The sequence below is a fragment of the Apteryx mantelli genome, chromosome Z (genome assembly GCF_036417845.1).
Source record: "Apteryx mantelli isolate bAptMan1 chromosome Z, bAptMan1.hap1, whole genome shotgun sequence".
Classification (NCBI taxonomy): domain Eukaryota; kingdom Metazoa; phylum Chordata; class Aves; order Apterygiformes; family Apterygidae; genus Apteryx; species Apteryx mantelli.
In genome coordinates, this window is record NC_090020.1 from 90,021 (window position 1) to 162,109 (window position 72,089).

The 72,089-nt window shown below is 41.3% G+C and overlaps 1 protein-coding gene across 2 annotated transcripts; it reads right to left on the minus strand.

Moving 5' to 3' along the window:
• Positions 1-18,120: 18,120 nt before the first annotated feature.
• LOC136995304 (cysteine-rich protein 1-like) lies at positions 18,121-54,965 on the minus strand. Of its 2 annotated transcripts, none has more exons than XR_010886866.1 (4): positions 39,984-40,020; positions 36,261-36,355; positions 24,049-24,103; positions 18,121-19,608 (listed from the first exon to the last, which is right to left on the minus strand). XR_010886866.1 is itself a non-coding variant. In XM_067315623.1 (4 exons), the coding sequence occupies exons 1-4, from the start codon at positions 54,919-54,921 to the stop codon at positions 19,526-19,528; spliced, it is 276 nt and encodes a 91-aa protein (XP_067171724.1). In that variant the 5' UTR covers positions 54,922-54,965; the 3' UTR covers positions 18,121-19,525. The 2 variants fall into 2 exon arrangements, 1 of the variants encoding a protein (XP_067171724.1); XM_067315623.1 differs by lacking the exon at positions 39,984-40,020 and adding an exon at positions 54,879-54,965.
• Between the last annotated feature and the right edge of the window lie 17,124 nt (positions 54,966-72,089).

Sequence of the window (72,089 nt, forward strand, 5' to 3'; positions counted from 1 at the left end):
ATGACCCCAGATTTCCTAATGAGCGAGGTTTATTCATTTGTTGGCCATTGTTGCTCATGTTCCTGGGATTCCACCAAGTGTTCTTTAGCTCTGCAAAACTGGACCTTTGTCAGCTGTCATGTATATTGTGACTGCACCTCAGTTAAGGTGTGAGACAGTTGCCTGAATTGATTAGACTGCAAGAGCCTTCCTTAGGTGCAGCTCAGTCTGTGAGGTTGCTACCTGCTGACTGAGATGCACACATCTTGTTCACACCAGCACATTACTCTGTTTACTTAATTTGTAGTATGCTTGTAGCGTGTTGTGAAAGAACATTTTAATGTGCATTTTAAATATCATTATGCAGCCCATTTGCCATTCTTGATTCTGCAGGAAGATACACATTTATATAGGGAAATATAGTATTCCGTTGGCTGAGAAATAGTGATTATGAAATTATTGGCTGTCTTGCACTACATACAGATAAAAAGCACTCACAGAAAGCTCTCCAGAAAAACTCAACCTGAGGCAGAATCTTGAAGGTAGAAGGTAAGAAAATTATAGCAAATGCAAACAAAGAGCAATAATAAGAAAGGTTAGGCAGCCTTCGTATCTGGGAAACTATAAAACCTGGTGGAAGCTGCAGAAGCACACAGATTTCAGACATCAGTGGCAAATGGGTCTCTTTTAGGAAGTTTGAAATTGCTCTTTTGACTTTGCTGTCCTTAGGAACCTCTTTTCCTGTGACTATAGCCCTGAACTTTGAATAATTTTGGTGTTGCAAGAAGAGCTGATATTTTGTCAACGATTGCCAGCAAAGGGCCAAGTGATGCATACAGGCATACAAAGAAAGCAGATTGTCTTTGAATTCATGACAAAGAACAGAACATTCCAAGCTGTCAATATTTCAGTTATTTTGTGCAAAGATTTTTAGAAGTGGTTATTTTAACTATGATGATTCCCTGAGAACTATGATGATTCCCTGAGCTGTATTCAGCAGAAATAGGTCTTTAGGGTTACGTTTTGCCATTCACAAGACCACTTACTGCTTATGCATGTTGCATGTAAATATCCTGTGTTGTTTTAGTTAACTGCTGCTATTAAATTTGCTGTAGCAATCAAAACTCTGTCTGCATAACACTTCAGGACAAGAAAATGGGTTTCCCTCAAGCATCAGACCGAAGTGGCCTTAGGAAGAGTTTAACTTGCCTGCAACCACTGAGATGCATGTCCTCTATTGCTCATACTGATGTGCTGCTCCTGCAGTACTGTCACTGCAAACTATATTACCTTTTTGCATCAGCTTCTCCTACAGAAACTCAGCTAGACAGACCGGTAAAAATGAGTCTTTGCAGTGTTCTCAACTTGCTGTTTCAGGCAGGAAGAAAACAGACTATGTTACAAGCTTGCTGTTAATGCTTCCAGAATTGTTTGCTGCTTATTTTGCCCACTAGCTCCTTACAAGGGACCTATGCAGTAACTCTTGAAGATGACAAGAGCAAAGAGGAAGGTTTGGGAATTGATGTTTGAAGCTCACTGTAGCAAGAAATGTTTTCTTCCTTTCACATGGTGATCTCACATCTTCTTGCTTTCTCATGTAAGAAAGTTGCTCACTTTTTTATGAAGTGCCAGGATCTGTGACCTGATGAAAGGATTTTCTGCCTTAAGACCCAGAAAGATGACAGGTATCCGAATGTCTTCTCAAACATAAATTCATTCCATGTTAGGAAAATATCTAAAGCAGAAGTAGGGTACAAGTCATTGGCCAAAAGGACATGCATTTCTATAGAACACGTTAGGGATGTAATATCATCTTGAACTGACTAAATTTTTAGTTAAATACAGTAGAACTCAGGGAGCCTTAGCTCTAGGGAAAGCATTTCATTCATGCATGATACCCAAATGTTGTCTTCATAGCCTGAAAACTATGTATATTCTATGAATTTGTTCTAATGTCTTTGTAAGTCTGAAAATAAGTGGATTAATTTTTTCCCATTTGGAAAAGGATTACTTAAGGTAGCTGTGTTTCTACCTCTATTTCAGGAATTTGGAACTACAGAGTAGTGGTGAGTACAAATATAGAACCTTTTATTTTTTTCTGGATCAGTATTTGTGCAGTACTGCGCTTTTAACTGACAGTTGTAACATTAGTACTAAAAAGGCCAGAGGTTACTAAAGCTCTTTGTTTAAACAGAAACTACAGGGCTGGGTGAATTGCAGGCTTCAACGCACTCCTTTGCAGCTAAATCTCAGTCCTGACCTGGTCAGACCAGTTTCCTTTGGGAGAGAAGAAGTAGTAAAGACTTTGTGCTCATTCTAGGTTGTGCAGTACAAGTAAGAAATAGGTGTTTAGTGGATTTCATAACACCTAGAGCAAGAACTCTAGCAGGGTGTGTGAAAGACATTGAGAAAGAACTAATTTCTCGGTGCTAATAGAGCTTGGCTGAAATCTCCTTCCAGACCATGATGATGCTCTGTTGTTTGTATGCTGTATCCCCAACAAATATGAGAAAATGAAGCTGAATTTTCTACAGAATTTTTCATAATGTTTTTAATCTGGAATGCTTTGCTGATGCAAGTACAATAATATCTGTTAATAAAGTCTGGAGAAATTAATTAGTAGAACTACTCAGGATGAAAAGAGATTTCCAGCTGATATCTCAAATGGGTGGGATATGTTGCAGGAGATGCAGAAAGGGTGTTCTGGAAGTATAAGTGTAGAGGAGAAGGTCATGATATAGCCTGGATTGTTTAAGGCCTGGTTTGGATTTGCTGAGATCTCCCTAAAAAATAAAGAGCTCTGTCCGGCAAAGGACTAATTCTTATGGGATAGTTTAAACTCTTTCCCCAAGCAGAATAAGCTACCCTGGCAATGGGAAGTTTTTGCTAGCGCAACTTCCACAGCAGAAAGACCTTCACCACCATAGTCAATCTGGTCAAGGAGGGCTGTACAGCTATATACATTTAAGTGTGAACCAGTCTTGGTTTTGAAAGAGGGAGAGCAGGGGGGAAAGAATGCATGCAATAGGCTAGAAGAAGTTAGTAAAAAGATTATCACCAAAGCAAGTATTTTGGAGCGGAACCCAGAAAGCCTTGAGTTACCAGCTATGCTGTTGCAGTGCTTCATCTTGGTCACTTCATCTCGGTCACTTCATCTCTTTAGACCTCTTTCTTATCTTGGAGGGGGAAATTAAAAAAGCCTATAATGTAGCCTACCCCGAAAAGCCCTTTGGGGTCTATGGGAAGAGAAGCACCAATTGGGAGCCAGGTGTCATTATTCAACAAGTGAGAGAATCAAGAGATTGTAGATGATCTACACATTTATGTAGATAGGGGAGGATATATCTTTTAATTCAACATTCTATGGGGCAAAAATAAAAAAGATCTGTAAGTTGCCCTGGTAAAGGATACAGTGTATTTTTCCTAATGTGACTTTTCCATGTAAAAAAAAACCTAGAAATTTTTTTAGGATTTTTTGTTGATTTTCAAGTGTTTTATGGTGCCTTTTGCTTACACTGATGTTCAGTAGAAGACTTCTATGCAGTGTGCCATGTACTGGCATATACCAATGTCTTATGTGCGTGAGTCTGCGGCACAAGAACTGTATGTCTGATGTAAATTATATATGACATATTAAGAATAGCTGTGACCTGTTGGGAAGGCCTACTCTTTGGATGTTGTCCTTCTGTTCATAAATCTTCTGGAAAAATAATTAGCTCAGAAAGCCTTTGTGCTTTGTACATGTTGACTGTAAAGATACAAAGTATGCTAAAGTATTTAAAATCCCATGAGTTTGCAAAGAAGTTCTGTGCAATAAGATATCTAGCTAAAAGACAGATGTATTTAAACTTTGAGTGAGAAGAGGATAACCTTTCAATTTAAAGAGGACCACAGCTGGCTACTGGTGTGAATTCAGATTATGTCAGCTTGGTACGGGGAGAAGTGATATTCCAGGCACTTAATGCTCAGACCACATTCCTGCTGTGAACTCCCTGCAGTTGAGCCCCAAACCCTTATGCAGCCTATTGCAGGGTTTTGCACTAAAATGTATGCCTGCACTGCAGATTTAGTCTGGGTAATCTAACTTTTGGTCTGAGTTCTCTGTTTCACCTACTTTAGATGTTTTTCTTGCATTATGGTGTCCTCACTGGTACTGCATGCATCTATGACTCTTGCTAGATCTTGTTTTTTTAACCTCTGTCATGAGACTGAGCCAGTCATGATTACTCTGTGATTCACTGTAGGAGAGCACATCCATCTGTCTTGATACCTTAGGGGATCTGTAGAAAGGCAGTGGACAAACCCTCAGAACAGTTAGCTATATTTACTTTTTTAAATGATGAGGTTGCTACTCAGAGGAAACAGCTGCCAGGCATTAGTTTACTTCTTGAGGATGAAACAACTAAATTAGGCTGAAAGCATTGCCTTACTGAACAGGCAACTCCTACTTCTGCACGGATTTTGGTCTGTGGAAAAGACATATTCAGTGGGGCAAACTATATGCCAATATACTGGAGTAGAATTCATTCTTAACATATTTTACAAAAATGAATTTCTTGTCTGAAGAAAAAAGTGTGAGTGTGTGAGTGTGTGTGTGCATGTGTGTGACTTTTAAACAAACTTGGTGAAAATATTTATATAATAGAGTTTTTGAAAATGCAAACACCATAATGTAATTTGCAAATACTTATTATACAGATATTTGCTAAAATTTTAACTTCTTTTAAGATTTGTCATTTCAAATCACACAAATTGGAAAAACTTAGACATAGCATTTTTGAAATATAAATTTTCAGCCAACTCTGATCCTTGTGTGATTATTCTGATGAAAACGCAAGTCATGAAAAACCAGGCTTTTGGAGTGCGAGATATTCTAGTGATTGAGTGCTACTGTGCTAGTCAAACTGCATGACTGGTCCTTTAAGTTAAATGGCGTGAACCACAGTGATGGAACCATTAGTCTTTTCTTCATTTCCTTTTGTCATCAAAAAGGAATTGTTCTAACACTAAACTCTTATCTCAGAAAATGTTTTTTGGAAGTGGGCGAAATCTGGCTTCTGCTTCCCCCTCTCCATGCAGACCTAGTCTTATTGACTGGTGATGCAATTAAGAAACTCTCTAGTCTTATTTTAGAAATTTGAATTTCTAGGGTTACAACAGCTGTTTCCCGTCTAGGCACTGTTATTTGCCTACTCTTTCCTCATCAGCCTTCTGCTGCTCATGGAGGAGAGAGAGGACAGAGTTTCTCTTGACAGAATACAATGCTCCTGTAAAAATTCCACATTGACCTTTCTCAGGTGAAACAAATTATATTTCAGCCATATTCTCTGCATATACACTGGAGTGAATATGCCACGTAGTTTGACTATTTGAGTTGCTTCTCCATGTGCTACTGATTGTGAGCAGGCCTCATGATTTGTTAAAGCAAAAATCTGTCCAGTCCTCATTTCAAAGTGAGGCATTTTTTTTTACCTGAGTACAATACTGTACTGTTGACAGTAGTATCCTCTGGACAAAGAAAGAGTTTGCATATCAGAGGCAAGATCAGCCAAAATCATAAAATCTGGAGTTCAAGGTTGCACCTCAGAGAGGCAGGGGCCTTACATTCAGCCTTGGCCAAACAGGGGCCATCTTTTGTCCTTCATCAAGCCCACTGCCCATTTACAAATTTAATATGTCTGTGTCTGAAGGATGTCTGTCTTGTTCTTGCCGTGAAAGATGATCACAGCAGAGTATGAATGGTCAGTGAGAGAGTAATGGCTCTACATGGACCTTGGGCCTGGTCATTCGTATTCAACAAATATAATGGCTGGCATTAGCCAGTCTTCATTTAAGAGGAGTTAGGAAGAAAAGAGATGCAACTGCAAGCAGTCAGCACAGACAGGGGAATCAGAGACAGATGATGGTAGTAAATGGACTGCTGAACTGACCATTCTGGCCCTTCTTATGTCAGAGAAATGCAGTACTCTTAGCATGGAGGCACAGGGTGTATATGTGAAACTGAGCAAAAATGGAGGAAATCAGTTGAGGAATCTACAGGATTCCCCATTTATAAAGAATATTTCATGAGTAAAAATATGAAAAAATCTTAATGAGTGGAAGATAGTTCAAAAACTATGTGGTGGGAGTTTTACAGAAATCCCGTATTTTCACACTTTGACTTTGGAATAAGTGTCTTTTTGATATTCCCTCTGCTGACTATATTCTTTAGTTTGTATTTGTTCACTTTGATCACTGATGCATTGCAGTTCACATCACTCCACATAAATTAACCAGCCAGGCCTAGCTAATATATAGCAACAAAAGCATTTTTCAGAAAGAAGTCACAGAAAACAATAAAGATCACAGCCAGTCCTAAGGTGAAGGGAAACCTGCTTGTTGTGTGCCTCTGCAGAGTCTAGTTGGAGGCCTGTAGCTAGCGGTGTCCTCAGGGGTCAGTACTGGGTCCAGTCTTGTTCAACTTCTTCATCAATGACCTGGATGAAGGCACAGAGTGCACCCTCAGCAAGTTTGCTGATGATACAAAACTGGGAGGAGTGGCTGATACGCCAGAGGGCTGTGCTGCCATTCAGAGGGACCTGGACAGGCTGGAGAGGTGGGTGGAGAGGAACCTCCTGAAGTTCAACAAATGCAAGTGCAGGGTCCTGCACCTGGGGAGGAATAACCCCATGCACCAGTCCAGGTTGGGGGCTGACCTGCTGGAAAGCAGCTCTGCTGAGAAGGACCTGGGAGTGCTGGTGGACACCAAGCTGACCATGAGGCAGCAATGTGCCCTTGTGGCCAAGAAGGCCAATGGTATCCTGGGGTGCATCAGGAAGAGTGTTGCCAGCAGGTGGAGGGAGGTGATTCTCCCCCTCTACTCAGCCCTGGTGAGGCCACATCTGGAGTACTGTGTCCAGTTCTGGGCTCCCCAGTGCAAGAGGGATGTGGCACTACTGGAGCAAATCCAGCGAAGGGCTACAAAGATGATTAGGGTTTTGGAGCATCTCTCTTATGAGGAAAGGCTGAGAGAGCTTGGCCTGTTTAGCCTGGAGAAGAGAAGACTGAGAGGAGATCTTATCAACGTGTACAAGTATCTTAAGGGAGGGTGTCAAGAGGATGGAGCCAGACTCTTTTCAGTGGTGCCCAGCGACAGGACGCGAGGCAACGGGAACAAACCGAAACACAAACAGTTCCATCTGAACATGAGGAGAAACTTCTTCCCTGTGAGGGTGACAGAGCACTGGAAGAGGTTGCCCAGAGAGGTTGTGGAGTCTCCTTCTCTGGAGATATTCAAAAGCCGCCTGGATGCGATCCTGTGCAACGTGCTCCAGGTGACCCTGCTTGAGCAGGGGGGGTTGGACTAGATGATCTCCAGAGGTCCCTTCCAACCTCAACTATTCTCTGATTCTGTGATTCTGTCCTCAAGAATATGACATTAGTGCAGGAAAGTCATGTATAACATTCACTGAACTTAATTACATGTAGAAAAAGACCTGAACCAGTAAACCAAAGGGAGAATGTTCATGGCAGTGATAAGATAGAGCATCAAAAGCTGGAGACCTGGCCAAAAAATAGTCAGGACACCAATTGCTTTCAAAAACAAATTTTCACAATAGATTTTGTACACTGAAAAGGAATCCTCTGTCCCCAGAGAACAATCTGAAGAAATTACAAAAAAGAATTTATCTGCTCTGCAATTAGAAAAAAAATAGTTGTGGGCTCCAGATACTTACACACCCATATTCCTGCAGCCTTTGTTTGGAAGCCTACCTACATGAGGAATGTGAGAAATTCTACAGTGACCCTTAGCCAGGCAAGGAAATCCAGTGTTCACAACACCACAGAACCATCAAAAATGTATTAAATGACCATTTTCCCACTTCTACTGTGAGGTTAGCATGAATGAAAGAATGAATGAATCTCTTCTATGTATCTTATTTCTAGTATCTCAGATGCCAAAATGAACCTGTGGTATGCACTTTAATGGGCTTTTTTGGCTCTGATTGCATTCAATTACAGAAGACACTTAGTCTTTTAGTGGCTTGGATTTCATGGGTGAGAATATTTTTCAAGGTTTCTTTTGAAATAACTGCTCTTGAAAAAATTTTGATTATTTTTTATGAAAGATGGTAACAGAAGTGAAACAAATTTAACTTAATGCTAATATTTCCAATTGTCTATCAATATGTAATGTACTGTTTGATCATTTTTGAGCAAACAAAACATGTTTATTTTCATTGCTTCAAAGTTCAAATCAATAAATACTGGATTTTGCTCCCTGTCTTTCCACTTCAGTTTGTCACTGGTAAAGGAGGGGGGAAAAAAAAGAGAAAGAAAGATGAGATGAAAACTTAAAACTGAAAACTTAAATACTTTCATTTTTATCTAAATTAACTAGAAGCCAAATATTTTTCATGCTGAAACATAAGAATGTGTTTCAACAAATATTTGTGCCATATGATACAAATTATTTTCAAGTAAATGGTGATGTAATTTGGAAATCCATTTTTGTCAACAAATACTTCCAAAAAAAGAATGCCCATGAGCTTTGATCACAACCTGGCATTTTAGAAACTTTTATTTTTAAAGAAAATGTGTCCTAAAAAAATGGATTGCGTCACTGACCCATTGCAGTCCCTCGCACTTTGAATCCTGATTTCAACCCAAAGTATGTTGCCTGCATCTTCATGTTAAAACTATCGATATTTATGCTAGTATTTTGAAAGGTTCTAAGAGAACTGGCGAGTTTGTTTGCACTGAATTTCTACATGGACAAAATATTTCATTGGGATGGTCCAAAAACTCTGCTGACCACGGAGGGGAAGATGAGTGTTTACTAAAAACACCCCAAATGCTCATGAAAGATGTCAGCTTTTCATGGGCTTTTATGGAATAGTGAAATACCTAAAAAATGGCATATTCTGACAATGAAATATTCCATAATGCCCTCAAATGTTTGTTTTGGTCCTCATTCTGTCATTCTCTTTATGGGTTGAGTATTCCAGCCATACAGCTGTCTGCAGCACAGCCATCCTTCATTGGAGAGAAGACACTGCTGCACTAAATGGTCAACAGTCCAGCTACAGAGTCTGGATTTTAAAGACAAATAAGGCGATGGCATACCTGAGTTATAGCACCAGTGAGATACAGCAGCTGCACTTCAGAAGTTTCTGTTTGTTTAGTTGTTTTGCTTTGTTTCATTATTTGGTGCAAGGGCAAACACTTTTCTGCACAGCCTTGCTCATTAGCGTCTTCTGGTCTCTTTAGAAACCCCAGTCTGAATTCCTATGGTTTTTTTTGTTTGTTTGTTTTTTTCTCTACAGCAGTAAAAAGAGAGAAATGGTAACTGAACCTATATTCCCTTCCTAGCATGAGCTGTTGAGTTGGGGGCCAACAGATCAGCCACAACCATGCCATGGGGTGAGCAGGTGTCTGTCATGAATCCAGGAGCTACCTGACTCTTACATGGTGTTTGTGTGCAGGGTTTACTGATTCAGGAACATAAATAATAATAACAGTAGGTAAGATAAATTCTTATTTTAATTCTAAATAAAGAGCAATGCCAAGCTAAGAGGAAGTTTTACATCATCTATATCTTTAAAATTAAAAAAAAAATGCTGACTGACTGTCAACTGCAGCTAAATATGACCCTCCAGTCACTGCTGAGTATTTTGAACCCTGCTCTAAATTGATAGTGATGATTCCTCATGCCAGATCCTGCTGTCTAGAAGTCTGTGGCACTCTGTGCTGAATGAAAATATGCTTATGTTGGAAGAAGAATTCTTGCCTTGCTGGATAATAATTTTGTTACTTATTTTAATCTTGTATTACAAATGGGTGAAAGTATTGCGGCTTTGGCACTAATTTGCTGTTGTTTGCAAGATGCTGTTTGAACATATATCCCTTGACCATATATCAAGGGTTTTCCTCTCATTTATTGCAAGAAAAGGCCATTGGAGAAAAAATTTGCATCTTTTTTGATAATTTTTACTGTAATGAGAATCTTAGTCCAACATATCACTTAGATTTATATGCACATAGCTGTATAGAATCTTCTTTTAACCTCATGTCCAGATGCCTCTTCACAGCACAAAAATCTGGTACTCTATTCATATCTTTCTATTTTGAATTTTCCTGACCGGAATTTTTTATCTAATGCAGGAGTGAATTATTTGTAACCGACGGTACTTATCCATTAGTGCCTATCATACAATCCCAGAGCACCAGCCTGAAGAAATGTACATACTGCTTGATGGTTTCTAAAAAAACCTCCTTTTTTCAACTCCTCCTGTAAGCCTTAGGGATGCCATTTGTCATATTGCAGTAGACAACATGACATTGTGTAAACACACCTGACAATAAAACAAGAAGTAACCCCAGAGGAACTGAGTTTTATTCTTACAAAAATGGATCAATTTCTGTTTTATCAACAGAGTCAGGTCTAGGTCAAAGGTTCTTTTCCTTTCACAGTAAGAGGCTCAGCAAGGACTACACACAGTATTTATCTCCAAGAGTAGCCAATAGCAGATGCTTAAGGAAGTATAAGGTGATGCTTATCAACCATAAAAGTATGCTAGATATTGCCCTCACCTCCTTCTATCTGTGGCTCCCCATATAGATCCCTATGTGGGATGCCTTGTTTAATTATTATATGCTGTAAACCACCACAAAAGAAATGATCTCAGACACAGGGGAAACTGGAGGAAGGGAGGCATCCTGCAGAAGCCCAGATGTTTCAGTAGCTTGTAGGGGATATAAAATCATAACCACATGAAGGATAAGAAGGTGATTAGGAGCAGTCAGCATAGATTCACCAACGGGAATCATGCTTGACCAATCTGATAGCCTTCTAGGATGGAATGACTGGCTGGGTCATTGATGAGGGGAGAGCGGTGGATGCTGTCTTCCTTGGCTTCACAAAGGCTTTGGACATTGTTGCCCATAACATCCTCATAGACAAGATCAGGAAGTGTGGGATAGATGAGCAGACAGTGAGGTGGATTGAGAACGGGCTCAGAGTGTTGTACTCAGTGGTGCAAAGCCTATTTGGATGCTGTCGCGTGAAAGGGAGGGATGGAAGGCCCTTCGTTATCTTTATAATTTACATTTGCCTGCCAGAGCCCCCCGTTTGAGGACTTTCCCTGAGTCAGTTTTGCAGAGTAAAAAGAATAAGATTTTAATGAAGTGACAGATACAACAGGTTCAGAATTGCCGTTGATAAATGCACCTGCTGCAACAAATTTTCTTTCTTTGAGCTCAAACTAACAATTAAGCACTTTCAATAATAATACATTTTCCCGGGTAGTGTCCGAACATTTGTCGGAGGCGCAAGTCTTACCAAAGAGGCGTCCCTGTTTGGGGGAGGGGAGAAGGAGGCTCGCTCGTCAGCAATCTCCGGTGAACAGGTCGGCGGTTTGATTTTCTTCCCTTGCAAAAACTTTAGTGAGCTATCTTCTGTTTTATAGTTGCTGAAGGTGGGATGTGGAAACGTGGCAGCCGTACTTCATTGGCCAGACTGCCGTTTGCACGGTTGTTGGGGGTATGCCCCCCTTATTTACATATCATTATGCAGCAAAGGGCATGATTTTTAATATGGTAATCAGGGATAATGAGGCTAGGGGTACTACAGGTCAACAGTTATTCTGTGAGCAGCAATTATTTTTTCGGGATGCAATCCTTTGTGGTCAGGGCGGACCATGATACCTCTGTATTGCTCCCTCCTCTGCTGGGCAGCTGGAACAAACTGTCTGGCCTTCACCAGCTAGTTTGTTACTCATGTTGCAAAAGGGTGGTGTGTCTGGCTGCCATGCACTGTTTTTCCCTTTGTGCCCCCTTATCTTTCTCCCTGAATTCTCTCTTGATCCCACAGATGCCTGTAGCTAGTGGTGTCCCCCAGGGCTGCTGAACTGGGTCCAGTCTTGTTCAACTTCTTCATCAATGACCTGGATGAAGGGACAGAGTGCACCCTCAGCAAGTTTGCCGACGATACAAAACTGGGAGGAGTGGCCGATACACCAGAGGGCTGTGCTGCCATTCAGAGAGACCTGGACAGGCTGGAGAGGTGGGCAGAGAGGAACCTCATGAAGTTCAACAAAGGCAAGTGCAGGGTCTTGCACCTAGGGAGGAATAACCCCACGCACCAGTACAGGTTGGGGGTTGACCTGCTGGAAAGCAGCTCTGCGGAGAAGGACCTGGGAGTGCTGGTGGACACCAAGGTGACCATGAGGCAGCAATGTGCCCTTGTGGCCAAGAAGGCCAATGGTATGCTGGGCTGTATCAGGAAGAGTGTTGCCAGCAGGTTGAGGGAGGTGATCCTCCCCCTCTCCTCAGCCCTGGTGAGGCCCCATCTGGAGTACTGTGTCCAGTTCTGGGCTCCCCAGTATAACAGAGATATGGAGTGAGTCCAGCAGAGGGCTGCTAGGATGAGGACTGGAGCATCTTTCTTATGAGGAAAGGCTGAGAGAGCTGGGAAATTTCACCTTGGAGAAGAGAAGACTGAGGGGAGATATGCATTTAAATATTTGAAGGGAAGGTGTAAAGAGGATGGGTCCAGACTCTTTCCAATGGTGCCCAGCGATAGGACAAGAGGTGATGGACACAAACTGAAACACAGGAAGTTCTGTCTGAACATGAGGAAAAACTTCTTCCCTGTGAGGGTGACAGAGCACTGGACCAGGTTGCCCAGAGAGGTTGTGGAGTCTCCTTCTCTGGAGATATTCAAAAGCCGCCTGGATGCGATCCTGTGCAATGTACTCTAGGTGACCCTGCTTGAGCAGGGGGGTTGGACTAGATGATCTCCAGAGGTCCCTTCCAACCTCAGTGATTCTGTGATTCTGTGAAAATCCACCTCCTATGGAAACAAGGCTTCACTAGTCCCACAGCTCACAGAACACTATCAGATTCTGCAGTGGTATCACCCACCGGGTATAGATTTAAAAGAAAGGGAGAAAGATTGCTTCTGAGCACTCTGTTATAATCTGAGTTAGCCGGTTACCCTGAGAGGTGCCGTTGCAGTGGCCAGACAGGAAGAGAGTGATCTTGTTAGAGACAAGTGGGTCTGAGCCAAGCAGACCTCAGCACTTTGAGCTGAACAAAGAACTGAACTGGCAGAGGTGGTACATTTTTGGGCTTGCTCTAGATGAAATGGGCACTGTATTCAGTTTATGAGGCAAGTGGCCTCTGAAGAGATGAAGGCTCGGTTAAGAAGGAAAAGAGCAAAATTCAGTGACCTTTCTGATGTGCAGACTCCAAGCTGACATGTCCTTTGTGCTACCCACTTTGAACTGCTCACAGCTGGTGTTGCCTAAAATTCTCAAGTAAGAAGGACACCCCCCCTCCAAAATCTAAATATGAAAAATGAGCAAGACTGTCAGTCTGGGGGAGAGTTGTTTCTTGCCCTGAAACCTACTGTCTGCTCCCGCTTTTCTTTGTCCCTGATACTAAAACTTGCTTGACATGAATAAAATGAGTCACCAGAACATCTGGCCTTGGACTCTGCCTCCTTTGCTGTAATAAAACCATTCTTTTCAGAGCAAAGTCTCTGAGCCTCTTCACCAAAGCATATACATGACAGTCAATACCCTGTCACTCAGGACAGTCCTTTCCCTCACCAAAAAGTCCATACCTAAGCAATTTCCTACAACTTCTACTCTGGCAAGAATAATAGGAAAAAATCACTCAAATCTCACATAAGAAGATTCCATATTTGTAGAGCTTAGGAGGATGACCCTATTTGCTGTGATTTTATCTTTCTTATCTCCAAGACTCTCTTTCTCTCTCTGATGTGCAACTTGGGTAACCTCAAAATATATTCTATAGTAAAATAATTTACTGCCATTTAATCACCATTAATCACCAAGTCACGAAATCATAATTTATCTTCACAAAAACTACTATGTCACCTTAACAGCATCTCTTCTGGATAAACAATGCATTAGATGGGTATTTGGAGCTCCCAAATCCACCCAGAGTTATGGTCATGTCATGATTTAGCAATTATGGCTACAGAGGAGACAGCAATAGAGCTAGATCACTTCCCTGTTACATTTGTTTGCTGATAGCACTTCTATTTCCAAGAAGCATCTATTTTTAAAACTGTCCCAAAAGTTTTGTAAGATGTTGTTATTTACCATTTTGAGCCCACAGCTTGTTTTTTTAACCTTCAAATATTTCCTAAGATGTTACAGAACTGGAAAACGTCCTGTTTTCTCTGAACCCTGAATGTTATAGATTCAAGCCATTTACACCACCGAAGTTCCCAATCAGAGGTCACTGTGAGATGCCAGTCTGTTGGGAAGGGTAACATGAAAAGTGATGGGATAGGAATTTAGCCTTTGAGAGATGCCTGTGTGTATATTTCTCAAAATATGTTATCATTACTCCTCTGTGGTCATAGGCAAGGGATTTCAATTAGTTTTGTATTCCTTTGTTTCCTCCAGGGTCTTTCTGCTTTTCTTCAGGACAGTGTGAGCATGCATGCTACTATATAGATGTGCTTTCCTGCATCCAGCTGGTTACTGGAAACTGGCCAGGGCAAGAACCAACTCTGATGCTGTAGATGTGTGGTGGTCCATAGAGAGGTACCCTGATCTAAGCTGGAGACTATAAACGCTTTTGGAACATAAATAGTGACACCATTCATCACTTTGTGATAATCTTGCTCTGGGTTTATTCACAGACCTAATAACCCTCAATCTGCCAGGGCTGAACAGGGCTAATCCTTCCCCTGAGCCTACAATAGTAACTCTATGAATTTATGTTTAAAGGTAATTTAAGATAGTAAATATTGACATGAAAAGCACGCAGAGAAAGCCACAACAAAACTAATTACATTTTAAGGATTATTGTGACAACACTTCTTTATAAGTAAATTGTCAGCAGTACTTGGGAGATACAACCAATTGTAGGTCATTATCCAAAGAGTACAAAGAGGGACAAAAAAGGAAAATTGTGGACACTTTACAGAGGGCATGACAGCAAATCCAAATATAAAAAAGTTGATTTGAAAGTTGCTTTTGGAATGGAGGTGTTAATATATTTGTCACAAATGTAAAAAAGATGTATTTTTTAAAATATTGATAAAACACTGAATGTTGCCTAATTCTGCCACAAGATGGCGTCCCAGGGAGGAGATGAGACGTCTGCTTTCTTGTTGCTAGTTTTCCTCAAACTAGCTCAAAATCTTACTGTAAAACGGTTTTTCTTTTTTCTTTCTGTGTAACACACATAAAAGCCTCATATAATTCCCTGGACACTCCTATTGGAATGAGCAAGGAATTCAAATGTTGCATAGTAACTTTTATTGCATTTTTAAAAATCTTCTGATAAATTAACTTTCATGTTGAAGGGACAGTGATTTCAAAGTCAACAATTTAATCTTGCTGGTTGTACAAAAACTGCTCAATTTTTAGCATATGCACTATTTGGATAGTTAATTATTAACTTATAATCAGATAGACCAGCTGCATCATGAGCACATTTATCATGATTTATATTTCACAAGTTCCAAAGGGTAACAAAACATCTTGCACACATATAGTAACAGTAGAGCTAATAATCTATGCAGACAAGATAGACAAAAGGTGAGGAGAAAAAGTGTCACTATTTTCATTTTGTAGTTGGCAAATGCAAAAGTGGAGAAATTAAGCCACCCAAATATACAGAGGAGATTTATAGCAGACTAAGAAATGTAATGAAGTTGTGGAGCAGTCCTTCTGTCAAATTTCCTTAGCCGTGAACCCATGGTTTGTTCTTCCTTCTCTCAGACTTTGAAATGGCAATAACCCTTATACCTATCTATACCTATCTTATATCTATCATGGTTCTTTTTATGTAATTTTATAAATAAAGCTTCGTGACACTGCCACAAATGGACACATGTCTTAACACTGTGCTACCAAGTGAGAACAAAGAGCTATTGTTAAATTGTTTTGTCCAGAGCTTTTAGCCCCACTTTGGGATCCCACAGGCTGTTTCCATTATGAAGTGGAAGTGATGACAGACCTCTTTGATGCAGACCTGCTTATTTATAGACCTGGTTGGTTTTGTCCTTTGTTAATAGCTGGCTGGGCACCCAAAAAAGACACTTTCTTTCTCTGTGCTCCAGTTACAATCCCTCTCCCCACCACCATCCCTGTGCATCTTTGGTGAAGGGACTTTTTCCCCACCAACTTTGTCCAGCCCAATGAAGCCCTGATTTTTCCCAGGACAACCATAGCACAGTGACATAGTAAGAATATTTTCCTGGTTTCTGTCCTGTATGTTTGTGGGTTTTCCTCCTTTCTTTCCCATTTTTTTGGAGTTTTTCTGCTTCTGTAATTTTACTATTGGCAAAGAGCTTGAAAATCCTGAGACCAAGAGCTGAGAAAAGTAGATGGATTGTAGCAGCCAATCAAAATATTTCATTTTGTGTATTTAGAAATTCATACAGGAAAGGTTCTTGCATGCCCACTGGCAAGGGGGGACTGCCAAAGAGCAAAGGTGTGTGTATTTGCATATTGCACAGTGTCTGAGAAATAACTATGCTCTAATGATGACTAGAGAGCCAGAACAGCACACCTAGCAGAAACCGTATACCTGCACAACATCCCTGCACTTTGAAGAGGTGGCACGCATCCACAGGGAAATGAGACATGAAAATTCAACAGGCGAAACAGCATGAATGAGATATTGCATATTATTCTTGAAATGTATGAAGCAGTCTCCTGGTCAGCTGCACAAGGACATCTTGCTACAGAGCTCCCTCTGGCCACTGCTACTTTAGATCTCAGCATAAAAGCAAGGGTAGGTCTGGCCCGTGCTCCATAATGAGTGCCCAGCCCTCACGCACAGCCCTGCGGCACGCGTTGCCCGTGTGGTACCCCAGGGACTAGTCAGGGACAGCAAGGGCTGTCCATGCCCTCTGGGCCCTGATGCGCTGTGCCCAGAGCAATCTCACACCACCTCTAACATCATGAGGCCTGAAGATGTACTACAAACGAAATATTTTCTTTGAATGGTTTTGAACGCCCATTAATTTAGTTGCCTTAGGTTCCTTTGAAAATCCCACATTTAAATCACTCAAAAAAAGGATGAAAATCCCCTTGAAGTCTAACAGGAGGTGCCCCAGAATCCTAGATAATGGGTATACCTAAGATAATGACAGGTATTTCATCTCTAAAACAGTTATATTGCTATTTTAATTGTTGGCAGCTGTGGCAAGTAAAGCAGAGCATGGATTATTTAGCACTATAATACACTTTTCATGATATGCATAAAATTTTCATGTAAAACTGTCAACAGATACAGGAAAACAAAAGAGGGAATGTTGTCACATTGTTAGAGAAATTCTATGATGTTGTGAACAACCTTGAAGAACAGAGAATGAAGAAGAAAATGTTCCAAACTGAAGGACTGTAATTTAGCTTAGGTGATGAAACCTTTCTTTCTTAATTAAAAAGCTACTACCTTTAATTAATGTCTTCCTTTTTCCATTCTATTTCTGAGAGAAATTGAAGGGTATGTTTTTTATAAATTATGTAGTCACAAATGTATTTTTCAGCAAATTAGAATTTTTCTTGAGTTACCTGGCAAAAGGAAAAAAAGTATACATTACAGGAGATGACTTGGCTTCACAGTCCAGCTTGTGGTATAGGAAAATCCAGAACCTGTGATATCACCAAGGTTTATATTAGATTTTTGTTTGCTCTTGTTGGTTTTGGTCAAAAAAAAAAAGCCAAACCCAAAACTTACTCCATTTCTAATCAGTCAGCACTAGCCAGTGCTGTGATCTGAAGGAGTGCACAATTTTGTATTTCCATATCTACCATCAGCCTGGTATCTGCATAATTTGCAACCAGTAATTTAGGTCTTGCCAGTATCCTTGTCAGATCAGGAAGTCTATTCCATATCTTACATGCAGGGAAATGAGACACCAAAAGTGTAACAGTCTTGTCCTCGGATTACAAAGTAAGGCTGTGACAGGCATGTGAGGAACTCTTAGCTCCTAAATCCCAGAACCCTGTTTTAATGACAGCTTCATTTTTTTTTTTGGGGGGGGGGGGGGAGACATCTCTTATTTCCCACATTCAGCTGGGGTATAATAAAATAAATTAACTACCTTCAGCTGTAACATGTAAAGTCAAGCATGCAAAAGAAAAAGTAGAAAACAAACAAAGATCTCTTTATATTGCAATTCATTTGCTTCAGAGGTGTTAATAACTCAGTTTTATCTTTTAGCTGTATTAACAGATAAATTTCGAAAAGAACATCAAGCACAGGAAAAACATTTTCCTAGATTTGAAGATGGAATTGTACTGAGAGTTGATAGTAAAAAATATTTCAATTAAAGGTAAGAATGATTCTTTAGAGAGTAATAGTGAAACATGCTTTGAAAACTTGCTGTACAGATAAATCAGAAATGGAAAAGTCTGTTTCATATACTGAAATAATATAGCTACTTATTCAATCACATAGCAGAAACATAGTAACTGGAAGTTTTATAACTTGGTTTGGCTATAGTACATGATAAAATCCTAAACTCTATCATCTATATTACAAGTAGTTTCAGAATAATGATGCCACATTATTATGGAAATATTTTCTCTGCATTAATTAGTTAGCTTGGTTAATCTGTTTTTATATATAAATTCAGATGGATTGGCATTCCAGTGTGCTATATCTAGGTATCATGATGGAAAGTTCCTTCATACTTATAATTCACTACACTGGAGTTAGGTGACAAAATGAGAAGGTAATAAAAAAAAAATCCAGGAGTAGGAATGTACAATGTAAGATCAAAAATGTTCTTGATGGTGAGAAGAAATGAAGAACCTAACAGGAAATGTAGGCCCAGATGTGTTGATTTCAATGGATCTACTCATATGCTAATTAACTCTGACTCTTGATCATCAAAACAGGTACAAAATTTGGGTAAGTGGAATTTAGCTGTGACTTGGCAAATACAGAGATATCTGTCTTTACACATACGTACGTCTCTGTATTTGTCAGCTGTCTACACCTCCATCTCTGAGTCATGTCATTGTGAAGATTCACTGGACCAGGAGAGAAATAACCATTTTAACTTGAAGAATCTCACTTGCATCCTCTGCAGCTGCCAAATGTTTGGGGTATTTGAACTCACTGTACCTCCATGAGCAATTCTCCACTGGAAATAGGATGAAGATCTGCTGAGAGACTTTCTACCTAGGAGTCCAATACACTGGGAAAGGCAGCAGTTTTTGGCAGGCCACTGTCAATTCAGATGAATAAAACAACAATTTGTAAATTATCAAAAAATCAAGTATATGTTATGAATGTATCTCCTTTAAACAAACCAGGCTACATGCCATTAAAATTCATTGTTGCTCATTAAAATTCATTTGTCACAGCACAGTTTTAGTCTACAATAAAAATTATTTCAGTCTAGAAGAGTACTTTCTTTTACAATTTTTCTGGATTATCAGTCATTCTCAAAACCAGTGTTCTTTTTCATATTCTAAGGGGAAAAATCACTTTTTTGGCATCTTGCCATTTTATCATGATCCAATGCTTATTCTCCACAGTCTGGACATTAAAGAAGGGTCATCTAGGATCTGTTCTTGTTTCCTACTTGAACCTTGGAAGAGGAAGTCGCCCCAAGAAACAAGCGAGAAGTTGGACGTCCTGTTCCTTTTTAAAAAAAGAAAAGAAACAAAAAGTTAAGACAGCAAATGAGTCAGAAAGACCATGGAGGAAAGGAACAAAAGGAAACTCATGTAACTTTCCAGGAGGCCTGGGTAATTAAAATTAAAAAGAAATGCAGTGTAAAATTCAGTATTCAAACCTAATCTGCAGTGCTCCTATCTTAAAAAACCTCATCAAAGATTCTACTTACCATTAAGAACAAGAGGAAATTAAGACTGCTCAAAGTGCTGTAGAAGCTTTGGCAAACTATTCAGTCAGAAACTGAACTCAGCTGAACCTAGTCTCAGGAGAAACCAAACTAAACATAAGCTTCAATAACATCTATCTTCTTTGACACACAAGCTAGATGTCTTAATTATTGGGACTGTTTTGGCATAAAACACCACTGTACAATAGCTCTCATTTAGAGAATTTAGTCTAATGTCATAAACAACTTGTGCAGAGTCAATCAGGTAGATCATGTTGAATACTTTGAAAAAAATGATTCACTAATACTTGCCCGCATAGAGTTGCTGGCTGTGAATCTTCTCAGAGACAGCCAGGATTGTGTTATTTGCTATTTTGATAACTAATGGAAATTTTTGAAGATGTTTAGGCAGTTGGAATTTTCAGGTTTTAGCATAAGGTATCTTTGCTGCTGACTTTGCACTAGGGGTCCACTATTTGACCATTCATCATCTTCCTTCTTTAGATGTTTCAGTCACCCAACCAGTTACTGAAAACATATTACTCTGTCATTTTAATGAGCAGCTACCCAACACAAAGATGAAGCTTTCCACATTGCCAAACTTCCCAGCAACCTGCAGTTGGAAGATACCTTTGGAGAGCAATTCATTAAGAGTGCAGTTTCACGCTCACCTGAAGCCAATACAACTTCATTCTTTTAGCAAAAAAGTGTTGATGCAGCTGGCTGCTCAGCTATGCCCCACACCTCAAATGGCACTAGCTTTGTGCAACTGCATTGTAAGACAGGTCAGAGACCTGACACAGCTAAAGATGAACACCCTGACCCCCAAATGGTTAGTTTTCATCCAGTTAGTTACCTCATACGTCTGAGTAGGTGGAGGTAAAATTACTGCAAGCCTCTGGTGGATCAACCGGAATACCTCTTTTTGGCTCTCTAAGCCAACTGAGAAACTGGAGTTTCAGGAAAGTCTCACACCACCAGGTGCGTTATTCCAAATATTTCAACACTAGCTTAGCTAAAAAATACAAAACATTCCTCTGAAAAAGGTGCGTATTTGAGTCAACTGAATTCATGCTGAGTTTTTTTAACTGCTTCAGACAATTAAAAAAGTCTTACAAGATTTGAAAAAATCTTTTTGTCATTTTCAGAACAAAAAATTAATTCTGAAATTACTTGTTTTTAAAATCTTTACAACTAAACAAACCATTTGTTTCATGCCAAAAAATGGGTTTAATTTGATTTGAATACAATATTTTGCAGTTTTGAAATTCTCTTATGTATAAAACATTGAAATTGGAAACAACAAAAGCTACTAGCTGTGGCTGTAATAGTGTTGTCATTGTCATTGGTATTAATGTTTATGTTGAGACTGGCCAAAAAGACTGGAAAAAATTGTTTCTTTTCACAGCCCTAATGAGTACAGTTCAAAAGGTATAGACTCCCTCTACAGATGCAAGGATATTACTTATAAATATATATTGGATTCCACTATATTGAATTCCTGTATCTGATTAGAAGTACCACTGTACTGGATTTTTAATTGTTATAAATGCAAATACAGTAGCTGCAATGGTGTAATATATTATGGTACAAAACATAATCCTGCAGCATAGTTAAAATAGTATAAAATTCATCTGGGTTACATTGTGAATTAGAAGTAGACTTGTAAAGCATAGTTTAGATATGCATACAACTAAGGGTCAATTTGATTTTCAGGCAAAAAAAGTCTAAATGCTAGACACAGCATTCTCCCGAACATCTCAGTCAGTATTGCTCTAACGTGATATGCAAAACTTCAGCTGTTCCCTGTATCCTAACATATGCCAGCTGTGCGTTTGTTCTGTTAAGTGTGATTTAAAATCGAATTAATACACTCATTAGACAAGATGCTGACTTCATGCTGATTTCACATCAGTAGATAAAGATTTGGAGAGGAGACAGTGTCCTGTGAATCAGAAGATACAGATTCAGTCTCTGTCTTTACCCTAACTTTCCTTGGAAAGTCCAGTAAACTGTTTTGTATTTTTGTTCTGCTTCCATATTGTCTTTCTCCCACGTTTGGCATGTTTTTAGTTTTACAATAAGTTTCTGATAAGAGATTTTCCATGTGTATATGCAACATCTGGTGCAAGGAGATCTTGATGATACTTGGGAGCTATTACAAATAGTAATAATTAATGTCTACTTCAGGGTACTTGCCAGTTTTATACTGATGAAAATGCAGTTTGAGTAATACAATAGGCAGTTTATTTGCAAGAAAAAGGTGGCCTTGTAGTAAAGTTTCTTGTCAGAACTCTTGAGATCTAAGGTCATGTTCCCTGTCTGCCACAGATGTCAGGTGTGATCTTGGGTAAACCAGTTACTTCCTTAGCTGTATGCATTTCCTCTCTGCAGAATTAGGATACATCATAGCCCTGCCTCACAGCACTGACGTTAAGGTAAAGGGATGTTGTGGCAAGAGGAATATTTACATGGGTGCAAATAAAGCCAGCCTGAGATTTCCTGATGAATCTGTCTGCTTGTTTACCTTCAGCTAAAATGTTATATTATTGTGGGAATATCCAGGACATAAGCTAAGGGCAGAGGGAACTGAGGACAAAACAACAACAATAATAAAACCCATGCTCCTTCGCATTCTTTGATATAACACTATAACAGATATGCTCTCCACCAGCCACACTCAGCGCAGATCAGAGGTAAGTGCATTGCCACCAGTGGATTCATAAATGTTGTAAAGCAACCATAAGTGAGAAGTCAACAAAGAATTAGAAGTGTGGTTTTAATTTTGCAAATACAAGATCAGGATTTGTAGGTGATAGTTTGGCTACATTTCACAAACTAACAGTGAATTGAAACAAGCACCTCCATTTTGCAGAATGTAAAATGAAGCAGGGAGTTGAAGCTATTGCTTTGTGACAGTGTTTTGCTGCAGCCAGTCTTACGGGCAAACAGGGACAGCAGGGGTCTAGCTGTGTGTTATATTTGTCATATTAGTCACATATTTCCAGGTTTCCACTGTTTGCTTACTTAGGTCAACAAGGAATTTCCTTTCTTCCTCTCACCACCCCTAAACCTAAGTTTCATAATTTGACTGAGTTTGTTAGCCTTTCTTCCCTCCCTAAAGTACCAAAGATAGGTCAAAAGTGCAGGCAGAACTGGGGTAGAACTCCTGGTACTTCTGGAGGCATTCAGGTGGGTCAGCTGCAAGACATCTCACACTCCCACCTCAAACAGTGTTTAGATTTACTATTGATAGACTGGCAACAGATCATCTGTCTAGTCTCTGTGACCCAAACCCTTAGCCAGTGGCTTTCTCTGCAGTTTGGAAACTGAAGTCCAGTATTCCAGGAGGATGTGGGAGTTTTATTTTATGTATCATTAGTTGCTGCAGGGACTTAGGAGTTCAGCAATACCCTGGCTCTTTGCTTCTCTCTTTCTGTGACACATTACACTGTGGCACTTTGTCTTTTACTATAGGTTTTAAGGTTATTCTATGCTCTGGACAGAGTTTTCTGGCTGATGGTATGTGCTGGTCTGCAGTGCCAAAGCTCTGCCGATGCTCTGAATTTGACAAGTAGTGTGCACCCAGCTCTTACTGTGGGCAGAGGGACTCATCATGCCAGGTGGACCCCAGCAGATGCCCTTACAACAAGAGATGAGGGAGCATGGGACTCAGATATGTGATGCAATCTCATTTCATGTGGTCCATGGTTGTGTCCACTCTTCCTTCTCATTCTTATTGGATAACACGAAGATACGTGTTAATACGTGACCTACCAGAGGTGTTTGAAAGGTCTTTTTCTCCTTTAGCAGAGAAAAAGCTTCCCAATCCCAGCTGTGGGCCATGAAATATCTAACAATACTTGTTCTTGTATTCATTCTAGGATCCAGAAAAATACCCGCTAAGCATTTGCAGTTTGAAACCAGAAGACTTTAACTCAAAATATTTTTCAAAATCTTTCAAGTCAGCATCTACTTTTGAAATGAAAAATTTGCACCCACAAAGTATTTGCATCTGTAAAATATCTGCCCTCATGGATAAGGTCTCTGTCCATAGATCAGATTGTTAACTATCTTCATGTTTTTGAATGCAGTTTACTTGGACAACTTACTTCTTTTTCTGTACAGATATGATCATATGTGGAAAATTGAGGACACATGGTAGGTACTTCTGAAAATAAATCTCTTAAACTGAATGATTATAGCAGTAAAACATTAGTGAGTAGACAAGATGTTACCTCTTGGTCCAAAGTGCTGCAGGTAGCAGTGGTTACAGTACGGTTTGTCATCATACTGTGAAAGAAAAGCAAAGAAGCCTTCAGTGACTGTGAAGGATTACTCCTGAGACTCCTTTTTTTCCACCACAGAGCAAAGTAACCACTTCCTATAAGGCCAGGGCCTTTTTTATTTACAGTACCTAGCATGGTATAAATATATCAAAACCTCATGTTATTTTATTTTGCCTGTCCAAGAGAACAGCTTTCCTCTTCTTTGTTCCAGCTGTGATCTATTGCAGAAATTCTTTGTTTATATGTGAGGTGTGCCAGGCCATTTGCCTTGAGAAGCATCAGAAATTGGTTTCACACCTTGGCCCAGAACCCAGCTCTGCTGATAATGTTCACGTCACATTACTAGAATCAGCTGTGTATCTTGGTCTTGTTGAAGGTACCACACCAAGCCACAAAGGAAGAGTTGGTTATGTCTATCTGTGGGATAACTGTTGAAATGTCTGAACATAAGGAAAAACTTCTTTGTTATTCCAATGCTTTACAGAGCACTGGAACAGGTTGCCTGGAGAGGTTGTAGAGTGTCCTTCTCTGGAGATATTCAAAACCCATCTGGACACGATCCTGTGCAACGTGCTCTAGGTGACCCTACATGAGGAGGGGGATTGGACTAGATGATCTCCAGAGATCCTTTCCCACCTCAACCATTCTGTGATTCTGTGATTCTGTGAAATTGGGACTGTATATTATACTGAGGATTGCTTTTATAATAAATTACTAAAGAACACTTAGGCATTTTTGATATGTGTTTCAGACCTGGACAAATGCTACTCAATAACCAGCAAGCAAAAGGTTAGCTCCAGCTAGATAGATTCTCTGCAGCATTTCCAGTTATTCTATCAGCGAGGCAGAAGGATTCAAATGCCCAGCATGTTGGCATTTCTGGACACACCTGCTTTAGGAAGGATGGAGTGGGAAGGAGGGTATGGATGTGTGCGGCAGCCTATATCAGAAATATCACGTATCAGAGCTCCTGACAGTCCAGGGTGCCAGGCCAGTGGTGCAGGTGTGTTGCTATTCTGATTCATCCATCAGTGGGGTGCCAGCAGTGAGCTGATACAGATACTGAGTCAAGCCGCAGTGTGATAGACTGCTTTTTAAACTTGGATTAGATATGCATAGGGTGACAAAAGCAATGCAGTCATGGGGAATTTCAGCTAGTGTGGGCATACGCTGAAAGTCCTATGCTACCATAAAGCAACATCAGTGATTGTAGAAATTAGATGATAACTTCCTGTGCTCCATACTCTGTATGGAGTATTTTTATATTAGAGATTATTCTGACAACTACTGATGGATTGATCTCTGAACTATTAATTAATAGCTGTACAAGTGATTCCAACACACTACCTTTGTTATGCCCAAACAAGCTATAGTCCTGATCAATAAAATACATACTTTGCCCTTCAGACAGACTAATATTCTCACACTAAGTACAATTATGAAAAAAATTACTTGAAATGGGATTTTTTTTTAAAGTCAACATATATGATAACAAGTTGTTAAAGAAAACTATCCTGAAATATGCAATTTTGTAGTCAAAAAAAGTAGCTTCAGTGAAAAAGGGAAATTAAAAATACAATATCTACCAAATGGCAAAGGGGGGAAACTGATAGTAATGAGTATAAATTAGTAGGTTCTATGTTCATAAAAATGATAAAAGTATTATGAAAAAATGTTACTATAAGGCAGAAGAAAATATACAGATAAATGTAACTATGTCAGAATGAAGAAATAAAGAAATTCTAAATAGTACAGACCCTTTCCTAAGTAGACATAGTAAAACTGTTGTCTGTGCATTAAGCATGAAACAGCAGAAACGTCTCATAAAATTCTCTTTAATGTCTTTTCCTAATGCACCCCAGGATACCAGTGGCCTTCTTGGCCACAAGGGCACATTGCTGCCTCATGGTCACCTTGGTGTCCACCAGCACTCCCAGGTCCTTCTCTGCAAAGCTGCTTTCCAGCAAGTCAACCCCCAACCTGTCCTGCTGCATGGGGTTATTCCTCCCTAGGTGCAGGACCCTGCACTTGCCTTTGTTGAACTTCATGAGGTTCCTCTCCGCCCACCTCTCCAGCCTGTCCAGGTCCCTCTGAATGGCAGCACAGCCCTCTGGTGTCTCAGTCACTCCTCCCAGTTTTGTATCGTCAGCAAACTTGCTGAGGGTGCACTCTGTGCCTTCATCCAGGTCATTGGTGAGTAAGTTGAACAGGGCTGGACCCAGTATTGACCCCTGGGGAACACTGCTAGCTACAGGCCTCCAACTAGACTCTGAGCCACTGATCACAACTCTCTGAGCTCTGCCATTCAGCCAGTTCTCAATCCACCTCACTGTCCACTCATCTAGCCCACAAATACCTGATGGGAGGGTGTCAAAAGGATGGGGCCACACTCTTTTCAGTGGTGCCCAGCAACAGGACAAGAGGCAACAGGCACAAACTGAAACACAGACAGTTCTGTCTGAACATGAGGAAAAACTTCTTCCCTGTGAGGGTGACAGAGCACTGGAACAGGTTGCCCGGAGAGGCTGTGGAGTCTCCTTCTCTGGAGATATTCAAAACCCACCTGGACGTGATCCTGTGCAACGTGCTCTAGGTGACCCTGCTTGAGCAGGGGGATTGGACTTAGACAATCTCCAGAGGTCCCTTCCAAACTCAGTCCTTCTGCGATTCTGTGATTCTCTGAGTTATTCATTCCCAGGTGCAGGATTTTGCATTACCTTTTGTACCCCCATCTGATCTTTGCATTTTTGTTGGTATTAAGATTGGTATTTTCTACAACTCTTTTTATTTGCTGTATAAGGGCCTGCTTTACAGAGTTATGGAACTCAAGGTATATATTATAAGCATCTTTTTATTTTATAGCTTTTAGTCAGTTTATAATTACATTAGTGCAAATTTATGAGGACCACTGAGATGGCACAGTTCAAGGGGGATACACTGAGACAAGTCTATTTATTTAGCTTTAAGTTTGGGGAGAATGTTAGGATTAAGATTCTTACAGTGATTTTTTTATGAATAATTAAGTGCAGAGCCAGAGCCTATTGCTAACAAACTGCTGTCAGAACTTGAGGTAGGCACATGTTACCGATATACGTGCGATAGCACTCCAGAGGAGACACAGGTCTCATTTTTTTCTTTAAAAATTATTCAGTTTCTCTGGCTCCTGAAAAATTCACTTGAGTCCAGAACATTTCAGTGGGGGCTACAGGCATGTCATTATTCCTCCCCAAAAATCTTCCTTTTAATGGTATTTAAATCACTGTGGGTATAGTCATTACCAATATATGAAAACTTTGGATGAAAGCAAAAAAGCTGACTATACCAAAGGGAAGAGGACAGAGAGAAATATCTCAATGAGAGATAGTTTACTTATCACCCTCCTTTTAAAAAGCATAAGGACAGTGCAGTATTGCTTTGTATTTTGTCTCTTCCCTGATAAAAGCAGAGAAATGGTGCCAACTTTTGCCTCCTCAGAACCCATTGAATTCTCCTGTCTTGCCCTTTTAAGCATATACTCATCTTAGAAGAGAGGAAACTCCCTCCAGGGAGGGAGAAATGAAGCTATTCATGCAGATCAGAAGGGGTTAAACTTGACCAAAAGATTCCCACAGACTCCAGCCATTTGAGTCAGACTGTTCCTCAGGACAAAATCTTCTTGACCTTGTTCATCATTCATGTATCTCCACATGTTTCAGGAGATGTTTGTAAGATCAAGAAGAGGAACATTACAAGTTAGGTTTCTATTCCTTCTCCAAGGTCTTCCTGAGATCCTGCTCTTAGTCAACCATTTTATTCAGCATTTAATTTCTCATTTCTGGTAATTTACATGTAGATTATAGAAAAAGCTCACTAACATAATCACATTCTCGCATGTGAGAATCCCTTGTGTCAAAGGCTGTGTATATTTTCCTAACTTGGTCTTATGTTGCAGTAACAACTAGAGAATGCAGTATCTTCTTGTATCAAGTACTGTGTATGTGTCCAGTAGGATATACTCCTTACCCTAGAGAACTGTAATTTCCAAATAGTCATAGGAAGTATTGACACTTCTGTTTTCTAGACAGAGCATTATAGCATATAAAATTCAAGGTGTGGGGAGCTTTCAACCAACTTCAGCAAAAGCACCTAAGGAGCCTAATCTAAATTTGGTACACATGAGCAGTTCAATGGAGAAAACAGACACCATCTGGAGAGTGACTTATCCTACGTAATTGCTGAATACCCTGCTGGACATGCCTGTTTCTGCTAAGTAGATAGAGAAACTAGATTTTAACTTTAGAATAAGGTCTTAATTTAGGTACTTGAATTAGCTATGTCAAGTTAGGTGGTGTGCATCTGGATTCAACAGTGCTGACCTATTGTTCTATCCAGCAGTAATTAACTTCTGGGATGAAAATGTGGCCTTTTTTTTTGCTAAGGTACTGATTAGTACTGAGTACAACAGGGCTTTGGGCCACTAATTGTCCATATAGTCTTATAAGTAAGTTAAAATTAATAATAATCTTCAATAAATAATGTCCAAGCAATTTACAGATATGTGGTCTGAGGAAAATCAGAGGAAATTAGTTTGTTTTCACATTCCAGCAACCATTGAGACTGTATGTTTTGCAACCACTGTAAATAGAACCCAAAGTCAAGAGAAAAAGTTCAGTTTTAAATGGATCCCAAAATAGTGTAGGCTCTTGATCCAAACAGGCATAGCCCAGACATTTCATGGAACTGGTTCACAAATTGCCCAGTTTTCTTTTAAGACCTGGATCACCCATGGATGCCACACTAGTTCATGTTTTTCTTGCTTATTTTCTGTTGTTTGGCTCGGCTAAACCTACAGCTACTGCTATTCATGATAGGTCACCAGTATTATAGGTGTTTACTAGAGAGTCATCTACATTTATTTGAAAAGCATGATTTGCAAAATCCAATTCACTGGATTTTGGAAAGTTTAATAGGAAAATTTATTTTGTTCTTTTTTTATGCATGGGGAACCCTGTACACAACTGGCATTTCTAGGTATATTCACAATGGAGATAGTAAGCCATATGCAAAAAAGACCCTTGGATGAAGAATTCAGTTTAAATGTGCTGACACTATTATCAGTGAACTGAGATTGAAAATGAATGTTAGATGTTTTTCTGGGAAACTCCGTGCTGATACTGATAAAAATGAGGAGAAGAAGCATGAGATGTAACAGAAAACTTCTGTTAACAAACAAACTCCAAGGGCCTTCTACCTTTTTAGGGTTTCTCATGACAGGCCAGTACTGCTTACAGCACTTTTATGACCCAGTGCTTTGGAGATAACTTTCTGATAAAACACATAACCTTAAAGCACTTCTATTCTCCGAGGCCACGTGTGCTTATTTGGGACACTTCATGGATAATTTGCCTAGCAGGCGAATACTATTCAGGCAGGAAACTCAGGGCTGACTATGGCCTCAACCCTGCTTATACCATTTGTTTGACCAGCTAAATTGTTCTATCCTATTATACTTGAAGTATTAGACAAGGATGAGCTATTCTCACTATCACTGAGCAGAATAAAGAAACTACCTGTTTATTTTAGCTGAAACTGTATAGAGTGTTTACAATCATTCCTTACCTGCAAGGTAGAATTTAGCTCCCCTAAAATTCATATCAGCCTCCTTCCTTATCTCTTCCTGAACACATTCCTCCCCACCATTTCATACACACGTGATCTCAAAAAACTGCTTCTCCCCAGAACTGCAATTAACTGCTGATAAATACCACCATTTCAGCTGACTTTTCACTGCAGTGTGAATAAATGTACAGCTTTGAAAAAGCCTAGCTTTGGCTTTTACCCCAAATTGTGCAGCAGTATGTTTTAGAAAAGTGTAGGAAACACTGGTTACAGAACGAAATCTGATGAGTTTAATCAACTGGCCATCAGGAAAAAGGTAGCAGTCAGGAAAGGCAGTCCATTTTTACCACCTCTGTAGTAGAAGGACTCTCTCGTAGACAGTGGAGGTGGAGCAGGCAAAATGAGTGGAAGCAAGTTCTGCTTCTAGAGCATGTCATCTTTTCAAGATCTGTTCCAGAAGTCTTGACTACTTAGTGGGTTAAATGTCCAGTTCTTCCTCTCTAGAGACCAAACTTTACAGCAGACTTTTGGCAATCCAGAGAATTGCAGCTTTTAGAAATGAAAAAGGACATTCTTGGAATGCCTGGTTCAAGGCCCTGCCTCGGGTTTAGAGTTATCTAGTCACTGTGTGTAGCTACCTCATTAGACACACTGCCCCACTTGCAGACTGAATTCAGCATTGCCATCTTCTAATAGCTCTGCTACGTTCATCCTTTGAAAGTGAGCACCTTGCTATTTGTTTTAATCCTGATATCTCCTGGGAATGATTTAGCACTCTGCACAATTGCCTTGTTCCCATCTCAGATGATAGATTTTAGGAACACTCCACTATACATATATGTCTCTTTCTCTCTATATATACACATATGTTGCTATTTAGACATGTGCCTCTTTGTTGCCACTTTCCCTGATACCTTCTTTGAAGTGGGAACATGACTACAATGCAGAGATAATCTGCATGAATGGAGTGTTGTAACGTTCAGCCATGTCCATTCTGCCTTACTGTCTAGCCCAAAGGATGGCATGTATGTCAGTGAGCATGTATACATCCCCAGCAGGGCTGAAGAGATTAGGACTCTCTGCAGAGGCCCGTGGCCTCCTTGTATAGCCACCTGATCTCTGTGGCACATCCAAAGACTGTGAATTCCATGTGACGACAGTTGTATTTTATGTAGGAGACCACAGAGAGGATGGCTGTCAGTAGCAACCGTGATTCAGCAGATGGCCAGCCATCTAAAATGTTCTGCTGTTCTGTTCATTCACCTATTAGACTCCTACACTGCTGTTGCCTTAGCATCTAAGCACTGTCTCTGACCATCTGATTTTCCTCCTAGTTTCTTGCATTGTTAATTTAAAGGTTTGCTTACCTTTTGAGAGAAGACATCATACTATAGTCAAAGAGCTATATTTCTGCGTTTCTTTTTATGCCACAAGTTCATGGCATTGTCTGAACAGATGTACAATGAAAATGCTGCAAATCTTTCTTTTTTTTAGCTGACATTCAAGTGGCTAAAAGTTAGGCAAGAGGCTGTAGCTTCTTGAACCCTAGTTATGTGCTGCAGATCTCTTGCTTGAGAAAGTGAAGCAACACATTTTGTCACATGTATTTTGAAGAAGTGGAGATTTGGTAATAGCAGAAATAGAGAGAGTCTTATCTGTTAGGATGGTGTACTTTGCTCGGGACTGACTGATTGACAGATCTGGGTTTGAGAAGAAATATTTCCATAGTTTGCCTCCCTGGTTGGGGGGGAAAGAAGGGAGGAAGAAGCATTTGTCTTCCTCTGTAGCACGATGATGCTTCTCCTCCTTCAGATTATGTGAATATCTGCTCAGTCCCTTGCCATTGTCAGAGCCTGAGGCATGATGACATCTGTTTCTCCTTTCTACCTGTGGCTCTCACTACGTTAATCTCTTACAGACAAAACTTTAGTCTAACTGATGTGCAGCAGTATGTCAGTGACTTTGGCTGATTCAGATTTCTGGAGTATTTTTCCTATCTGTGGGTCCTCTGTTGGATCATAAAAGGAATATTTCTCCAGAACAGTTACTCTGTTCCAAGTGGATGGGGTTTTTTTGGATTATAGTCACTCTCTTTTTAGCAAGTTCATCTTTGTTCTTGCTTCCTAGGTTATTTTTTCTGCATAGACAAGCCTATAGACACTGGATCTTCTTTCAAAGGGCAGACTGAGAACAATGCCCCACCATCGTCACCAGCGTTTAGCCCTGTCGTCACACAGTGCCTAAGCAGTAAAGGTCTGTTAGAGAAAACATTGTTCCAGTGTCTTACCTCTCTGTCTTGCCCTGTCTTTAACCCCTCTCGCCCTTTGGCCCCAGCACAACTGTCTGGCTCCTCTGCATGTTCATGTAGACTCACCACCCATCTTTGTGCAGCACATTCATCTTCTCCCTCACCTGCTTCCACTCTCCCAACAAGACCTCTGGAAGATCTCCACAATGTGCCACACTCCCAGAAGGATGGTGTAGTGAAAACACCTGTGGAAGATCTGGTGAGGAGTATGGACTGGCAGAGTATGTGGTAGCAGGCCCAGCATGTGAAACTACACACTGACTGAATTCCCGTCAGGGCCAGGCATGCATATTCCCTTTTGTCAGCAATGTCTAGCTGCATCCCGAACAGTAGTTTCCCAAAGTTAGCACAGCTGAGATAAGGAAATAGTTCCAGTAGATTTAGAGGGCCCTCAGGAACAATGAGTCAAGTCCCACCTGGGCATCTGACTTGTGCATCTGACTCATGCCTCCAGCAGCCTCCCATCAGCAACCTTTCTGTGGGGTTCCCGGATCTCCCTGTGCAGATTGGAGTGCAAGTCCTTTATTAAATCTATCCTGTTCAACCCCTCACAAACTTTGAGTGTCTCTCTCCACCAATATCCAGCTCACTCTTGTATGCCTTGTGGTCACACCTCCCCAACATGCCACAGTACCAGAAGGACGGTAAGATGCCTAATCACACCCCCATCTCCACAGCCTTTGGATAGAAACTGAGAAGATCTGTGCAACATTTTTGTTTCATTAAACTGGAAATAACGAGAAGCATTGGAGCATTTTGTAGAGCAGTGCTAGGAGCAATGTACAGCTATCTCAGTTGCCCTCAGTGACTGGCAGATTGAAGAGTACAGCAGTGGACAAATTCTGACTTCACATAAGATAAGTGCATGGCTGGATGTGCTACAGAATCTGCCAGAGCATGTAGATGCATGACACCTCTCACCAAGTGTCTTGTAAGAATCAAACCCTGCCTGAAGAATTGTTGCTGGAAAACTTCTACAACTCAGTACTGAAGGCAGAAAAGTTAAAAGAAAAAAAAGAAAAGCTCTCATGAGCTGCCTTGTGAAATGAGCTATCATGGTTGTAGACAGAGGCTAACATGAACAGTCCGTATATTGAGCTACATGGTCATACAGCTACATCTGCCTCAAATAGTATTTGAAAGCTGGGTGCATTAAGGCATGGGCAGCCCTTACATCTGCACGTGGGCCTCCTGTCTGCACTGAGTATGCTGAGTAGACCCCTCCATGCAAAAGAACTTCTGTGCCTCTTAGAATAGACCTTGACCCATCCCCCAACATGGGAAGCAACTCTTCTATTTTATGCTTTCACACCCTCTTGCCCCTCCCACATACACCTGACCCCAAAACATGTGCTGCCTAGGTACCTCTAACTTTCTCCTCCTAGAGCTTTCACTCTACCCAGTCTGCAGCTTGCTGGGCAGCCCTTAACACAGGCTCTTGCTGTTCCCCTGAGGCTCCCAGCTAGACAGTTCTGTCTCTTCTCCTCTCCTACAACTGCACACTGTAGAGACCTCAGTTCACTGGAGATAATAGATACGGGGGGGGACAGGTGGTTACTGAGTAAGAGTATGGAGGAGGGAATGATTTAAGGGAGCCCTCCATGCTTCCACCACAACAGCTGCAAACCCAGAAATATGATAATTATGCTTTAGTTAGAAGTGGGTAAGATTAGTGTTTTCCAGTTGAAACATGTCTATGGGCCAAAAGCCATGTTTTTGGCTCCTTGGTTTGAGGTGGGTGCAAGGGGGGAGTGGGATTTAGCAGGCAGAAGCACAGAGCCCTGTTGAGGGAGTTGACTGCACTCACTCACTCCTGAGGACATCGTGCAGCAGCAGCCCACAATGAAATAGCAGAGAAGCTGGGAATCAGCCTTCTCCACCGATCCAGCTGGGATATGCATTTTCCCTCAATTTCATCAACTCATTTCATAGAACTTTCAGCTTTAGTTGTAAAGAGAACAACCAAACTGTTCAGCAGCCCTTAATAAAAATGTTTTGCGTTTTCCACTGGTATCTTTCACAATTTTTCCTCATTTCCATTTTGCACATGCATTAAATACAGAGAGGAAATATCAGTTACGGGGAGACTCAAGGCTGGGCCTGGCCAGTTGCAGCAAAGAGCAGAGAGGGGAACATTTATGAATCCTTTCTCAGGCTCTCATGTAACTTTGGACAAATGATATGAGAACACCGTGCAAGAGAGAGCTCCAGTAAGTGGGAGAAAGCCTCATCTCTCTCAGCTTCTGATGTACAACTGCCCTGTGATTTTGCTTGTTTTGGTTACAGTATCAGTAAAAATGGCACAACAGGCTCCAGTCACCTGATTAAACAGCCAGGACCCAGGGAGGCTTAAAATCTGCACTGGAAGAGCCAGGCTGGTGCACCATCACTAATGTGACAAAGCAGAGAGCACAATGGAGGACAAAAACAGTTGTCTGAGAGAATCCGATAAACCAAGAGGCTCTTACAGAGAAGCAAGGCATAGAAAATAAGCTGTAAGGGAACTGTTTGTGAGATGACTACTTTACAATGGAAAGATGAAGCTTTTACTTCCAAAAGGGCAGAGACTTTGTGCAGTTAGCATTTCATCAGGTAATATAGACTGCAGGGGTGTCAGGGACCTGAAAACAAACAAACAAAAATCCTAGAATTGCTTTACTCAGAGATGAAACCTTATGCTAAGGAAGGAGGGTTAGGTGTGTGGTGGTGGTGGAAACTGTAAGAAATGACTTCATAATTAACTGGGTGAGTTACCTTGTTCACAAAAATACTAGGAAAATACAGGCAACCTTACTTGAAATGGAACTAGGACTTAGCAGCAAGATTTCTACACCTTAGAAGCCAAGCACAGAGGTAAAGGAGGAACTACCAACAATGTGTTGAGTTAGATCTTACAAAATATATTAAAACAAATGGGAAGACATTCTTTAACCAAAGAAAGGGAAAAGGAAAATGGAGATAAGAGGAGAGACCACAATACTGGTATTAAAAAACTTAGTGAGATGTGAGGTAACCCAGCACCTGGCTCTTCTGAAATTAAGGGACTTTGGTGACCTTTCAGTCTTGAGACTGGGTGGCCTTCTCTACATCAGCAGGTAGCTGAATACCTGGATCCAAGAGCCTCTTAAATTTCTAGAAAATGTTTTGCCTTGGGACAGTAGCTTGCATTTTCAGTGGACAGCTGCATGTAACTCATTTCCACTACTTCCTTCTTTTGTCAGTGTTTCAAGCCTCTCCAAAGAACTGATCAATTTGATGGCTCCTGCAGGGTGCATGAAGGACCACCAGGCCTGGCATCAATTGAGAAAATACTCCTGAGAGTTCAGTCCATTGTGCTTGAGGGCAGGGTAGGAACCACAGCATCTCTTGTAAGCTGCTCCTTCTTTCTTGGAACTGTTCTCTGATTCTCCCAGTGTGTAACACGGGACAGAGAAGAGTTTTCTTTTCCAGGAAAACTGCCAGGATTTCAAAATCATTCTGCCTGTAACTTAACAAAAAAAGCAACCTGGATAGTTTTTGCTTGCTGATAATCTACATTTTAAAAAGTTTCTTAGTCACTTGAAACTTGGTGTCTGAGAAATTTTTAAGTGTTGCATTTATTTCATTTGCCTCAAAATTCCTTTTTTTCCCCCTTGTAGTTAGTTTTGCTTTCAGAATAGTCACTTCCAACTGAAAAAGATGGACTATTTTTCCAAAAATATAGAATGGATCTTTCAACAATTGTAAAGATTTTTGAGGAGCTGTTTAATGGAAAAAAATAAAAAAGTCATGGAAATACTTCCCTTTCCCCTCAGTTTTGACAGATCAACCTTCTTCTGTGAATATGTACCACTACAGAGAGGTGTTTGCCCAGACCTGGGAAAGCATGCCATCCCTGTGTTCAGTTCACTACAGCACTGCCTGTGATGCAGACATCCAGTCCACCTTGTTGCTGGGGTGGCTGCATGCCTGTTCAGTGTGACAGACACCCAACGCTTCATTTTTGCTATGATGGCAAGCAGGATATATTAGCAAGCGACTGTTGGACCTCCGCATTGCCACAGTTCCCATCTGTCTGCTACTTGTAGCTTATGCCCACCTTCTGTCAACCTTTCTCTTTTCATCTATCATGCCACAAAAAAACTTCAAAGCATGTCGCATGCAGCCCTCCGTGCAATCCAGGATGAGCCAGCCCTTTGAAACAGGGATCGGGAGACCCCTCGTTAAGGACTTCATTAATTCCTCAAGCCTGACAGATGGAGAATTTATTTCCTACCTCTGCGTGCTGGCCAGGGCTGAGCTGCCGTTTGCACAGGCAGCACTTCAGGCAAAGGGGGTGGTAGTCTTTGCCCAGCGAACGCTTCCTCTCAGCTGTTAACAAAAGAAAAGGAAATGAGTAATTATACTGCAAGCAACTCATTGATAGCAAAACGTATGTGAAATGGGTCTTTGATCCATTGCATTACTTGCCAAAGAAAGGGAGGAAGGCGGAATTTTTCCCTCGTATCAAAGCAGAGGTAGAATCTTTAACACAGGAACAACTTAGCTTTTTTCAACAAGTCACTTTTATCAGCACTGCTGTGTCTCTGTCTGTTTGGAGTTTACTCTTTCTAAGCACTAAACCTTGAAAAATTCACATTCTAGCCAGAATAAAAATCTTCTTTCTTCTTCACTTCAGCCAGCTGGGGAGATATTTCGGACATATATTTTAGGATTCCTTTCCCAGTTCTCACACTAATAGGAATAAAAAGGCACCCAGGAAGATACACTGGCTACTTGAATGTCTTGTTATTACTTGGTGTGTTTCTGTGAAACAGTTATATATCTGATCTTCCTCAGTGAAACTGCTGAAGAGGAAGGCAGTGTTTATTAGCTTGCTACGTAGAACAGGATCCATAGTAACACAAGGAATTTTAATTGATGCAGAGACATCTTCCTACGTCTATTTCTTTTTTTTTCCTCAAACAACACTCTTGTTACCCTAAACCAGTAAATCAAGAAAATCAGCTACACACTGCACAAAGCAGGGAAGGAAAGCACTGTGAAAGATTCCTTGTGTTGCTACAAGTTTGCAAGTGCCCTCATCTCATAGCCATCCGATGTAAACCAGGAAGGCCCAGTCACAGAATCACAGAACGGTTGAGGTTGGAAGGGACCTCTGGAAATCATCTAGTCCAGTTATTTATCACAAAGTACTTCCTCGGATGACCAGTACAGATGGACAACCATGATGTCAGCAGCTGGGAGCCCTCAGCTCTCACTATGGTCACATGACAATCTGGCTCACACAATACCCATGGCACAGGCATGTCACCCCCAGCTCCCCTAGACTTGCAGAAGCTCCAGGGACAGAGCAGTGGCAGCAGCCAGAAGCCCTTTTGACAAGGATTGCTAGTCTAAGCAGAAGCATACTGACTTATTCCACAAATATTAGCAGGTTGCCCAGACACAATGATGGGATCTGAAACAAATCCTGTGCTCTTGCTTACAAAACTCGCTAGATTTTGAACTGTGGCATCCCCTAATCATTACCTCCTAGATTCTGCCTTTGTGAACACAAGTAGGCAGTCAGTGGTGGTATTTATGAGGTTCAAGACTAAACTTACAGCTTTCAGTGAATCTAGATCCACGCTTAAACTTTGGGGAAGTTGGGACTCAGATCCATACATAGCCATTCTGGTCAGATGCTGAATGGGATAAAGGTGTTTCCTTGAAAGGTTTCGTTTAAGGGCCCTTGTAGACAATGGCAGAGTCACTGGGGAGCAAAAATTCACCAGTCCACTGACATAAACATTCCCTTCTGTGGGGCCACCACAACTTCAGATGCCTTCTGCCCTACACCTGCAGATGGGGAACAGCATTGTTCAACATTATCTGATCTGAAGGGTGATCCAAAAGTAAATGAAGTCTTACAATTCCAGCTGTGAAGCTGGAACCAACCCTCTTTTAGACAATGATGACATTTGACACCAGCAGTCCAAGAGCAGAATAGGGAAATGGGTCACAGACATCATTCTGTGCAATCTGTAAAGAGCACCTGCTCCATGAAGTGATCCCCTTGATCACTCCTCATGGATTCTTCTAAACTGATCCTGAATTAAGCCCAGGAGGAGGCACCTTTCAGTCCTGCTTTCTTCTGTCAGGTTGCCTCTAATGATGAGTCCAGAGCCCCTTATACAGACTTTCTGGCAGGAGAAAATGAACATCTTCACACACTGTGCCCTATTCTGTACATAAATGAGTCTAGGGAGATGAACGGACCTGGTGGTATCCCTGCAGACAGGGGCTGAGCAGTGGGGCCTTCAGCTTATTTCAAGCACTGTGGCTGTAACTGTTATTTCTGTGTCTCCCAGGCACAGATGCTGGAGATGTCTGGGGCAGGTGCAGAGCTTCCCCTTTCCAGTAGGCAGGACAGCATTCCCAGCCACGGACAAACACAAAGTAAGCAGCACATCTCTCTGTGCCGGTGCTATATCCTGTTCTCGGGGTATCTGGCTGTCACTCAAAGGTTCTCCTCTGTATAACAATCAACAATAAAAATCTCTCAGCCACAGAGCCTGCTCCCCAAACCTCACAGTAAAAGTGATTACAGATGCTACAATATTGAGAACCTGCCAATGGTTTTGCTATCTGAGTTGAGATTGTTCTGAAAGACTGTGATTTTTTTTGTAAATCTTACAGTTTGGTACCTAAAGGAAAATATTTTGGGGTGGAGGGAAGGGAAGGATATGACCCAGGAAAGGATATCTGTGGCCGTATAGGAAGAATATCAGCAAGACTGATGTACTGTCATTTGTATGTCTGGCCTGCTGGGTAAACATTGGGCAAGCGTGCTGCATTTTCCTTATTGACAAAATGGCAATAAGGTATTGTCACAATTATGTACTACAGAGCTTCTTCAAAAAAGTCAGCCGTCTAGCCAGTACAAATGTATACAGCACTTTTCCTCTTTCCCTTTGCTCTAGTAAAAGCATCTTTTATAAATAAGGTCAAATGTCTTGGACAGGTTGGTCTAATGGATCCTATGAAAGGATTTTGCAGTCTGCCGGATGAGGATGCAGATGGACGATATGACCATTCAGACTCCCAAATTTATGTTGTGGCTAATGCATGTTGTCCCAGCAGTCAGCTGCTCCCATTTATTGGCATGAATCCTCTCTTTCCTGATTGAGCTGTCACATCACCCTCCTTCAGACCAGTGGAACCACATCTTACCACTTCACTGTGTAAGGATGCACTGTCAGGAAAACTAATCCTCACAATGCAGAAATCTTCAGTGGAGAAGAACTGCTTGCATTACTCCATAATAATGTGCTCTACAAAACTTCATCTAGTCAAATGTCCCTGACCATTATCTCTGATACAATTGCTGTCCAAGAAAATAGAAGTATATTTATAACAACATAAAATAAACAGATGTTTCTTGACAAAATTGTTAAACATCAGTATTGCAGGAAGATGGTCATTAAAGTCAAGGTGAAATATAGGTCTAGGCTTGCAAAACTTCAAGAAAAAGCTTCCTCATTTTTTTCTTGCAGAATCCAGTGCAGTTTTAGATTGTTATTTCATTCCAAACTCCCTGGAATGCACAAGGGTTATATTTTTTGCCCCAAAGCAAAATAATACAGTTAACTATATGAGGTCTACTCTGCTGGAATGGGCACTATAATCTCCTAAAACCTAAAGTAATGTGGACTTCTGTACCTTCTCAAGGATATTTCATTTTTTAAGTTCTTTTGTTCACACTAGTGATGATTCACTAGTGACAGCTTTCCCTGAAACTGGAAGCATTTGTTGGAACATGCAGCCCTTGGTACTCTGGATCTGCTGTCTGTGGATTGTGCACAGAGTTTAGTGTCATAAATAGCCAAGAGCCGGAAATTTAAAAGAGAGGGGAAGTTTTTTATTTCACATTGTCACTGTTATTCTTCTCCATAGGATTTATATATTACAGGGGCATTGCCTCCAGGAAATACAGACAAGCAAAATATTTACATACCTTTCCAGCTTTAATCATGTGATTTGTAGTGGGCCAGTTACATGCTTCAAATCAGACATGTACCTCAAACTTCCAATTTCATTAACCATCATAGCCAAATATAGCACTATAACAGGCTGAAAAATATTCAAAATGACAAATTATTTAGTGAAGAAATTGAATCTATATCTTTCATGGCATTTTTCAACCATCTCTGGTAATTTAGACTTTATTAATCTTAAAATTCTCCATTTTACTAAAATTCACATCTTTTTTGTGTAGAGCAACAGTAAATGATGCTGTGTCAAATAATACCAGTGTTTATATTGACTACTTTTCTGGGCTGTGATTATGACAGTCTCACAGATTTCTTCTGTAAATAATTCTTGGTTTGTAGTTGTTGATGAATCATTTATTACAGATTTAGAACAGCACTTAGGTCTGTTAAGTGTCATATGGCATTGTTTTGGACCCCTGTTACACTAACACATTTAGCTATAAAACACAATAAAAAATATGATATGCCTTTATATTGCACTCAGTGAATATGTGAAAGTTAAGTTTTGCATTCAGTTTCCCCGAGCATCATCACTGACTGAGCTCAAATACACACATATTCAAAGAAACTGAACATAAAAAGGTCATGAACATAGCAAATGCACACTGGATTTGGAAATCAAATGGAATATGCATGGCACCTTTCCTTCTCCTGATATTTGCTTAATGCTATGATTTGAATTATTCAGGGTACTGTATAGTAATTGAGGTGAACAGCATCAGACTTCAGTTCTGTTCTGAGTTCTTTGTTCAACTACTGTTGGATCCACTTGCCATTTCCAAATCCTTCTGCTTAAAGTAACTCTTGAGAGAATCGAAGTGTAGGAAAGCCAGTCAAGGCACAGAGACTTGGAATGGATAACCTTATAAGGCATGCAGACCCTTGGCATCTTGTTCTGTAGTTGAAAAGCTGCTCAACATAAATCCACTTGATATGAAAATAAATGGAACAGGAGGGAGAAACTTGTATGAGCATAAAGTTCTCCTGAGTCACCTGCTTCTAGCAGCTCTTGATGTTCTTCCAAAACTCATTAAAAGGGGAGGACAATTTTAATATCAAGAAATGAGACTGTCGTATGACAGTGGAAAAGAATTGCAGCATTTCATGTCTTCTAGTTCCCCAGAAGAATGTTTTCTGAATCAATCAAGCATTTTAATTTAAGTCCTTAATAAGAATTAAGGTGTGTCTGCCTTGATCTGTCTTACTATCCAGCTTCTCTCTAGCCCTTTTTTCCACCTTACTTCTGCCTGGCTTCTTGCTATATATTTAAAGCAGCAATACTCATAACCTAACAAAAATCAGAAGCTTACTTGGAAAGATAGATTTCATTCAGAATAACTACTGTCTCCAGAAAACAGCAGTGTTTTATAACTGTACCTTGCATATTTCTCTTGCAGCCTAACAGGACTATGCAAAAATTAGTATATTTTTCAACCTTTGCAATCAACTGAGTAAAGTAAAACTTCTGCTAAATTATTTTTGCTCCCATATTTTAGTTAGAGTTGAATTAGAATATGTAAGGTCTATTAAAAAAAAAGGCTTTTAATCAAATGCCCATGTGTTCTAGAGTCTGTATAAATAGTGTTTATTTAAGTGTATGGCCTCAAAAGTTTTGTGCCAAACACTTTTTAAGCTTCTTTTTTATTTTTCCTGTTTTTTGTCAAAAACTCTAAAACATGTTCATAAGTGTGTCTCAAAAATGTCTTCTTTAAGTTTTAGAAAAATAATTACTATTTTTTTATCAGCTTTAGTTGCAGTTTTCTTGGTGAGACTTCAGTGAAGTTAGCTTCATGTTCTCAAAGAAAGCAGCTTTAACTGGTTATAAGGAAAACTTATCTTCCCTCTTTACTTCTAAGGAGATAACTACTTGATAGACAAAATCATTTTCTAACTTTATCTCTCCAAGTGTCCCACAACATGTATGTAATTTGTGTTCAAGATTGAGCCACAGCAACATTTCTTTAGAAGCAATATTTTCATGATATGGTGAAATCTGTTGCCATTAAATTCAACAACTCTCTAAAAGGATACAAAGAAAGAGCAGCAGGCACAGCTATTCAAGAAAAACTATTCCAGTTCAGCTATTTTTGAATATCTTCCTGTCTGAGTACTATTTTGGGGGGGGGGGGGAGGAGAGAGAATGACTTTGGAAGGTAATCATTCTTCAATAAAATCACTGTTATTCCAGAATACAGTGTCCACAAGAGGGAGTTGTCTGGACTAAATAGAGCAGAATAACTAATCAAAAATACAATGGCTGGGTAATATTTGCCTAGAGAAGGCCTGGAGGACTGGGCCTGCACGAACTCCACAGACTGGCCCTGTCAGGATTTGTTTCCCACACAGGGCTTCAGATCAAGCCTTCCACATTTGCTTCCCGGTTTGGACTGTACTTTCTGTGCTGTACAGGAAGCCACACATGACACAGCATGCTACATTTCGGGGGCAATAGTGTCACCCCACATGATTTCTGTGGGATAAGGAGCTAATCATTTGAAGAGAACAAAAAATATACTGTAAGTATACCCTGGCTCATAAGTTGTAGGGAACCGACCCTCAGCTCTTTTGCTTGGGAAGCCACCACTTGGGTATGGAAAAGCTGTAGCCTAGAAGATCATTCAGGGTGGCTATCCTCCACTGGACTTTTATGGATTGTTCCCAAAATATTGTTCCTCTCATGGTCCAGTTCTGTCAGATCTTAGAATTCAGGATTCAGCTTTATTGCAGTTTTGCTTTGTCCTCAGGACATCATCACGAATCAGAGCCCTAATTGTGGCTATGCTGGTGACTTGCAAAATAGGATTATGGCTTATAAAGAAGCACCAGCAAACATCTTCCTAGCAAAAAGAACCTATCATTTCCAGGGTAAGGGAGGACTGCTATATAAAACATTTATTATAATGTTCTCTCTCTAAAAATCATTCTCCTGAAACTGCTGATGTTGGTATTTTTATTCTGGAAGTAGCCAAAAACATATTTATCATAAAATAAGCAGCAACCAGTTGTTCTGCTGGGGTAAGTTGGGAACATTCCACTAGCTTTGATGAAGCTAAACTTGTACATACCAGCCAAAAATCTGGTTCATTTTGTATCAACACTGAACAAATGAGAGCACGACTAGTGATTTAAAGCAAAAGCAAATCATAGCTGCTGGTTTTCAAGTGCTTCCCAAGGAAGTCCTCAAGCCATCCAACATGAAAGAGATTATATTATCAGGAAGTTCAAAATATCAAGAGGTTTTTCTAAATACCTGCTCGTGATGACAGTAAGCATCTAAGCATTTGTGATGACACAAAGCATCTAAGCAAATTTTTCTTTCATTTTTTTTCTTTACAAATAGTGAAAAGAACCCCATCCACACTTAAAGCTAACATCCTGCAGACTTAAGGCTGTGCCTGGAATTCAAAATTTCTCAGAAAGTCTCAGTCCTGTTTTTCCATAACTATTCCTTGTGTACCAAAATTATTTATAGTTTTAGGGAATGAAATACTGACATTGCTTTGAAACAGTATGTGCATTGAAGAATAAAAGTATGACATGCTGTCTGCATTGTTTTGGTACACGTTTGGTGTACCATAAATATATTGCACAGCTTAAGGAATGCATTTCTTGTACTTAGCAATTGAGATGAGGTGGTTTTTTTGTTTGTTTGTTTTTTTGCTGTGGAATACAAAAACCATACACATAACATTGACATCATTTTGTTAATTTGTGCAGTAGGGCAGCTCGCTGTGCTGAATCTGAACTGCATAAATGCATATGCTGTAATAGAGCAATGCCATGGTGTAGTATATTCCTCACATCATAATAAATTTGTAGCACACTGTCTGCGTTAGACAAAATGGTATATGTCTGTTGCACAAGCGCACCTGCACCATGGCCTAAATAGAAAAGGCAAATCCAGAGTGATTTGTCCATGAAGTGGAAAATAAAGCACATTGTAGTAGTATATGATGTAACAGCTTTTGTTCTAGTCATAGGAGTGTTAAGGTCATAAGGTTAAAATTCCACACTATCCATCGAAAGTTTGCTTCTCAGTCTTCATGACTAAGGTTTAAATCATTTGTTTTTACAACGTGCAGGAAAGTAGTGTTTTCCAGAGCTTTGTGTTTATTTCATCCCACCACTAGACATCCAGATTTAGGGAGCATGTTCCTGATTTCGTCTATGCTGGGGTCAATAACAGTGACTCCAGTCAGGTCAAAAGAATGACACTGGAGCAGGAGAGAATCAGTCTAGTATGTGAACATTGCCTGTGCCAAAACCTGATGCTCTGAGTGTGTGGCTTGTCTGGAGTCACAGCTGGACCCCTGTGATACTGGCTTGCCTATACACAAAGCCCTGATATAATAGAGACCCATAACAGCTTACAGGTTAGGACTATTTCCATTCTGCGCTTACTCTGGCATATACATCTGTATCAGACCTGTGCAATGTTAGGTTGGTCTGCATTACAGTGATCCTCTTACGGTAGGAACCTCCTTAATCTCCATTTGATGACATGTCCTTTCAAACAGTCTCTTCCTAACAACTTTTTTGTCGTCTTGGATAAACATGCTTCCCTAAGGCAAACCCAAGATGATGGCAGACACAGCTGTGGTCTGGTGTATAGCTAGATGGACAGTACACTGGAATGGAGCACAGAAGATGTTGTTTTAGTACTAGTTCTGCAGCTGGCTTGCAGCATGGCCTCAGTTCTCCTCTGTCCTAGATTTTACATCTATAAAACAGAGACAATTACACTGTTCTCCTATGTAAAGTGTTGTAGGAACTGCAGAGAGGAACTGTGATAAGAATGTCTGGGACTAATACATTATTATCAGCTAACCCACTTGGTGGTCATGGGAAGTACATTTATCTCTGTGTACTTCTGTTTCAGTTTTTCAGTCTCCTCCATGTGCGCTGTGAGTTCTTTAGGGCAGGTTCTTGTTCTTACCATGCATATGGTGAGCCCTTTGGATATTGAAAGCTCTGTCATGAGGAATGACAAAGTTACTGAGTAAACATTTACATCATTTTCCTGCTGGCCCTTCCGAGGTGTCGTCTACACTCCCTAGGAAATCTATATGCAAGGAATCCTCCATCTATGGTAGAAGACCCAAAGAGCATGAGGAGAAGGTACAGTTCAACTACTGGAATATATTCCTGGGTAAGCACTGAAAGTAATGGGGTGGCTACTCAGAAGCAGGCCTTGTGTGAATTATTTGTGACATCTAGTGAAACAGATTCCTCATTAATAAATTAAGGACTACAAGTGCATAAATATGGACAGAATTGTGCAACTAAACCTGTAAGCCATGTGTCTGCCTTGAGTTAGCTGGCTGGAGTGAACATCTCAACCCTGTGACAGTTAAGACAGTGAGGAGGTGGACTGTGGTTTACATCTGCATGTGGACAGCAGGAAAGCGGAAGATAAAAACTGTGATGACACAAACTGATTCAAAGTGGCCTTCTTGGTAATGATTCTTCTAATTGAATTCCTTGTTAAATAGTAGAAGAAGGTGCCCATTCTGTGATGTTTTATCTTTGCCATGTGGCCTTCTTTGGATTTCAGCCTGTCTGCAACAGACTCCCTCTGTGACCTTGAACAAATCACTTTAGCTCTGTGTCTCTGATCTTCAATTGTACAGTTAATGTCACAACACAAACCCATCTCAGAGGGATGTAGGATAGGTGGGTGCAATAAAAACATTGAGGACAGTACCCTAGGACTTACACATGCCTTCCACTTTTAACTTTTGGGGGTACCTGCAGCCTAAAACAAGGTCTATGTAATACTGATGTCAAAAATCCACTGGAATTTTTCTCCTATCCCCTTCCAGCATGAGGCAATAGAACTTATAAATGCACGACACATCACATACTTAAGGAAAAAAAAAAAAAAGAAAAGAAAAGGTCTTCCTTTTGTTTGCTAAATCACAAGGAATAGTGCAGCCCTGTTCAGCACAGAACATTCTAACCTCAGCGTGGAGACTGCTCAGAACAAAATGAGTATTTGGGTGAAGCATTAGTATGTCAGCGCATCTCTCAGCAGGAGCTCATTGGCATGAGGAGTCTGTAGAGGGCTCCACTTCCTATCAAATGAAATATAGCTGCGACTATCACACATTCAAAATTAATAGAGACTCTGAGATAAACACTTCCTGGTAATTGTCTCTCAACAGAGAGGCATAGGTGCCTCTTTCTGCCCTATTCAAACTGCTCCCATAGGGAACTCTTCATTTTAGCCCACTTGGGCTTTATCCTCCACTTCTTGTCCCCTAACTACCACATGGCCCATGGGAAAGTCTGTACTGGTTTCTTTTCCTTTAATACAATACTTGAATTCTGTACTTTCTCCCTTTCTTGCAATAGAATAATGAGATATTATTCAAGTGGAGTAAAAGGGATCATACTTCAGCTTAATAAACACATTTTCTGGGCTAGTGGTTGCAACTTGTCTTTTGTCTCTTTTAATAATAGATAGCCATTATTCTTAGAACCAAGATATACCTCATTCCTTATTTACACATATGCATTTCTTTTTTATATCCTTTGTATACACTTAATGCTCTGGTGCATAAAGTGGTCATCTCCTAAGGAAAAAAAAGCAATCCTCCCATTAAATTGCTACACCACAGTAACATGCTGCTCTTTTAATATCCATGGTGTTGGTCACTGCTGATTCTTTTAAACAGTTTATCCACAACAGAGCTATACCCACTTATTAACCTACTGGATAGCCTGATTTCTCATCGCCTCTAGGAGCTATTTACATCTCAGGGGTCAAACATCACCACCTCTAAATGGCTGTGTTTTAACACCCACTCTGCAAAGGTGCCAGTGACTGCACAAGGCAAGGGACCTGACAAAGGATCTGGGAAATATTTGATGCACACAGTCTCCAGCATGTAAACTATCATGAAAGAATGGCATAAGATTCTCAAGCAGATGGGTTTTTTTATGTTTGAGAATAACTTCCACTTTATATCACAAAGTAGCCTTCACTCTCTGTGGATAAAACAAACCATGATTCCCAGACATACTGGGAAATGAGTTGGCTAGGCATGCAATGCTCCTTCCCTGTCAGGGACAGAGGTTTGCCGGGCAGCTGTAGCAATTCTTTATATGACATCGTATTTGTTCATATGTTCTGCCTATTTTACTGCCAGCAACCAGCTGCTGGGGAAAACTGGAGCAGGAGTGGAAGAGAAAGGGGAAGAGAATTGCTGTAGGAAAAATCACTTAGAAGGGAGGAATAGAGGTTGACTTAGTGACGGTTAATCTTTACAAAGAAGATACCTGGTGGCAGGCCATGTTGCCAAAAATATTAGCACAGCTGGAAACTACCTATGTTCATCTGATACCAGAGCTGTCTCTGGTCTAGAGACAATTATACCCCCAGCTGTTCAGAATGTACTCATGAAGGATGGGCTGAGATTTCTGCTTAGCATTACTTTGTCATTTTTACCTCTGCTGTCATAAGGTGCTATTACAGGTTTTAATATATTTGTTCTCACCATACTGGAGTCAGACAGGGGGACACTGTTATCTCCACTGGGCAGGTGAAACAGTGAGGAATTAGGAATATATACATACCACAAAGTGGAGCAGCAGCTCTATCCAGCCATCCATGAGCTATCCATGTAACCAGTGTGTCCACCTCAGCACAGTGCATTGGGCCTTGCTGAGAGGCAGAGCTTTTGGCTCACAACATGATGTTAACATGGCTATATATGCTCAGTAAACACAATGGCTCACTGAGAGAAGTCCACTAGATGTGTTGCATGCTGGAAACATGTCTAGGGAAGCTAAATGACTTGCTCAGACGAGCTTCTGTTGCAGAACAATAAACTGAACCATGACTTCTGGGTAGGACCAGAAATGCAAAACTGTCCTTTTCCTCATTTCTGTCCAATTAACTTGCATTTCTCTGTCTGAGTTAGTCATTATGCATTTCATGCTGTTAGATTTCTTGTTTGCAGATCAAATGTATTGGCCGGATCCCAGGTTAGAGTAAATCTTGAAGTCACTGGCACTGTGGTGATTTACACCACCTGGGAGTATGGTCCACAACTTCTATTTGGCTTTTCACCAAGTCTTTAGCTATGCTGTAATATTTCTTTGCCTGCATTTAAAGAAGGAACCCTTCCTGAAGAAAGCTGATGGCATCTTCGTTAACATTGCTGAAATTCTAAGATGTTTCTCAAAGATTTGCTGATGCCATCTCAGGAATTTTGGTAAATAGTTAATTTGGAAATTATGCTGTTTGACCTTTTAGTGCTCATTGATCCTGTTTCTTATTCACTATCAAAAGATGTAAATAACAACACAGTAAGGCATTGCAACCAGTTGTTATAGAAGGAAGTTTGATTATGGTGACTCCATGTGAAAATTGTAGATGAAATTTCAAGACGTGGACCAAGACAAACTTCAGTTCTGATACATCAAACTAGCTTTCCATCTAATTATATCAGGACTGAATGTGGCACCCAGACTTTGTATAAATGATCTTAATTGGAAGTGACATAAAAGCATGAACTTACACATTTTCTTGAATTAGAGGCAGAGATCTATAGCAGAGGAGGAGAGAGTGGATGACTTCTGTCTCTAGCCAGCTGAACATCCTTGCAATTTAACCAATACTAGTAGATGGGAGTGTTCTGAAACCCCATACGTGATTCTGAGTTTCTGGCAGGGATGGCAGCAACCTCCATGTGATACTTTTATTCAGCTTGGTATGCTTAGAGTGCTCTTTCCCATCACTATCTTATGAGAGATGTGTAAGGGTCCTATGTGTCACTTTCCCCTCTTGGTACTCCCGTTCTCAGGCACAGAATAGGTGATATTCCCTAAAACTATAGTTTCTTAGACCTCCAGGTATATTCATTTGCCTTCCTTGGCTCATCTATGTAGTAAAAGTAAGGTTTTGAACTTCTGTAGGCTTCACTGTATTAAATGAGGTCTTATTCTTTTCACTTTCTGAGGACACCAAGCTATTCAACCAAAGCAGAGGGGTTATAGTGACACATGTTCAGTTATTGCTTCTGTCCCCCTTACTGAGCTGAATAACAGCCACGAGGCCAGGCTCATCAACTTAGTGTATTACTTAGTTCAAAGGATCAGGTGTGTCTTAATGTGTGGGCGCACAATATGATTCTCAGCAGGGATCATGTCACTGCTTGGATAGCAAACAAGTCATCTTGTAGAGCTCACTGCCAAAATTAAGTTATCCAGAATTAGTAACCCACACCGGGCAAGTTGTCTATGAGGATAAAGCCATTTCTTGCAGACAAATCAACATATCCTGAGATAGATGTGGAAGTCAGTCAATTGGATTGCATGGTAGCGGTGACTATTACTTCCCAGGAGAGTAACCAGCAGTTAAATGGACTATTTCAAGAGCTGACATCTGCTCTGCAGATGAGAATTAGATGAGATCATCAACATCAGACTAAATGGGTGGCTTGAATCATACTTCTGCTCTGATTGGGTGACTAGAAATCCAAAGCTGGTACAGAAAATGGAAAAGGAGCCCCATGAAAGGTTGCTCACAAGGGGTTGCCAGGAATTGCCATCTCAGATTGGAGAGCCCTTCACTGATGGTAGTTATGAACACTTTCCAGCACAAACAAGCCGGTTGCAATGTGATGTGAGAATGTGCTCAACAGAAACCTATGAAGAAGCAAAGTGGCCGACAAGAAAGCAAGGACAGCCCAGTTCTCTGTTACCTAGTTGTGCTTTGCACCTGCAGATGTGGTTCTGGTCTGTGGGTCTTCTACATGATATTTTGAAGCAAGCACACTGTGTAATGCCATGTAATTATGCTAGGGCTGGTATTTGCTGGTCTGTGGTTTGAAGTCTCTTCTTCAGAAGTGCTTCACTTCTTGTTTTCCTGTCAACATCTTATGTTTCCTCTGCCCATGTGACCTGTGGCTTTCTAGAGTGTACTAAAGCTCACTAATAGGCAGGCTTAATTCAGAACATATATGTGTCACCATGGTCACATACGTGCTGTTACAACCCCAGCCTTCCATTTCAGGACCTGTAGCCCTAAAAGAAGAAAAATCCTCTGTGAAAGGCAATTGAAAAGAAAAAATGCTGAAAAAGTATGGAACTAAAGAATAATTAGAGTGGGTGGTGCTGAAATAGAAAAGCTTGGACTTAGAATCTTAGTTAAATTAGTAAAAAATCATATGATTCTCAACAATTTTCCCCCTCATTGCAGTAAGGTGACCCAGATAAGCATTTAGGGATGCAGACATTCCCCTAACCTGGTTAATGCTCAGCCTGTCCTACTCCCCCTAACATTAGTTGCATCCTACAGCCCTTGACCTGATTAGATGAAGGTCCTGTATATTCCTGTCCTGTAATTGTACAAACTCCAACTATAAAAATGCTGCATTAAGGTGATCCCCTCAATTAATGAAGAGGACACCACGTTATAGCTCAGTGACCAACCTCCCATTGCTGTATGATCTAAGTACACGTCACGTATTGAGCAAGATCTGTTAAACTCCTCCAAGTTTCAGCCATGCAAGTAGCTGTATTGACTGTCTGTCGGACTATTCGTGCATTTATTAATGAGGTGCTAAAGCATGTTGGTGAAGGTGTCAGCTTCAGTCCTAGGAGATGTATAGGGTCATTCTGCAATTAACAGTCCAACTCTTCAGTCAAGCCTGATTTCTTTTTCACCAAGAGGAACGTGATGCAGATGAAAGGCCATGACACCTGCCAGAACCACAGGACAGGAAGGAGAGACAAATTAACCTGATATTCATAAAAACTTTGAAATTGTGAGTGTGCCACAGACAGAAGCTAAATTAGCACTGATGAGGGCCGTGACACATCTCACTTCAACGGGATCCTGACATGAGAGGCAGCAGCAGCCCAACCCTGTTCAGTGTGTTGTAATAGCTCTTTGAAACCTCAGGGCTGCTAAAGCACTTCTGCCTCTTTGAGTGAAACGTCAAGGCAGTGGCATCTGATTTTAATCCAAGTCAGGCAACTCAAGGGTTAAATCCTTCTTCTTTTAAAGGTCAGAGTGAAGCAACCATTGATTTTGCTGGGTCAGGATGTTGCTTTGGTTTCCATTTCTGTTCACACGTTGTCTTCACCACAGAGACAGCCAGGACTCCAACACGAGTGGTGCCTTTAATTTTCCCCTGAAGATTATCTCACTCAGGAGGGTGTCCTTATAACCTAATTCCTAATGAGACTTTACCTTAGGCACAGAGCACATGCATTAAGAGCCCGGTGCTGATGAGTCTCCAGTGCCTTCCCACATTTCCTTGCTAGTGCCCAGGAAAACAGAGAAATCCTTCTGTAATTCACTGACAAAGAGTTATTGAATGCCTCCTCTTACCACAGCACCAAGAAACACACATATGCCTCTCTAAGTCAAGATAAATTCAGGGACACTCAGCAGCTTGGTCGAATAGTTTTACAGCATGGCAGTTTAGGCTAATCTGCATACATGTCTACCAGGCACCTAAGTTAACTTTTAGTGACATGATTACATTAATTATAGCAGGAGAAAGCAGAACAGGCTTTACAGCAATGAGTTACCACTCATTGCACCAGTAGAGGGGGGAAGATTTAGGGCTGGCCCAGGAATAATTTTCTCGTAGCAGAAAAGGTTGATTTTGAGAAGAAAAATATTGTTTCTGTCATGGAAATTCCTTTACTTTTGCATCAGAAAGTCTAACAGTAAAAATAAGTTTGGAGCCCCAGCAGACAAAATACATACATTTGGAATTGTTGTTTAAAAACTAAATTTTTTCCTCCAGAATATAAATATTCTTTTTTAAATTTTACATTTTCATAAATATGTTTTCTCAGTTTGAAAAGGATCACAACATTTACAGGGAAATTGAACACTAGTGCAATTATAAAGAGGTATTATAAAAAAAAATACAATTAGTCCCTCCTCTGATACTGAAAACAATGGCAAGAGTAGCACTGATTTCATTATAGCAGGACTGAGAACTGGGAAGACATAACAGGAAAAAAGGCTTGGTGACACACTCCTGCCACAGCTGCTGCTGGTGTCAGTGGTGTTCTGACTCAAGGGATAGATTGTGGAAACTGGAATTGTTTGGAAGTTGGACAGTGAAGAAGCCCACTCCCATGAACTTGTCCAGTACAACCTGGTTCATAAGCAACATCTAGGGAAGTGTGATATTACCGTTGTAAGAGCATATATATCCAAGATGCACTTGTTTGAATAAAGAGAAGGGTGAAATATTGGTCCATTGTAGCCAACTGGAATTTGAACCCAATGGGAACAGGACTTTTCTCAGTGATACTTGAATGAATTTAATTGAATAGATGCAAAAGGCTGTGGAAAATTTTTCTGTTTAAGCCTGCTTTATTTTGCTTATGTTTTCTTTGGTAAACACACATATGGAAGTTAGACCAGTGTAACCAGGTTTAAATCAATCTGTGTCCTTACAAAGATTTAGTCATTTAATCAAATCATTTTTAACTTTTTGAGTTAAGAAGTTAAAGGCAAAAAACTGCTTTGAGTTAAACTGATTCATTTACTATGAAGACAGAGCCTTGTTTTATAAAGAAAACTGGGATGATTGACAGGAAAAAAAAATAGTGCTGCATGTGGTCAGTGATTAACATTGCCAAAAGCCATTTCAAATGCTGCTACTTCACAAATAGGATTTTATAAAACTTTTATCCTTGAACTAAACTATTTTGAGGCTAAAAAGTTGTATAGCAGAGAGTATTAAAAAAGAATGCAAACTGTTTCTCTAAAGTGCTATAATCTTTTCCTTTTGCATCCTATCAATAATAGAAGAGCAAGGCTAATAATCTCTGTGTAAGTCTCTTTACACTGTTGAGTTATAAACTCATGAAAATCAGGGAGTGAGATCAGAAGAAGAAACTGAACTATCCCAGGTAGAAAAGCTGTGATAAAGCGTAGACTATTGTAGCCACCTAAGCAGATGCATTAGCTGCCAACAGAGGAGATCTTCTATGAAATAGTGCAGTTACTGTGCACTGAGCCATGACATTTTAAGTAATCCATCAAAAACATGTTTAAAATTGGAAAATAATGAAGCTGGTGAAATAAGACCTGCCCAGAAAAGCAAACCATAACATCTCTAGTAACACTGTGACACATTCTTGAGCAAGTAGGAGAGGAATTACTCCACTAAAATGAGAAAGTTCCATTGACTAGAGGGATTTCTGTCAATTTGGTATAATATTTAAAAGATACAAGTCCCACACAGTAAACTCTCTTGAATTGCATTCAATTCTCTGGGCTTTTGAAACAAACCAATGTTAGAAATGATTGAATGTCTCCTGCAAAACTCTCTCTCTTTTTTTTTTTAACTCATGCATTAGCAGTATTACCTGAAGATATTTTGTCTGTGGGTCACGGGGGACAGGGACAGCTATGCACAGCAGCTCTCTCCCTCTTCCACATATGTATGCTTACTCAAGCTAATAGAAATCTCAGAGAATGCTTTTTCTAAAAAAAACCCTTACTCTGTGTCACTACAAAGAACTAATGCAATTAGTTAGAAGAATTACATGCCTGAGACCCATTTCCCAGCCTGCGCTGTGGGGTGTGGTGGTCATTTTTCTTCCCAAACAGCAACTAGAGAGAAGACAGAGAGGTTTGACCTAGAGGAGTTGTCAAAGGTCATGTGTGCTTCATAGGGTCTCTGTGGGTTAGGATTGCCCCTTGCAACCCAGGTGCCCTGGCCTCCTCACTTTGCAATCATGAATGTACAGTGGCTGCTTGAAGGTGCTCAGAGAATCACCTGCACAAGCTGTGCCATCCCCGAGGTCATTTCAGAGCACCAGTTGGGCTGCAAGCAAGTGAATGCTGTAATGCTTGCAATCAGGTTGGTCGCGCATAGCAAACTGAGGGTAAGTTTTTCAGCAGGTCCAGCTCTCCCCTCAGATCTGTCCTGAAGATAGGACATCCAGGATATTCCCTGGGAACTCCAGAAGGCAATGGGACATGGGCAGTATTGTCATCTCCTTTGCTCTTGGCCTCACTCAACGCCCCTCCAGTGTCCTCTATCTCTGCCCACACAGGAGAGCAAGGTAACCCATTTCTTAGTGCAGCAGGACCTTTTGGCTTCACATGCAAACTATTGGCTACAAGCCTGGGTAAGTACTACAGCAACACAGGAATAGGAACTTGTCCTGTTGCACAAATCTTTGGGGAGCAGCTCAAATTATTTTAGCAGAAAGAAGCAGAAGTAGCAATAAGGCTGAGGCCAGAACACAAAAATGAAGAAGCAAGACGGATATATATGAACACTGTTTAATTCTAGAGAGGTGATCTCCAGACGTTTTATCCAGACATTCACTTAATTCTGAACAGATGATACTGAAATGTGTTTAGAGAAACAGTATCAGCTTAACATCGCTCTGTCTGTGAAGCTGCTTGGAAATTTAAAGTAACATATAAGTTCACAGTAGCTGAGAGATTAGACAATGTCAATCTGTTTTAGTTTGTTTTCTTTGCTAAGTACTTTTGGCATCCCTTAACATATTTAGTTTCACTGATTTCACCCTCTCTTCAAAATACTTGTCTGTTCCCATTCTGGCTGGTGTGTATCTTTTGTATACCCATCAAAGGCAAAAGATCAACTAAAAATGGGAAAATAGATCTGTAAATACCCTAATGGAGCAAGTCAGAAGCATATGCAACTACCACAGCTACTCCGAACTGGCTGTTTGATTACATTTTAAGTTGATGATGTCTCATTAAATGCCATTATGAATGGAGTTTTACTAATTATGAATGCAAATGCAAAAGAAGCAAGTCAAAAAGTGCCTGAATTCACATTCCATTATAAAAACACATAATAAAACAGAAATTATTTCCAATGGTATAAACTTACCAAAGTAAACAGGCTTCCCACATATGGGACAATAAGAAATCATTTTCAGGACTGCTCCGTGCAACTCGCAGCATTCAGCACGGCTTATGAAAACAGCAGTCTTCAGCTAAGCAACAGGAAGACCATGGCCCACAGCAAGAAGATGACGTGTTTTGCTTTTGAAGCAGGATGTTGTGGCCATAGGTAAATGAATGCACTGCAGTATGAAAAACTGAATTCAAACAGAAATGGTTAAAAAAACCCTGGAGACTAGAAACACTTCTTCTCCACCAGTACCTGAGAAGTTCTGGGATGCATCTCTATGCCTGTTTTCCACATTTAGCTGAGATCCTGTTGATAAAAATATTTTTTGTAAGAACGCCAAAAATCAAAACTTGTCTGGCTACATTTTTTTTTTCCTATTTGAAGAGAGAGGAATGCTATTAGTAACAAGGTAATCCTTAAGTTTAATTTTTCCTTATGTTTGAAGAATTGCTCATGTATTGGAAAACAAATCTAAAAGTAGCACAGCTATTTTAGCAGAAAGGTTTGTAGTATTATAAAGACATGCAAGTGTGGGGGAGGGGAACCTATGTGTATGTGATGGCAGAGGTCTGTCTTTGAGGATGTTTAAAAGCCTGCTGGAAGGGTGGACTTGGCACCCCTGCTGTGAAAGGCATGAGTAAGAAGAGAGCAGGTTCAGTTTGGCACCTCTCTGAACTTCTTAGGCACATTGGACACATACAGTCAAAGAAGAAACAGCAGCTCAGCTGCACCCAATGATGGCGAGTACCTTGGCAACACACAGTGTACATACAGTGAACTTATTTCCCTGATGGTCCTGAACATCAGCCTCCCTAACCTGTACTTCTTCAGAAACACTCCAAAATCATGTTTCTCATGGTATGCGCTGATGGTCAGTAGGTCTGTGCTAAACTGGACCATGAGGGGCCCACTAGTCCAGAGAATGCCCTGCTTGCCAAATTCTTATCTCTGGAAGTTTGATACATAAATGAGAATAATTTTTAGATTTCCAGAATATTGCAAGGATTAGATACATATTTCCTTTGGCATAGGGAAGAAGAAATGACAAAATTAGTAAGACTCGGGTTCAAGTGTCTGCTCTGCCACAGACTTTATCAAGGACTTTCTCCTGCTCATATAAACACAGTGTCACTTCTGTAGCTTTGGGCATATGTAACAACGTACTTTACAGTAACCGACGGAGGATGTGAACATGCTCCTGACTGTGAAGTGCTCACATATAGCAGTCACAGGAGGAGAATACAGTGGAAGGAAGTATACAGTGGATACGAGACGAACTGGCATTTCGAACAAAATGGCTCTTCCCAGTTATGCTTGCCTCTTGTTTACCAGCAAAACAGGAGTATGTCAACATCGCAGCCACACTTTCTGCAATGTTCTGCAGGCTTGCCTACCTGCCACCACAGTGCACACAAGACAGGAAAGCGTGTGGCAGGAAGTGAGGCCTCACCGTGTTGCTTAATTCTGAGCGTTCAAAGCTAACCTCTTTTTGAACATTTGCTGCAGATGAATATAGCAGTGCTGAGTATGGCTTTATCCAAGTTTTTGCAGTGGAACTAAAACCAAGAGCCTTCGTTTTCATTGTCCTGCCCTTTGCCTCCCTGCCTGTGCCAGTGAAATGTGAGCATCATGTCATGAATACAAGGAGCAATTGCTAGGGTACAGTTTTATGCCACTTTACAGAGGGTAAATGAACAAGAGAGGCTGTCTGATGAGTCTGTTAGAGAAAAGATATGAATTGTATTTAAAGGTTCAGAGATGAATTGACTAAAACACCTCATTCTAACCTCTCCATAAACTGCATTACACCTTATAATGAAACAAACAAGACCTTTGGATGATGTTTCCAAATTTTAAATTAAGCCATATTTCTAAAACATACAAGTGCTGCCTGAGATTTCTGAACATAAACACACATAACTAAAATAACAGAAACCCCACTGAAATGTCCTCATTTCTACATTGCTTTGTACATTTGACAGTACTTTGTTACAGGGAGTTTCATGTCTTGTCCTTTCTAGTCAATTCATTCTCCTTTGATTGTGAGTCTCCCTCCTGAAGCAGTGAGGGTTGGAAGGAGCAGAAGAAAAGGAAAAGACAGCATTCCAAGAACAAAATATAGTGATAAACCTACAAATGTCAGTACAGGAACTTGTGAAAGGCTCAATGTCTGCAATAATATGACTTTTTTTTGAAGCAACTAGATTTCAGTTTGTCTATATCTTTTAAAGCTATCTCTGATGTCTAAGTTTATAAAAAAAATTGTTGCCGGCAACATTGGTCAAGGGTATAAGTATTTTTTGTTACTCTTTCATATGATCAAGAGCTCTGGTGCTCATATTTTCCAGAGGTTAATTGCTGGTAAAGATTACTGGCCAGGGAAACCATACAAATACACATTTTCTAGCATGCATTTTGACTGTCAGTGAAGACTTCGCCAGGAGAATTACCTTTGCAAACCTTTTCTCAGGTAGACTAGATCACATGGCATTGGTAAACAAATCTTCTGCTGGCACTAGCAGAGTTGGGCAAATAGCAAGAAAAAAAGTTTGTGCAAATAATCATTCAAATTCTGCATGGAATTTTGCTTCAGCTGAGTGCTTTGTCTTCCTGTTCTATAAATAAACAAGTGCTCAAACTCTACAACCATGAAACCTGCAAAAACAGTATGACTGTCAGAAATGAATTTTGAGTTTTGTGTTTGCTAATGACACATATCAATGAATGGTTATTTCTTTGTCTTCATTAGTTAACCACTCAACACAGCTCTCAGTGACATCAGCAAACATATAGTTTTTGCTACTTGCTGTGATTGTTTGATTGAGCTAAATTGCAACTAAATACATTCCAGAAATTAACTGTGTATATGATAATATGAATTGTAAATTGCACATCTGACAGCAACCATCATCATTCAGAAAGTCCACAGGCTACTCATGAAGTATTTTATGAATAATTTTGTATACCAATAAATATCTACGTATCTTCACATATTCTTAGACTATCCATAAGCAGAAAAGATATATATCAAAAACAATAGTCATCTGAGTCTATACGGAGTTTCTTTCTTTAGAAAGAAACATATTTTATGAAATCACTTAGTAAAAAGAGGAAGAACCTGGCTAAGTCTTTAATCAAAATGTCATTGGTCTAAATAAAATTTAATATCAAATATTAGCTAGCTCACTATTAACAATAAAGATAGTGTTGCAAAAACCTCTTGCAAATTGATGCCTGTATGATTCTTATGTGAAAAAACACAAGTCAGTTTTCACTTGGTTGAGTCTTTTCTTCAGCTGAGTTTTTAACTTGGTTTCCTGGTTTACCTTATATTGCTATAAACATGTCTAAAGCAAATTAAATATGTCTGCTTAGGAAGGACAAAAAAACTAACCTAGTTTATTGAGTGATATGTTACAAACATTTTGGTGGACTACTCTGACAGCTGTAGTCTGGATTAACCTAATTGATAACAAAATGGTTGAAAAATAGATTAGCAATCCCTGAGAAAAGTGATGTCTTTGACCAGGTTAAATGCTTAATTGGGAGGCCATTCATTAAGCCAGTTCATTCCAAATCTCTCAGAATATATATTTTTAATTTGAAATGAAGGCTGTTCAAAATCAAATGTTGGGATTTTTTTCAGTTTGAGGATAAAATTTGATTGACTTTGTGGAAAATGTCTGCTATTCTTTTCAATTCTCTCTTTACAGTATTATTTCCCCCCTATTTATCTATTTTCTTTGTGTAAAGTAAAAATAAAAGAAGAAAACAGGAAGCTGGAAAAAAAGTGGCACAGAACTTCTTCAGACTACCTGATCTCAGTGAAATCCCATTCGGTATTTGGCATAACAATATTTTTGATGTCTGTTGTCACTGGCTGCATTTGCTCATGATGTGGGTGACAGGTACAGGGAAAACAATGATGCCTGATAACAAAATAAAACAAATTCTGAAAGAAAATACTTCCATCTCACCATCCCCCTTTTTACTTTCTACAGTCCTCTGATGAACTTGCCCCAGCTGAATATAATTATGGATCACCTGTCCAGACACTTTGCTTAGCTGAATCAGGTATTTTTACTGCAGTGGGTGGCTTCTGTATGAGTCTGAAAACAAGGGATCCCTTTCCATCCTCTTCTTGTACCCTGAGAGGTGTGTCCCCTCAGAAGTGGCACATTTGGCCACGGTGGCTTCCTGCTGGCCAAGTAAATAGAAATACTCCACAACATTTCTAGCACTGCCTACACAGAAGCCAAGCCTGGGCCGCTGAGGGATGCAGATCAAAGAGAAAGGTGACATTTTCTCTGGTAAATATTTTGTTGGAGAAATGCTGAATGTATTTTGGCTGCCCGTAGCTCCTCTGCCTCTGGGATGCTGACTTGATGGATGCATACAGCTGAGCAAAAGGCTTACAGCTTCTTGCTTTAGCGTTTATGGGCTGTTGCCTGGAAACATCCCCTTTGCTGTTTTTCCTCCCCAGCAACTCTTAGCTCTAGGGCTCCTCAGCAGCTCACCTGGTAGTGGCTCATCCCAGAGTCCATTGGTCTGATGAGGTTCAAACACAAAAGGAACTTGGTGGTTCAAACACAAAAGAAACTTGCCCCTGCTTCACAGAATCACAGAATCGCTGAGGTTGGAAGGGACCTCTGGAGATCATCTAGTCCAACACCCCTGCTCAAGCAGGGTCACCTAGAGCACATTGCACAGGATTGCATCCAGGCGTGTTTTGAATATCTCCAGAGAAGGAGACTCCACCACCTCTCTGGGCAACCTGTTCCAGTGCTCTGTCACCCTCACAGTGAAAAAGTTTTTCCTCATGTTCAGATGGAAGTGTCTGTGTTTCAGTTTGTGCCCATTGCCTCGCGTCCTGTCGCTCAGCACCACTGAAAAGAGTCTGGTCCCATCCTCTCGACACCCTCCCTTCAGATACTTGTACACGTTGATAAGATCTCCTCTCAGCCTTCTCTTCTCCAGGCTAAACAGACCCAGCTCTCTCAGCCTTTCCTCATAAGAGAGATGCTCCAAAACCCTAATCATCTTTGTAGCCCTTCGCTGGATTTGCTCCAGTAGTGCCACATCCCTCTTGCACTGGGGAGCCCAGAACTGGACACAGTACTCCAGATGTGGCCTCACCAGGGCTGAGGAGAGGGGGAGGATCACCTCCCTCAACCTGCTGGCAACACTCTTCCTGATGCACCCCAGGATACCATTGGCCTTCTTGGCCACAAGGGCACATTGCTGCCTCATGCTTAACTTGGTGTCCACCAGCACTCCCAGGTCCTTCTCAGCAGAGCTGCTTTCCAGCAGGTCAACCCCCAACCTGTCCTGGTGCATGGGGTTATTCCTCCCCAGGTGCAGGACCCTGCACTTGCATTTGTTGAACTTCAGGAGGTTCCTCTCCACCCACCTCTCCAGCCTGTCCAGGTCCCTCTGAATGGCAGCACAGCCCTCTGGTGTATCGGCCACTCCTCCCAGTTTTGCATCGTCAGCAAACTTGCTGAGGGTGCACTCTGTGCCTTCATCCAGGTCATTGGTGAGTAAGTTGAACAAGACTGGACCCAGTACTGACCCCTGGGGGACACCGCTAGCTACAGGCCTCCAACTAGACTCTGTGGCACTGATCACAACCCTCGGAGCTCTGCCATTCAGCCAGTTCTCAATCCACCTCACTGTCCACTCATCCAGCCCACACTTCCTGAGCTTCCCTACGAGGATGTTATGGGAGACAGTGTCAAAAGCCTTGCTGAAGTCAAGGGAGACAACATCCACTGCTCTCCCCTCATCTACCCAGCCAGTCATTCCATCACAGAAGGCTATCAGATTGGTTAAGCATGATTTCCCCTTGGGGAAGCCATGCTGACCACTCCTGATCACCTTCTTTTCCTCCGCATGCTTGGAGATGGCCTTCAGGATGAGCTGCTCCATCACCTTTCCAGGGATGCAGGTGAGGCTGACTGACCTGTAGTTCCCTGGGTCCTCCTTCTTGCCCTTTTTGAAGACTGGGGTGACATTGGCTTTCCTCCAGTCCTCAGGCACCTCTCCTGTTCTCCATGACCTTTCAAAGATGATGGAGAGTGGCCTAGCAATAACATCCGCCAGCTCCCTCAGCACTCGTGGGTGCATCCCATCAGGTCCCATGGATTTGTGGGTGTCAGGTTTGCCTAAATGATCTCTAACCCAATTCTCCTCCACCAAGGGAAAGTCTTCCTTTCTCCAGACTTTCTCTCTTGCCTCCAGGATCTGGGGTTCCTGAGGGCTGGCCTGAGCAGTAAAGACTGAAGCAAAGAAGGCATTCAGTAACTCTGCCTTCTCTGCATCCTTCGTCACCAGGGCACCCACCCCATTCAGCAAAGGGCCCACATTTTCCCTACTCTTCCTCTTGTTACTGATGTATTTGAAGAAGCCCTTCTTGTTGTCTTTCACATGCCTTGCCAGATTTAATTCCAAACGGGCCTTAGCCTTCCTCGTCACATCCCTGCATACTCTCATAACATTCCTATATTCCTCCCAAGTGGCCTGTCCCCCTTTCCACTTTCTGTAGACTTCCTTCTTCTGGTTGAGTTTTGCCAGGAGCTCCTTGCTCATCCATGCAGGTCTCCTGCCTCCTTTGCTTGACTTCCTACTCATAGGGATGCACTGCTCTTGAGCCTGGAGGAAGTGATGTTTGAATATTAACAAGCTCTCTTGAACACCCCTTCCTTCTAGGCCCTAACCCATGGGATTCCTCCAAGTAGGTCCCTGAAGAGGCCAAAGTTTGCTCTCCTGAAGTCTGGGGTTGTGATCCTACTTGGTGCCCTGCCCCCTCCTCGCAGGATCCTGAACTCCACCATCTCATGGTCACTGCAGCCAGGGCTGCCCCCAACCTTCACATCTCCAACCAGTCCTTCTTTGTTTGTTAGTACGAGGTCCAGCAGCACACCTCTCCTCATTGGCTCCTCCACCACCTGTGTCAAGAAGTTGTCATCAATGCTCTGCAGGAACCTCTGGGACTGTTTGTGCCTAGCTGTGTTGTCTTTCCGGCAGATATCAGGATGGTTGAAGTCTCCCATGAGAACTAGGGCCTGTGATCGTGAAGCTACTTCCAGCTGTCTGTAGAAGGCCTCATCGACTTCCTCTTCCTGATCAGGTGGCCTGTAGTAAACACCCACAACAGTGTCACCCATGCTAGCCTGCCCTTTAAGCCTTACCCATAAGCTCTCGACTCGCTCTTCATCCACCCCTAGGCACAGCTCCATACATTCCAGTTGCTCTCTCACGTAAAGAGCAACTCCACCACCTTGCTTTCCTGGTCTGTCTTTCCTAAAAAGCATGTAGCCATCCATGACAGCACTCCAGTCATGCGAGCTATCCCACCATGTCTCTGTAATGGCAACAAGATCATGGCCCTGCGACCGCACACATATCTCTAATTCTTCCTGTTTGTTCCCCATGCTGCGTGCATTGGTGTACAGGCATTTCAGGGAGGTGATCGAGCATGCAGGTTTCCCAGGAGGGATACAAGAGGATCCTCCATAGCCACATCCCGTGTGCACTTCCCTGGCTGCATTCACCTGATGGAGGTGTCCTGACTTGAGCTGTCTTTTGCCAACTACCCTGGCACTATAACTCTCCCCTTCCCCCATCTTTCCTAGTTTAAAGCCCTCCTTACCAGGTTGGCCAACCTGTTGGCAAAGACCCGCGTGCCCCGCCTCGTGAGGTGGATCCCATCTCTCGCCATCAGTTGTCAATCTTCAAACAGGGTCCCATGGTTGTAGAAACCAAAACCCTGTTGCCAACACCAGTGGCGCAGCCAGTCGTTAACTTGGAAAGTCCGTCTCCTCCTCCTCTCATCCATCCCCCTCACTGGCAGGATTGAGGAGAAGATGACCTGTGCTCCCAGACCCTTGACCACCATCCCCAGAGCTCTGAAATCCTGCTTGATGGTCTCCAGTTTGCCCTTGGTGTCATTGGCGCCCACATGGAAGAGCAGCAGTGGGTAGTAGTCCGAAGCATGGACAAGCCTTGGCAGTCTTTCTATGACATCTCTCACACGAGCCCCTGGCAGGCCACAAACCTCTCTAGACATGAGGTCAGGTCAACAGATAGGTGCCTCCGTCCCCTGTAGCAGGGAGTCCCCCACAACAATCACCCGCCGCTTCTTCCGGGTGTTCTGGCAGGGCACAGGGTGTGTTGTCCCAGGTACTTCCCTTGCAGCCATGCCCATCTCCTCCTCATCCTGGAGGGCACTAAACCTGTTCTTCAGCTTCAGATCTTCAGGAGGAGTAGGAGCCTTTCTCCTCCCACGAGCAGTGACCAGTTTCCAGCCTTCTTCTACGATGTTATGATGTACCGTTTCACACGGCACAGCCCTCTGGCAACTCCACTGCTGTAGGGGGTTGGGACTCCTGGAGCTGCACAGTCTCCGAGAATACCCTGTCTATCTCTTGCTCCATTTCTCGGATGCTGCGCAGCCTACTGACCTCCTCCCGTAACTCCCTTACCTGACGACACAACTCGCCAACAGCAGCACACCTCCTGCAGGAGAGCTGACTGCCAGCCCAGGCCTCCCAGAGAGGCCCCAAGCACTCCCTGCAGCCCGAGACCTGCAGAGATGCATCTACTGTCAGAGGGTCGGTTTGGGTCGCAGCCTCTGACACAGCAACTCCAACAGCCACTGGGGAACGTGCTGTGCGGCGTGTCACAACCATACCTGAGGAAACGTACACCACAGGGAACAGAAATGAAGGTTCCTTCATGCACCCTTCTGCACAAACTGCTGCCTCTGTTCACTGCGCTCTAGGCCTGGCTCTTATATAGGCCTCTCCCTAGCACTGACTCACAGGGTGCTTGACCCGCCCTAATCAAGGGCCACTGGGATCAAAGGCCCCAACTCCCTCTGGTCAGGGGCAACCCAGAGAGCTCGTCAGCAGCAGCCACTCCTAGCCAGAGCTTTTCCCAGGAGCTTTTCCCAGGAGAAGTCAAGGCCTCCTGCAGTTGTCCTTGCCTAGCTTCCCCTTTCCTGTTCACAGCAATTGCCTTCTAGTTCCTCGGGGGTCCTCAGAAAGCCCACAACTTCCAACAAGATCCTCAAGTTCTAGTCAGAGCCCAAACACTGCTGCGCAAACTGCTGCATCTGTTCGCTGCCTCTGTTAGCTGCGCTCATAATAATATTAGTTATTGACTTCATAATAATATTAGTTATTGACTTAATGGGCTCCCAAGAATGAAAGAGGAGACCAAGACTGAAGTCAGGCAGCCTGAGGAGTGAGAAAGCAGTTCACCTGCAGCACTGTGTGGGGGTCTGTAGCACTCTCCTGTCTCTTCTCATTCTTCCCCTTCTCATTCAAAGGTATGAAAGCAGTAATGCGAAACAATGGCACACTGTCAAGTCTCTCTCTCTCCAAGGTTGCCTGGGCTTTCAGGGTGCTAAGGATCTACGCACTGATGAGTATTAAAATCAGCATAAATCTGCTAGTTTCAGAGGAGTTGCTTTGGCTCTCAGCAGCTGAGGATATGGCCTTTTCTGTCTTGCAGCACCACTGCAAGGTGTATAAACATCCCTGAGACCATCTCCTTGCTCTGAGCACCTCCCCCACCACTCAGTCTTCCGCCACAGTCACAGCTTTACTATTGCAGGGGGAACCAGGCAGAACTACAGGGTTGCAGCAACAAGTGTAGCTGCTGCTGCTTTAAATAACTTTGTGATCTCTGGGGGCACTTGCTATGCTCTTCATTTTAGAAGCAACCTGAGACAAGGCAGAACAACTGAGTACACATGTAACTCACCTTCCTTCTTGGCACACCCCTGGTAAACATGAGCATTATTACATTTTGCTGGCTGTGAGAGATACTGACTTTGGGCTCGAGCTCTCTTCCACTGGTGGCCAGGTTGCAGCAGCTTCTTCTGTTGTGAGACTTTGCCAACATAGCGCTGAGTGTGGGCCTGGGAAGGCATGGGGCTCTGCTCCGTCAGCGACATAACATAAACCCTTCACACCTTGGTACTGCTGATGTTGTCCCTGATGGCAGCGCAGGGTTCAGCCCTAGGTGTTAGTGAACAGGGTGAGAGTAGCAGCTCTCTTTGGCTTGTGCTTATGGACTGCAGGGTGGTGGTCAAAAGGGCAGAAGAGTACATTGGGTTTAGGATTTCAAAATTCAGATTAGAATTTGCAGTTTTCTCACCTGTTGTTTTTATATGCCTAAACCAGTGTTAAGCTGTGTTCTTAGATAAGTCAGTGACAATTTTTGTCAGTCTTGCTTTTAGGATTTCAGGTTAGAACCCGCTTTGTGGGGAAAAAAGATTTTTTATATAAAACAACACTTATTTTAAAATTTATTTTAATTTTTTTTCCTTTTTCCTTGTTGAAAACTATGGTTTGCTGATTAAAAAAGATGGAATGAAATATACTAAACTGGAGAACTCTACAACAGAAAAAGAAAAAGTAGAATTAATTTAATGAGCCCATTTCAAATGCTGTCAAATAACTTTTTGTTCAGTTGTTTCTGTGGTTTTTTTTTTAAATCAGTTCAGATATGAGAAAAGCTTTGCATGCATGAGTAGATCTAGATATATCTGCACGAAGTCATTACCTTTGGGAAGCAGTTGTAACTAGTGTTTTAAAAACAAGATTTTGGGGCCCATTTCTAAAAAAATCCCAGAAGCTATTGACTTTTTAAGGCTTAATCCTGTAGCACTGATTTCCTGCTTAAACCAGCAGAAGCACAATCGGCAGAACTTCAGACTGATGCACCATAGCATCAAAGTCAGGAATAGATTCTACATCTTCTGGTGTGGGAAATGGGTCTTCTTTTATGTTTATACAGCACCACCCACTGGAAGACATTACCTCCCACTTCAGAAGACTGTACAGTCTTACACTGATAGGGAAAGATAGGGAAAGATCTTTTCACTGTCTGTACAACTGATACATGCACCTACAACTTGGTGCTATATGTGCTCTAAATACTAGTAACTGAATCTCATGCTTTCACCCTCATATACATCAAAGGCTGTCAGAAATCTACATCAGGAACAGGCCACTGAAGAAATTGCAGGCACCTAGAGAGTCTGAAGTGGCTTTACTCAAGAGGAAGCTCTGATGTTTCCATGAAATAACTATTTATCTGATTTTCATGCTGATTTTAATGTAAACAATATCTTGCCACATGTTTCCTTCCCTGGAGTGTGCAGTCATGGCCAGATGATACATGAATTGAGACATGTTCTTCCTTATTCACATAAAAAAAAATATCATGTGTCATTTTACAAATCTCTGGAGAACACCAGCCACTTAAACCATTTTAATCCATCCTTTTAATAAAATGTTTGCCCATGAACCAGCCATTAGCCAAGATTTTCTTCAGACCTGCATATGACTGTTGTCTCTTGAAGTGACTGTTAAACATTTATGCTTTCAGTGAGCTTTGTACAGGTTGCAGGTGTAAGAATCACTTTTTTACTATGCTGACAAAAAAACCCTCTGGTTCCTCTTCTGCAACTTCTCCTCTTCTATCTGCCCCTTTTTCTCAGGTGAAAAGAGGCAATAAGGCAGCAGTGAATGACAACAGCCAGCTGGGAGATTTTTGGAAAATGAGAGTTTTCATATCCAGAAGGCCCTCGCCACCCCACTTCCCAGCATTCTAGAAGGCAGCAAATCAGCAGGAATGAGGCTGAGAGCATTAAGTGAATCCATCAGCAGTGTGTCTCTATCTCAGAGCTGCCTCCTGCAGGGTGGCACAACTCCGATATTGACTGTCGGCAGGTGCTGGTGCAGCTGGTTTGCTGGTGCAAACACAGTTTGAAGGACTGCAAACCAAAACAGTGCTGGCTTTCATGGACTAGGGCTTGCCAATCTCCTATCTTGAAGAACTAAAAAACATGGATCAGAAAGAGAGACGCATTCTGGTTCCCTTACAATTGGCAGTGTTATGCTTGGACAAGCTGGGATCTTCTCCCTTTTCATGTCTCTGTATCACTGAGGCATCACTGACCCCCATTCTGCTTAAGGAGACATTTCTTACCTGCTTTTGCAGTGGTGAGGGGCAGAAGGGGAGGGAGAAAAGAAAAGCTGTCATGTTGCCCAGAGCGACTGCTGGTAACAGACATGGTTTCATTTGGCAAACTGAAAGGAGCATGTTTACCAGTGGTAAGAAACACCATCCATGCAGTCACACATGGCATTTCTTCCCACCAACAAACACCATAGTGTCTAAAGGCTGAAGATGGGAATTTGCAGAGAGTGGACATAAGGCACAGGTGATTTTCTGAACTGGTTTATACCACACAAAACTTTTCCTCATAAAAGAGATGCTTGTCAAAGGTAGACCCAGGTAGGTAAGATGACATCATTTTTGCTCACGTCCTGGCTGTGCAGGATGATGTTTGTGAGTAACTGAAAATGAGCCACTCTTGGTTACACAGGACTCAGACATCAGCAATGTCTATCTTCTTTATGTAATCACCTATATTATTTATTTCTAAAATATAGTTGACCATTTGAAAGAGGAGAGTAATCTAATTTTTAGGGAGCAAATTGTATTTAATGGAGTTTTGGTTTGCATTAGCAAAAGGCTTTCATCTTGAATAACGCATGTCTCCTGTTTTGCCCGATTCTATCAATTTTTAGTAAGCATTTTTAATTCCCTGTGAGTTTTGTATTCAGATACTCCCTATTATTTTTTGCACAGAAGCTGATATTTGGTTCTTTGGAAATACATTGTTGAAAACCAGTGTTCTACAGTGAAATGAAAGTGTATTAAGCAAACAAATTTACCAAAAAAATTCAAATAAAGGTAGAACATCGTCTGTCAACATTTTCTGACTTCACTACAGTAAAGTGTAGCCAAGTGCAAAGTTCATCACAATTTGTTAAACAAATGTGCAACACAGATGCAAACTAGTCAGACTTACAAGTTGCATCCCTGGCAGTGAGCCTCAGAGTCTTCTTGTGCACACACTGTCAGGTTGGAGCATGTCCTGGAAAGGCTAGGAAAACAGATCTGGGTGTTGATATCTCCACTGACTTGCTCGGAACCGTAGTGAAAATGCTTTTCATGAATTATATGGTACTACTCCCACTAGTTTAGCTCCTGCTTAGGCCCTTTCCCTGATGGGTATCCCAAGGTCTCTGGGATTTCCCTGTCTTCTTTGCTCCTCTTTTGCATTCTTAGACCTATTGTACAATTTTCCATGTTTCTCTTATAGCCGGTTGTTTTGTTCATTCTGCCCTCTGACAGAGTCAGTAAAGCAGAAAATATTAACATTTTCCACTGGGGGGAGAAAAGAAAAAACATCCCCATATAACTTTAAGTTAACTTCTGCTGTCGTACACCTCAGTTTCCCAGGTCTGAGCAGCTGCACAGAATTCTCTGGTTCAGTTCAGTACAATGTAAAGCATATATATGACCCTTTCACATTTTCTTTAATAGTGTCTCACAGAGCAGGCATAAGGAGTGAAGTTTTAACAGGCCTTCAAGCACAAGTTCCAGACATGGAAAGAATAGCAGCACCTAAGGCTGGTGATAAAATCCTGTTAATAAACGTCAGGGAAGTTTTTAGGTTCATAGTGTCAGAACATGCCATTGTTGAGAGGCCTGGGAAATTTCAGAGGTGGCCCTGCACCTCTGAAATGGTACCTGGAATTTGACTGGCTGTCTAGAACTCTTGCTCTATAAATAATTTACAGTCATTGCTTTCTTGAATGGAGAAAAGAAAATTGGGATTAAATGCTGGTGAATGCAGAGCGTGACTGAGAGAGATGAACTGTCATTCCCCCCATTCACTACTGCCATACCACAAGCAGCCCATGAAAAAAATGAGAGAAGAGCTGGATCCTGTGCTATCACATCTCTTGATAATTAGAAGAGTGTGTGTGGAGGGGTGTTGCTCCACATAAAACCTCATAGGGAGGGAACTTCAGTGTCTCACCAACATTGTGGAAGTAATTCATAGCCCTAAGCATAAACATCTAGCATCATTTCAATTGTCCTGCTGTATCTGAGACACACACACATGAATCTGGCGGGTAGGACCAGGACCATAACTTTGTGGGGAATCTCTGCTCTTCAAGACACCTTCCATCTAACCAGTCCTACACAACAAAAACTGGTACTTGATAATTGTATTAGAGAGCTTTGTCATTAATGGACCAGGAAAAATGTTTCCACAGTCAATCTGTGTACATAAGAGGGCTGATCAAACACTAAGATATTATGCAACCCACTCCCCAACAGTATACTTTGGAAATAAATGACTACAGCTGCAGGAATTTTGACCTTAGAATCATGTTTGCAACAGCAAATGCATTACATAAAATTGTTCTGATGAATGAATTTCTCCCTCACCACGTTATTAGCTCTCTTGGAATGTATGTAGTGCCGAGAGAAGCTGAAGAAAGAAAACGAGCTTCACTGCACGTGTTTTGTCTTTATGCAAAAGAGCACACAGAAGATACAGTAGTTTCCCTGACACGGACTGTATTGATCATAAAGCATGACGTTACTTTCTCTTCTCCATTGCTTTGCATGCTGCAATAAGAAATACAGAGAGCAGCACTTTCTGGGTTTGGATTATGTTCCCTGACCCTGTGCTTGTGCCAGTAGAATAGAGCAGCAAGTTCTGTACACATGGCACTGGCAAACAGCTCATGGAGCTCGAGGTGGCGGGAGCAGGTGCTTTGCTGGACCTGTGTTTAACACCCTGAGCTTTGCACAACAGTTTCAAGTGTCAGAATTGCTTTAGACTCTGCAGAGAAGCCTCCTGTATGCCCAGCTGTGGCAACACAGCATTGCCAGGGTACAAATTCCTGAAATTCAGAATCACAGTCCCGAGAAGACACCTTCCCTTTGAGCATGAGATTCCTGTGATGAACTTCTGGGTAGCTAGCTGCATGAGAGGTGGTCATCTATGGCTCAGTGATGGGTCATGATTGGGAGATCCCTCTGTGGGATACTTTGCAAGTATGTGTGCACAACCTTCCCCCAGCTGAACTAATGAGGATGGGCTATTTGTGATCCTGTGCATAAATATAAAGATATTTTAGTTCCTAAGCCCAGACGAGGGAGTTCTACTCCTTCTCAAATGATTCAGGGTAGTTTTGGTGCAGATGCTCCCAGAGTTTTTTGTTATTTGTTAGACAGACTCTGCTGTGCTCAGTGCTACAGATCTGCAGGTGGAAAGACCTTCCTTTCTCCACATCCATTTTAAGACACCCTTCTTCCCTGTTTTTCCCTCTCTATCTTGTCAGTCTGCTGTAAACCAGGCATTTCCAGCTGTGGGAACTAACAGGTGACAGCTACACCCCACTGACTAAAACTGCCATTTTTTCTTGCAACTGTGATCTACTTTGTTTCTGACGCATTGTACTGCTTCTGGCACTGTATCGTTCAGAACGTTCGTATTTTTCTATTTTTTATGCTTTGCTTTTGGGAACAAACTTCTACTTCTCCTCCACTTTGTTCTGCTACACAGTGTTGAGCAACATCTCACCAAATGCCCCTCTCCCTGCACTGTGTTTGGCCCACCAAAGTGATGTCCTTGGCTGCCATTCCTACCTCCACCTGATGCCCATGGACCTGTGTCAAGCAGCTCCACTCCAAGGGGGTATCAGCAGACTGTATGCAACCAGGGACTCACTCTATTACCAGCAGCTAATGGCTGGCATCAGTTCTCTTTCTCCTGCACTATCAGCAAGAGCTGTGGCAAGCCTTCTCTGCCCATTTTTAATGTCTTTTTTTTTCTAGCAGAAACTCCATCACAGCCTGCCTGCTCAGGTTTCTTCCAGCCACCACTGCCACTTCAGTACCTGCAGCTCTTCGTCTTGCGTGATGGCAGCAAAAGGAGCTGCCAGACCATTGGCATGTTTGCTGCCAGGTGTCCCCTCCTCTTAGCCTTTGCTACAACCCTGTCCCAGATGTTGCTCTTTGACAGTCTTTCTTTCTAAGTGGAGTAAACTTCCTTGGATTTCTTTGTTTGCAGTCACAGACTCAAATAACAACAGGAAGAGTTTATGAAGGGATGCTAATGCACATACAGGCACACAGACATGCCCACAGGTGTGCCCTGACAAGGCCCTGCTGAAACCAGGCCCTGATTAAATATTTTTCATTCAGTTTTTGCCTTCTTTTCTGTTTAATATAGCATTCTATCAATGATGTAAACCCTCCTGTCAATGTTTTCATTTGTTCTGGGCTCCATCACATTTCCTACTCTTGAGTAGGAGGATACATCTTACAACCATTAAACAGGTTCCCAAAGACAAGATTCCTCCCCAGTCCAACATATGTTTAAGTCAAACACCAGTTATTGGACTCAGTATGGGTACAACTCGATGAAATTCTGTGACCTGTTACAAAGAAGGTCATGATAGAAGAAATTACTGCTTCTTCTGAGCTGAATCCATGAATCCATGATTTTTCACCAGACTGTAAAGTGTTCAACACTGTAAAACAAGTTCAGTAGGATCACTTCATTCTGATACTGTGAGTATGCTGCATTACTTCACAACTGCAACACACATATATCATTAAATGATGAAAGTACTAATTGCACTCAGCTGTTGAAATGATGGCTTGTAAAATAACTAGACTTTTAAAATATAGAATGTTTGTACATAAAAAAAAAATTATTGCTTTTTAATCAAGTTCTTTTCTAACAAACACAGCTATAAATAACAGTAACTTTCAGTAGGCAATTTGTTTCAGTGGCAAGAAAAGTTTTTCACATAGTATAATACCAGTGAGTGTTCATTGTGTCAGAAGGTTAAATACGTCAGTCCTGCTTACCTAAGTCTTCTACCATTTTCTGTACCATAGGATTAGCAGCAGTAGCGTTCACTCTAACAAGAGGGGTAATTTAAAGAAAGGAATTTGTTTCAAAAGCAAGAAAGTGAAAAAATACCAAAAGCACTGTGAAGAGGCTTTATTAACCCATCAAACTTTTTAAGAATTTCTTCAAAGCAAAGGCCAAGGTTCCAGCAGATATAATTCAGTACTGCTAGAAAGAAGTTGCCAGTTTTGTTCTTTCATGTGACATTCAGGTTCTGCTAGGTAGAGTCACTTCAGTTTGCATTTGGTTTAGACAAGGTCAGAAGGTCCAAAAGAACTGCACAAAGGGAGTTTAAGAAGATCCTGGAAGAATATTATCCTGTTTAAGTACAAAGTAGGGAAAAAGAGAAAGCAGTATCTGTGCGCGGGGACCTCATGTCC

Coding starts and splice junctions, on each gene's coding strand:
- LOC136995304 (XM_067315623.1), bottom strand. CDS start 54,921: ATGATTTCTTATTGTCCCATATGTGGGAAGCCTGTTTACTTTG. Junction 24,104..36,260: donor GCCCTGGCCAGCACGCAGAG/GTAGGAAATAAA, acceptor TTTCTTTCACAG/TATGATGACAAACCGTACTG. Junction 19,609..24,048: donor GCAGCACTTTGGACCAAGAG/GTAACATCTTGT, acceptor TTTTTTAAAAAG/GAACAGGACGTCCAACTTCT.